The sequence below is a fragment of the Spermophilus citellus genome, assembly GCF_964194105.1.
Source record: "Spermophilus citellus genome assembly, chromosome: 14".
In the NCBI taxonomy this organism is placed as follows: Eukaryota; Metazoa; Chordata; class Mammalia; order Rodentia; family Sciuridae; genus Spermophilus; species Spermophilus citellus.
In genome coordinates this window covers 16,528,524-16,600,612 of record NC_138194.1, presented here as the reverse complement: position 1 = coordinate 16,600,612, position 72,089 = coordinate 16,528,524, and positions in this window count along the sequence as shown.

Sequence of the window (72,089 nt, the reverse complement as noted above, 5' to 3'; positions counted from 1 at the left end):
CGTGTTTGATTTAGAGTTCCAACTACATGTATCCATATAGGAGAAAACAGAGTGAAACCTAAAAATGAAAACTGTTACTGCCAACGAACGGTTTAATCTAGAAGAACGAAATTTGGTGAGCCAAGTGACATTGGGGTACTGATCATTACCTGTAAGTGCCATCAAAATTGGATGAAAAAATGTGTGCTGAGATTTCAGGAAACTCGTAGTTTTTTGGAAGCTTGCAAACCCTTTCCATGAAAGTGATTTGCGCCACTCTCTGCTTAGGGCTACATCAATAGGAAACAAAACATAGAGATAGAACTTGGAACTACTTTATTGTGTGAAGTTTCAAAGAGCTAGCACAAACCGTGTTCTATTTAGAGTTCCAAAAACATGTTTCCATATAGGAGAAAACAGAGTGAAACCTAAAAATTAAAACTGTTACTGCCAACGAACGGTTTAACCTAGAAGAAAGAAATTTGGTGAGCCAAGTGGCATTGGGGTACTGATCATTACCTGTAAGTGTCATCAAGATTGGGTGAAAAAATGTGTGCTGAGATTTCAGGAAACTCGTAGTTTTTTGGAAGCTTGGCAAACCCTTTCCATTAAAGTGATTTGCGCCAGTATCTGCTTAGGGCTACATGAATAGGAAACAAACCATAGAGATAGGACTTGGAAGTACTTTATTGTGTCAAGTTTCAAAAAGCTAGCCAACACCGTGTTTGATTTAGAGTTCCAACTACATGTATCCATATAGGAGAAAACAGAGTGAAACCTAAAAATTAAAACTGTTACTGCCAACTAACGGTTTAACCTAGAAGAACGAAATTTGGTGAGTCAAGTGGCATTGGGGTACTGATCATTACCTGTAAGTGCCACCAAGATTGGGTAAAAAATGTGTGCTGAGATTTCAGGAAACTCGTAGTTTTTTGGAATCTGGGCAACCCCTTTCTATTAAAGTGATTTGCGCCAGTCTCTGCTAAGGGCTACATCAATAGGAAACAAACCATGGAAATAGAACTTGGAACTACTTTATTGTGTCAAGTTTCAAACTGCTAGCACAAACCGTGTTTGATTTAGAGTTCCAACTACATGTATCCATATAGAAGAAAACCGAGTGAAACCTAAAAATTAAAACTGTTTCTGCCAACGAATGGTTTAACCTAGAAGAACGAAATTTGGTGAGCCAAGTGGCATTGTGGTACTGATCATTACCTGTAAGTGTCATCAAGATTTGGTGAAAAAATGTGTGCTGAGATTTCAGGAAACTCGAAGTTTTTTGAAAGCTTGGCAAACCCTTTCCATGAAAGTGATTTGCGCCAGTCTCTGCTTAGGGCTACATCAATAGGAAACAAACCATAGAGATAGAATTTGGAACTACTTTATCGTGTCAAGTTTCAAAGAGCGAGCACAAACCGTGTTCGATTTAGAGTTCCAACTACATGTATCCATATAGGAGAAAACAGAGTGAAACCTAAAAATTAAAACTGTTACTGCCAACGAACGGTTAAACCTAGAAGAACGAAATTTGGTGAGCCAAGTGGGATTGGGGTACTGATCATTACCGGAAAGTGTCATCAAGATTGGGTGAAAAAATGTGTGCTGAGATTTCAGGAAACTCGTAGTTTTTTGGAAGCTTGGCAACCCCTTTCCAACAAAGTGATTGGGGCCAATATCTGATCAAGGCTACATCAATAGGAAACAAAACATAGAGATAGAACTTGGAACTACTTTATTGTTTCAAGTTTCAAAGAGCTAGCACAAACCGTGTTTGATTTAGAGTTCCATCTACATGTATCCATATAGGAGAAAACAGAGTGAAACCTAAAAATTTAAACTGTTACTGCCAACGAATGGTTTAACCTAGAAGAACGAAATTTGGTGAGCCAAGTGGGATTGGGGTACTGATCATTACCTGAAAGTGTCATCAAGATAGGGTGAAAAAATGTGTGCTGAGATTTCAGGAAACTCGTAGTTTTTTGGAAGCTTGGCAAACCTTTTCCATGAAAGTGATTTGCGCCAGTCTCATCTTAGGTCTACATCAATAGGAAACAAAACATAGAGATAGAACTTGGAACTACTTTATTGTGTCAGGTTTCAAAGAGCTAGCACAAACCGTGTTTGATTTAGAGTTCCAACTACATGTATCCATATAGGAGAAAACAGAGTGAAACCTAAAAATTAAAACTGTTACTGCCAACGAACAGTATAACCTAGAAGAACGAAATTTGGTGAGCCAAGTGGGATTGGGGTACTGATCATTACCTAAAAGTGTAATCAAGATTGGGTTAAAAACATTTGTGCTGAGATTTAAGGAAACTCGTACTTTTTGGAAGCTTGGCAACCCCTTTCCATGAAAGTGATTTTTGCTGGTCTGTGCTTACGGCTACATTAATAGGAAACAAATCATAGAGATAGAACTTGGAAGTACTTTATTGTGTCAAGATTCAAAGAGATAGCACAAACCGTGTTTGATTTAGAGTTCCAAATACATGTATCCATATAGGAGAAAACAGAGTGAAACCTAAAAATTAAAACTGTTACTGCCAACGATCGGTTTAACCTAGAAGAACGAAATTTGGTGATCCAAGTGGTATTGGGGTACTGATCATTACCTGAAAGTGTCATCAAGATTGGGTGAAAAAATGTGTGCTGAGATTTCAGGAAACTCGTAGTTTTTTGGAAGCTTGGCAACCCCTTTCTATGAAAGTGATTTGCGCCAGTCTCTGCTTAGGGCTACATCAATAGGAAACAAACCATAGAGATAGAACTTGGAACTACTTTATTGTGTCAAGTTTCAAAGAGCTAGCACAATCCGTGTTTGATTTAGAGTTCCAACTACATGTATCCATATAGGAGAAAACAGAGTGAAACCTAAAAATTTAAACTGTTACAGCCAACGAACGGTTTAACCTAGAAGAACGAAATTTGGTGACCCAAGTGTGATTGGGGTACTGATCAATACCTGTAAGTGTCATCAAGGTTTTGGGAAAAAATGTGAGCTGAGATTTCAGAAAACTCGAAGTTTTTTGGAAGCTCGGCAACACCTTTACATTAAAGTGATTTGCGCCAGTCTCTGCTTAGGTCTACATCAATAGGAAACAAACCATAGAGATAGAACTTGGAACTACTTTATTGTGTCAAGTTTCAAACTGCTAGCACAAACCGTGTTTGATTTAGAGTTCCAACTACATGTATCCATATAGAAGAAAACAGAGTGAAACCTAAAAATTAAAACTGTTTCTGCCAACGAATGGTTTAACCTAGAAGAACGAAATTTGGTGAGCCAAGTGGCATTGTGGTACTGATCATTACCTGTAAGTGTCATCAAGATTTGGTGAAAAAATGTGTGCTGAGATTTCAGGAAACTCGAAGTTTTTTGAAAGCTTGGCAAACCCTTTCCATGAAAGTGATTTGCGCCAGTCTCTGCTTAGGGCTACATCAATAGGAAACAAACCATAGAGATAGAATTTGGAACTACTTTATCGTGTCAAGTTTCAAAGAGCGAGCACAAACCGTGTTCGATTTAGAGTTCCAACTACATGTATCCATATAGGAGAAAACAGAGTGAAACCTAAAAATTAAAACTGTTACTGCCAACGAACGGTTAAACCTAGAAGAACGAAATTTGGTGAGCCAAGTGGGATTGGGGTACTGATCATTACCGGAAAGTGTCATCAAGATTGGGTGAAAAAATGTGTGCTGAGATTTCAGGAAACTCGTAGTTTTTTGGAAGCTTGGCAACCCCTTTCCAACAAAGTGATTGGGGCCAATATCTGATCAAGGCTACATCAATAGGAAACAAAACATAGAGATAGAACTTGGAACTACTTTATTGTTTCAAGTTTCAAAGAGCTAGCACAAACCGTGTTTGACTTAGAGTTCCATCTACATGTATCCATATAGGAGAAAACAGAGTGAAACCTAAAAATTTAAACTGTTACTGCCAACGAATGGTTTAACCTAGAAGAACGAAATTTGGTGAGCCAAGTGGGATTGGGGTACTGATCATTACCTGAAAGTGTCATCAAGATAGGGTGAAAAAATGTGTGCTGAGATTTCAGGAAACTCGTAGTTTTTTGGAAGCTTGGCAAACCTTTTCCATGAAAGTGATTTGCGCCAGTCTCATCTTAGGTCTACATCAATAGGAAACAAAACATAGAGATAGAACTTGGAACTACTTTATTGTGTCAGGTTTCAAAGAGCTAGCACAAACCGTGTTTGATTTAGAGTTCCAACTACATGTATCCATATAGGAGAAAACAGAGTGAAACCTAAAAATTAAAACTGTTACTGCCAACGAACAGTATAACCTAGAAGAACGAAATTTGGTGAGCCAAGTGGGATTGGGGTACTGATCATTACCTAAAAGTGTAATCAAGATTGGGTTAAAAACATTTGTGCTGAGATTTAAGGAAACTCGTACTTTTTGGAAGCTTGGCAACCCCTTTCCATGAAAGTGATTTTTGCTGGTCTGTGCTTACGGCTACATTTATAGGAAACAAATCATAGAGATAGAACTTGGAAGTACTTTATTGTGTCAAGATTCAAAGAGATAGCACAAACCGTGTTTGATTTAGAGTTCCAAATACATGTATCCATATAGGAGAAAACAGAGTGAAACCTAAAAATTAAAACTGTTACTGCCAACGATCGGTTTAACCTAGAAGAACGAAATTTGGTGATCCAAGTGGTATTGGGGTACTGATCATTACCTGAAAGTGTCATCAAGATTGGGTGAAAAAATGTGTGCTGAGATTTCAGGAAACTCGTAGTTTTTTGGAAGCTTGGCAACCCCTTTCTATGAAAGTGATTTGCGCCAGTCTCTGCTTAGGGCTACATCAATAGGAAACAAACCATAGAGATAGAACTTGGAACTACTTTATTGTGTCAAGTTTCAAAGAGCTAGCACAAACCGTGTTTGATTTAGAGTTCCAACTACATGTATCCTTATAGGAGAAAACAGAGTGAAGCCTAAAAATTAAAAGTGTTACTGCCAATGAACGGTTTAACCTAGAAGAACGAAATTAGGTGAGCCAAGTTGGATTGGGGTACTGATCATTACCTGAAAATGTCATCAAGATTGGGGGAAAAAATGTGTGATGAGATTTCAGGAAACTCGTAGTTTTTTCGAAGCTTGGCAACCCCTTTCCATGTAAGTGATTTGCACCAGTCTCTGCTTAGGGCTACATCAATAGGAAACAAACCATAGAGATAGAACTTGCAACTACTTTATTGTGTCAAGTTTCAAAGAGCTAGCACAAACCATGTTTGATTTAGAGTTCCACCTACAAGTATCCATATAGGAGAAAAAGACTGAAGCCTAAAAATTAAAACTGTTACTGCCAACGAACGGTTTAACCTAGAAGAACGAAATTTGGTGAGCCAAGTGGGATTGGGGTACTGATCATTACCTGAAAGTGTCATCAAGATAGGGTGAAAAAATGTGTGCTGAGATTTCAGGAAACTCGAAATTTTTTGGAAGCTTGGCAACCCCTTTCCATTCAAGTGATTTGTGCCAGTCCCTGCTTAGGGCTACATCAATAGGAAACAAACCATAGAGATAGAACTTGGAACTACTTTATCGTGTCAAGTTTCAAAGAGCTAGCACAAACCGTGATTGATTTAGAGTTCCAACTACATGTCTCCATATAGGAGAAAACAGAGTGAAACCTAAAAATTTAAACTGTTACTGCCAACGAACGGTTTAACCTAGAAGAACGAAATTTAGTGAGCCAAGTGGGATTGGGGTACTGATCATTACCTGAAAGTGTCATCAAGATAGGGTGAAAAAATGTGTGCTGAGATTTCAGGAAACTCATAGTTTTTTGGAAGCTTGGCAAACCCTTTCCATGAAAGTGATTTGCGCCAGTCTCTGCTTAGGTCTACATCAATAGGAAGCAAAATATAGAGATAGTACTTGGAAGTACTTTATTGTGTCCAGTTTCAAAGAGCTAGCACAAACCGTGTTTGATTTAGAGTTCCAACTACATGTATCCATACAGGAGAAAACAGAGTGAAACCTAAAAATTAAAACTGTTACTGCCAACGATGGGTTTAACCTAGAAGAACGAAATTTGGTGAGCCAAGTGGGATTGGGGTACTGATCATTTCCTGAAAGCGTCATAAAGATTGGGTGAAAATAGTTTGCTGAGATTTCAGGAAACTCGAAGTTTTTTGGAAGCTTGGCAACCCCTTTCCATGAAAGTGATTTGCTCCAGTCTCTGCTTAGGGCTACATCAATAGGAAACAAACCATAGAGATAGATCATGGAACTATTTTATTGTGTCAAGTTTCAAAGAGCTAGCACAAACCGTGTTTTATTTAGACTTCCAAGTATATGTATCCTCATAGGAGAAAACAGAGTGAAACCTAAAAATTAAAACTGTTACTGCCAACGAACGGTTTAACCTCAAAGAACGAAATTTGGTGAGCCAAGTGACATTGGGGTACTGATCATTACCTGTAAGTGCCATCTAAATTGGGTGAAAAAATGTGTGCTGAGATTTCAGGAAACTCGTAGTTTTTTGGAAGCTTGGCAACCCCTTTCTATGAAAGTGATTTGCGCCAGTCTCTGCTTAGGGCTACATTAATAGGAAACAAACCATAGAGATAGAACTTGGAACTACATTATTGTGTCAAGTTTCAAAGAGCTAGCACAAACCGTGTTTGATTTAGAGTTCCAACTACATGTATCCATAGAGGAGAACACATAGTGAAGCCTAAATATTAAAACTGTTACTGCCAACGAACGGTTTAACCTAGAAGAACGAAATTTGGTGAGCCAAGTGGGATTGGGGTACTGATCATTAAGTATATTTATCCTCATTGGAGAAAACAGAGTGAAACCTAAAAATTTAAACTGTTACTGCCAACGTACGGTTTAACCTAGAAGAACGAAATTTGGTGAGCCAAGTAGCATTGCGGTACTGATCATTACCTGAAAGTGTCATCAAGATTGGGTGAAAAAATGTGTGCTGAGATTTCAGGAAACTCGTAGTTTTTTGGAAGCTTGCAAACCCTTTCCATGAAAGTGATTTGCGCCAGTCTCTGCTTAGGTCTTCATCAATAAGAAACAAACCATAGAGATAGAACTTGGAACTACTTTATTGTGTCAAGTTTCAAAGAGCTAGCACAAACCGTGTTTGATTTAGAGTTCCAAGTACATGTATCCATATAGGAGAAAACAGAGTGAAACCTAAAAATTAAAACTGTTACTGCCAACGAACGGTTTAACCTAGAAGAACGAAATTTGGTGAGCCAAGTGGCATTGGGGTAATGATCATTACCTGTAAGTGTCATCAAGATTGGGTGAAAAAATGTGTGCTGAGATTTCAGGAAACTGGTACTTTTTGGAAGCTTGGCAACCCCTTTCCATGAAAGTGATTTGCGCCGGACTGTGCTTAGGGCTACATTAATAGGAAACAAACCGTAGAGATAGAACTTGGAACTACTTTATTGTGTCAAGTTTCAAAGAGCTAGCACAAACCGTGTTTGATTTAGTGTTCCAACTACATGTATCCATATAGGAGAAAACAGAGTGAAACCTAACATTTAAAACTGTTACTGCCATCTAACGGTTTAACCTAGAAGAACGAAATTTGGTGAGCCAAGTGGCATTGTGGTACTGATCATTACATGTAAGTGCCATCAAGATTGGGTGGAAAAATGTGTGCTGAGATTTCAGGAAACCTGTAGTTTTTTGGAAGCTTGGCAACCCCTTTCTATGAAAGTGATTTGCTCCAGTCTCTGCTTAGGGCTACATCAATAGGAAACAAACCATAGAGATAGAACTTGGAACTACTTTATTGTGTCAAGTTTCAAAGAGCTAGCACAATCCGTGTTTGATTTAGAGTTCCAACTACATGTATCCATATAGGAGAAAACAGAGTGAAACCTAAAATTTTAAACTGTTACTGCCAACGAACGGTTTAACCTAGAAGAACGAAATTTGGTGACCCAAGTGTGATTGGGGTACTGATCATTACCTGAAAGTGTCATCAAGATTGGGTGAAAAAATGTGTGCTGAGATTTCAGGAAACTAGAAATTTTTTGGAAGCTTGGCAACCCCTTTCCATTAAAGTGATTTGTGCCAGTCTCTGCTTAGGGCTACATCAATAGGAAACAAACCATAGAGATAGAACTTGGAACTACTTTATCGTGTCAAGTTTCAAAGAGCTAGCACAAACCGTGATTGATTTAGAGTTCCATCTACATGTATCCATATAGGAGAAAACAGAGTGAAAACTAAAAATTTAAACTGTTACTGCCAATGAATGGTTTAACCTAGAAGAACGAAATTTGGTGAGCCAAGTGACAATGGGGTACTGATCATTACCTGTAAGTGCCATCAAAATTGGGTGAAAAAATGTGTGCTGAGATTTCAGGAAACCGGTTGTTTTTTGGAAGCTTGGCAACCCCTTTCCATGGAAGTGATTTCCCCGGTTTCTGCTTAGGGCTACATCAATAGGAAACAAACCATAGAGATAGAACTTTGAACTACCTTATTGTTTCAAGTTTCAAAGAGATAGCACAAACCGTCTTTGATTTAGAGTTCCAACTACATGTATCCATATAGGAGAAAACAGAGTGAAACCTAAAAATTAAAACTGTTACTGCCAACGAACGGTTTAACCTAGAAGAACGAAATTTGGTAAGCCAACTGGGATTGGGGTACTGATCATTACCTGAAAGTGTAATCAAGATTTGGTGAAAAAATGTGTGCTGAGATTTCAGGAAACTCGTAGTTTTTTGAAAGCTTGGCAACCCCTTTCCATGAAAGTGATTTGCGCCAGTCTCTGCTTAGAGCTACATCAATAGGAAACAAACCATAGAGATAGAACATGGAACTACTTTATTTTTTCAAGTTTCAAGGAGCTAGCACAAATCGTCTTTGATTTAGAGTTCCAAATACATGTATCCATATAGGAGAAAACTGAGTGAAACCTAAAAATTAAAACTGTTAGTGCCAACGAGCGGTTAAACCTAGAGGAATGAAACTTGGTGAGCCAAGTGGGATTGGGGTACTGATCATTACCTCAAAGTGTCATCAAGATTGGGTGAAAAAATGTGTGCTGAGATTGCAGGAAACTCATAGTGTTTTGGAAGCTGGGCAACTCCTTTCCATGAAAGTGATTTGCGCCAGTCCCTGCTTAGGGCTACATCAATAGGAAACAAACCATAGAGATAGAACTTGGAACTACTTTATTTTGTCAAGTTTCAAAGAGCTAGGAAAACCCGTGTTTGATTTCGAGTTCCAAATACATGTATCCATATAGGAGAAAACAGAGTGAAAACTAAAAATTTAAACTGTTACTGCCAACAAATGCTTTAACCTAGAAGAACGAAATTTGGTGTGCCAAGTGTGATTGGGGTACTGATCATTACCTGAAAGTGTCATCAATGTTGGATGAAAAAATGTGTGCTGAGATTTCAGGAAACTCGTAGTTTTTTGGAAGCTTGGCAACCCCTTTCCATGAAAGTGATTTGCACCAGTCTCTGCTTAGGGCTACATCAATAGGAAACAAACCATAGAGATAGAACTTGGAACTAATTTATTGTGTCAAGTTTGAAAGAGCTAGCACAACCCGTGTTTGATTTAGAGTTCCAAGTACATGTATCCATATAGGAGAAAACTGAGTGAAACCTAAAAATTTAAACTGTTACTGCCAAGAAACGCTTTAACCTAAAAGAACGAAATTTGGTTTGCCAAGTGGAATTGGGGTACTGATCATTACATGAAAGTGTCATCAAGGCTGGGTGAAAAAATGTGTGCTGAGATTTCAGGAAACTCGTAGTTTTCTGGAAGCTTGGCAACCCCTTTCCATGAAAGTGATTCGCGCCAGTCTCTGCTTAGGGCTACATCAATAGGAAACAATCATAGAGATAGAACTTGGAACTACTTTATTGTGTCATGTTTCAAAGAGCTAGCACAAACCGTCTTTGATTTAGAGTTCCAACTACATGCACCCATATAGGAGAAAACAGAGTGAAACCTAAAAATTAAAACTGTTACTGCCAATGAACGCTTTAACCTAGAAGAACGAAATTTGGTGTGCCAAGTGGGATTGGGGTACTGATCATTACCTGAAAGTGTCATCAAGGGTGTGTGAAAAAATGTGTGCTGAGATTTCAGGAAACTCGTAGATTTTGGAAGCTTGGCAACCCCTTTCCATGGAAGTGATTTCCCCAGTTTCTGCTTAGGGCTACATCAATAGGAAACAAACCATAGAAATAGAACTTGGAACTACTTTATTGTTTTAAGTTTCAAAGAGCTAGCACAAACCATCTTTGTTTTAAAGTTCCAAATGCATATATCCATATAGGAGAAAACAGAGTGAAACCTAAAAATTAAAACTGTTACTGCCAACGAACTGTTTAACCTAGAAGAATGAAATTTGGTGAGCCAAGTGGGATTGGGGTACTGATCATTACCTGAAAGTGTCATCAAGATTGGGTGAAAAAATGCGTGCTGAGATTTCAGGAAACTCGTAGTTTTTTGGAAGCCTGGCAACCCCTTTACATGAAAGTGATTTGCGCCAGTCTCTGCTTAGGGCTACATCAATAGGAAACAACCATAGAGATAGAACATGGAACTACTTTATTTTGTCAAGTTTCAAAGAGCTAGCACTAACGGTCTTTGATTTAGTGTTCCAAGTACATGTATACATATAGGAGAAAACAGAGTGAAACCTAAAAATTAAAACTGTTACTGCCAACGAACGCTTTAACCTAGAAGAACGAAATTTGGTGTGCCAAGTGGGATTGGGGTACTGATCATTACCTGAAAGTGTCATCAAGGCTGTGTGAAAAAATGTGTGCTGAGATTTCAGGAAACTCGTAGTTTTTTGGAAGCTTGGCAACCCCTTTCCATGAAAGTGATTTGCGCCAGTCTCTGCTTAGGGCTACATCAATAGGAAACAAACCATAGAGATAGAACATGGAACTACTTTATTTTTTCAAGTTTCAAGGAGCTAGCACAAATCGTCTTTGATTTAGAGTTCCAAATACATGTATCCATATAGGAGAAAACTGAGTGAAACCTAAAAATTAAAACTGTTAGTGCCAACGAACGGTTTAACCTAGAGGAATGAAACTTGGTGAGCCAAGTGGGATTGGGGTACTGATCATTACCTCAAAGTGTCATCAAGATTGGGTGAAAAAATGTGTGCTGAGATTGCAGGAAACTCATAGTGTTTTGGAAGCTGGGCAACTCCTTTCCATGAAAGTGATTTGCGCCAGTCCCTGCTTAGGGCTACATCAATAGGAAACAAACCATAGAGATAGAACTTGGAACTACTTTATTTTGTCAAGTTTCAAAGAGCTAGGAAAACCCGTGTTTGATTTCGAGTTCCAAATACATGTATCCATATAGGAGAAAACAGAGTGAAAACTAAAAATTTAAACTGTTACTGCCAACAAATGCTTTAACCTAGAAGAACGAAATTTGGTGTGCCAAGTGGGATTTGGGTACTGATCATTACCTGAAAGTGTCATCAATGTTGGATGAAAAAATGTGTGCTGAGATTTCAGGAAACTCGTAGTTTTTTGGAAGCTTGGCAACCCCTTTCCATGAAAGTGATTTGCACCAGTCTCTGCTTAGGGCTACGTCAATAGGAAACAAACCATAGAGATAGAACTTGGAACTAATTTATTGTGTCAACTTTGAAAGAGCTAGCACAACCCGTGTTTGATTTAGAGTTCCAAGTACATGTATCCATATAGGAGAAAACTGAGTGAAACCTAAAAATTTAAACTGTTACTGCCAAGAAACGCTTTAACCTAAAAGAACGAAATTTGGTTTGCCAAGTGGAATTGGGGTACTGATCATTACATGAAAGTGTCATCAAGTGTGGGTGAAAAAATGTGTGCTGAGATTTCAGGAAACTCGTAGTTTTCTGGAAGCTTGGCAACCCCTTTCCATGAAAGTGATTTGCGCCAGTCTCTGCTTAGGGCTACATCAATAGGAAACAATCATAGAGATAGAACTTGGAACTACTTTATTGTGTCAAGTTTCAAAGAGCTAGCACAAACCTTGTTTGATTTAGAGTTCCAAGTACATGTATCCATATAGGAGAAAACAGAGGGAAACCTAAAAATTAAAACTGTTACTGCCAACGAACGGTTTAACCTAGAAGAATAAAACTTGGTGAGCCAAGTGGTATTGGGGTACTGATCATTACTTGAAAGTGTCATCAAGATTGGGTGAAAAAATGTGTGCTGAGATTTCAGGAAACTCGTAGTTTTTTGGAAGCTTGGCAACCCCTATCAATGAAAGTGATTTTCGCCAGTCTCTGCTTAGGGCTACATTAATAGGAAACAACCATAGAGATAGAACTTGGAACTACTTTATTGTGTCATGTTTCAAAGATCTAGCACAAACCGTCTTTGATTTAGAGTTCCAACTACATGCACCCATATAGGAGAAAACAGAGTGAAACCTAAAAATTAAAACTGTTACTGCCAATGAACGCTTTAACCTAGAAGAACGAAATTTGGTGTGCCAAGTGGGATTGGGGTACTGATCATTACCTGAAAGTGTCATCAAGGCAGTGTGAAAAAATGTGTGCTGAGATTTCAGGAAACTTGTAGATTTTTGGAAGCTTGGCAACCCCTTTCCATGGAAGTGATTTCCCCAGTTTCTGCTTAGGGCTACATCAATAGGAAACAAACCATAGAAATAGAACTTGGAACTACTTTATTGTTTCAAGTTTCAAAGAGCTACCACAAACCATCTTTGATATAAAGTTCCAAATGCATATATCCATATAGGAGAAAACAGAGTGAAACCTAAAAATTAAAACTGTTACTGCCAACGAACTGTTTAACCTAGAAGAATGAAATTTGGTGAGCCAAGTGGGATTGGGGTACTGATCATTACCTGAAAGTGTCATCAAGATTGGGTGAAAAAATGCGTGCTGAGATTTCAGGAAACTCGTAGTTTTTTGGAAGCCTGGCAACCCCTTTACATGAAAGTGATTTGCGCCAGTCTCTGCTTAGGGCTACATCAATAGGAAACAACCATAGAGATAGAACATGGAACTACTTTATTTTGTCAAGTTTCAAAGAGCTAGCATAAACCCTGTTTGATTTAGAGTTCCAACTACATGTATCCATATAGGAGAAAACAGAGTGAAACCTAAAAATTAAAACTGTAACTGCCAACGAACGGTTTAACCTAGAAGAATGAAATTTGGTGAGCCAAGTGGGATTGGGGTACTGATCATTACCTGAAAGGGTCATCAAGTTTGGGTGAAAAAATGTGTGCTGAGATTTCAGGAAACTCGTAGTTTTTTAGAAGTTTGGCAACCCCTTTCCATGAAAGTGATTTGCGCCAGTCTCTGCTTAGGGCTACATCAATAGGAATCAAACCATAGAGATAGAACTTGGAACTACTTTATTGTGTCAAGTTTCAAAGAGCTAGCACAAACCGTGTTTGATTTAGAGTTCCAACTACATGTATCCATATAGGCGAAAACAGAGTGAAACCTAAAAATTTAAACTGTTACTGCCAACGAACGGTTTAACCAAGAAGAACGAAATTTGGTGAGCCAAGTGGGACTGGGGTACTGATCATTACCTGAACGTGTCATCAAGATTAGGTGAAAAAAATGTGTGCTGAGATTTCAGGAAACTCGTAGGTTTTTGGAAGCTTGGCAACCCCTTTCCATTAAAGTGATTTGCGCCCGTCTCTGCTTAGGGCTACATCAATAGGAAACAAACCATAGTGATAGAACTTGGAACTACTTCATTGTGTCAAGTTTCAAAGAGCTAGCATAAACGTTCTTTGATTTAGAGTTCCAATTACATGTATCCATATAGGAAAAAACAGAGTGAAACCTAAAAATTAAAACAGTTACTGCCAACGAACGGTTTAACATAGAAGAACGAAATTTGGTGAGCCAAGTGGGACTGGGGTACTGATCATTACCTGAAAGTGTCATCAAGTTTGGGTAAAAAATGTGTGCTGAGATTTCAGGTAACTCGTAGTTTTCTAGAGCTTGGCAACCCTTTTCCATGAGAGTGATTTTCAACAGTCTCTGCTTAGGGCTACATCAATAGGAAACAAACCATAAAGATAGAACTTGGAACTACTTTATTTTGTCAAGTTTCAAAGAGCTAGCATAAACCGTCTTTGATTTAGAGTTCCAACTACATGTATCCATATAGGAGAAAACAGAGTGAAACCTAAAAATTAAAACTGTTACTGGCAATGAACAGTTTAACCTAAGAGAAGGAAATATGGTGAGCCAAGTGGGATTGGGGTACTGATCATTACCTAAATGTGTCATCAAGATTGGGTGAAAAAATGTGTGCTGAGATTTCAGGAAACTCGTAGTTTTTTGGAAGATTTGCAAACCCTTTCCATAAAAGTGATTTTCGCCGGTCTCTTCTTAGGGCTACATTAATAGGTAACAAACCATAGAGACAGAACTTGGAACTACTTTATTGTGTCAAGTTCCAAAGAGCTAGCATAAACAGTCTTTGATTTAGAGTTCCAACTACATGTATCCATATAGGCGAAAACAGAGTGAAACCTAAAAATTAAAACTGTTACTGCCAACGAACGGTTTAACCTAGAAGAACGAAATTTGGTGAGCCTAGTGGGATTTGCGTACTGATCATTACCTGAAAGTGTCATCAAGACTGGGTGAAAAAACGTGTGCTGAGATTTCAGAAAACTCGTAGTATTTTAAAAGCTGGGCAACCTCTTTCAATGAAAGTGATTTGCGCCAGTCTCTGCTTAGGGCTACATCAATAGGAAACAAACAGTAGAGATAGACCTTGGAACTACTTAATTGTGTCAAGTTTCAAAGAGCTAGCACAAACCGTGTTTGATTTAGAGTTCCAACTACATTTATCCATATTTGCGAAAACAGAGTGAAACCTAAAAATTTAAACTATTACTGCCAACGAACGGTTTAACCTAGAAGAACGAAATTTGGTGAGGCAACTGGGATTGGGGTACTGATCATTACCTGAAAGTGTCATCAAGATTGGGTGAAAAAATGTGTGCTGAGATTTCAGGAAACTCGTTGTTTTTTAGAAGCTTGGCAACCACATTTCATTAACGTAATTTGCGCCAGTCTCTCCTTAGGGCTACATCAATAAGAAACAAACAATAGAGATATAACTTGGAACTACTTTATTGTGTCAAGTTTCAAAGAGCTGGCACAAACCGTGTTTGATTTAGAGTTTCAAATACATGTATCCATATAGGAGAAAACAGAGTGAAACCTAATATTAAAACTGTTATTGCCAACGAACGGTTTAACCTAGAATATCGAAATTTGGTGAGCCAAGTGGGATTGGGGTACTGATCATTACCTGAAAGTGTCATCAAGATTGGGTGAAGAAATGTGTGCTAAGATTTCAGGAAACTCGCTGTGTTTTGGAAGCTTGGCAACCACTTTCCATGAAAGGGATTTGTGCCAGTCTCTGCTTAGGGCTACATCAATAGGAAACACACCGTAGAGATAGACCTTGGAACTACTTAATTGTGTCAAGTTTCAAAGAGCTAGCACAAAACGTGTTTGATTTAGAGTTCCAACTACATGTTTCCATATAGGAGAAAACAGAGTGAAACCTAAAAATTAAAACTGTTACTGCCAACGAAGGTTTAATCTAGAAGAACGAAAGTTGGTGAGCCAAGTGGGATTGGGGTACTGATTATACCTGAACGTGTCATCAAGATTGGGTGAAAAAAATGTGTGCTGAGATTTCAGGAAACTCGTAGTTTTTTGGAAGCTTGGCAACCCCTTTCCATGAAAGTGATTTGCGCCAGTCTCTGCCTAGGGCTACATCAATAGGAAACAAACCATAGAGATAGAATTTGGAACTTATTTATTGTGTCAAGTTTCAAAGAGGTAGCACAAACCGTGTTTGATTTAGGGTTCCAACTACATGTACCCATATAGGAGAAAACAGAGTGAAATCTAAAAATTAAAACGGTTACTGCCAGTGAACGGTTTATCCTAGAAAAACCCAATTTGGTGAGCCAACTGTGATTGGGGAACTTATCATTACCTGAAAGTGTCATCAACGTGGGGTGAAAAAATGTGTGCTGAGATTTCAGGAAACACATAGTTTTTTGTGAGCTTGGCAACCACTTTCCATGAAAGTGATTTGCGCCAGTGACTGCTTAGGGCTACATAAATAGCAAACAAACCAAAGAGATAGAACTTGGAACTACTTTATTGTGTCAAGTTTCAAAGAGCTAGCACAAACCGTGTTTGATTTAGAGTTCCAACTACATGTACACATATAGGAGAAAACAGAGTGAAACGTAAAAATTTAAACGGTTACTGCCAACGAACTGTTTAACCTAGAAAAACGAAATTTGGTGAGCCAAGTGGGATTGGCGTACTGATCATTACCTGAAAGTGTCATCAAGATTCGGTGAAAAAATATGTGCTGAGATTTCAGGAAACTCGTACTTTTTGGAAGCTTGGCAACCCCTTTCCCTGAAAGTGATTTTCGCCAGGCTCTGCTTAGGGCTACATCAATAGGAAAGAAACCAACAGATAGAACTTGGAACTACTTTATTGTGTCAAGTTTCAAAGAGCTAGCACAAACCGTGTTTGATTTAGACTTCGAAGTATATGTATCCTTATATGAGAAAACAGAGTGAAACCTAAAAATTTAAACTGTTACTGCCAACGAACGGTTTAACCTAGAAGAACGAAATTTGGTGAGCCAAGTGGGATTCGGTACTGATCATTACCTGAAAGTGTCATCAAGATTGGGTGAAAAAATGTGTGCTGACATTTCAGGAAACTCGTAGTTTTTTGGAAGCTTTGCAACCCCTTTCCATGAAAGTGATTTGCGCCAGTCTCTGCTTAGGGCTACGTCAATAGGAAACAAACCATAGAGATAGAACTTGGAACTACTTTATTGTGTCAAGTTTCAAAGAGCTAGCACAAACCGTGTTTGATTTAGAGTTCCAACTACATGTATCCATATAGGAGAAAACAGAGTGAAACCTAAAAATTAAAAGTGTTACTGCCAACGAACAGTTTAACCTAGAAGAACGAAATTCGGGGAGCCAAGTGGGATTGGGGTACTGATCATTACCTGAAAGTGTCATGAAGATTGGGTGAAAAAATGTGTGCTGAGATTTCAGGAAACTCATAGTTTTTTGGAAGCTTGGCAACCCCTATCCACGAAAGTGATTTGCGCCAGTCTCTTCTTAGGGCTACATTAATAGGAGACAAACCATAGAGATAGAACTTGGAACTCCTTTATTGTTTCAAGTTTCCAAGAGCTAGCACAAACCGTGTTTGATTTAGAGTTCCAACGACATGTATCCACATAGGAGAAAACGGAGTGAAACCTAAAAATTAAAACTGTTACTGCCAACGAATGGTTTAACCTAGAAGAATGAAATTCGGGGAGCCAAGTGGGATTGGGGTACTGATCATTACCTGAAAGTGTCATGAAGATTGGGTGAAAAAATTTGTGCTGAGATTTCCGGAAATTCGTAGTTTTTTGAAAGCTTGGCTACCCCTTTCCATGAAAGTGATTGGCGCCAGTCTCTGCTTAGGGCTATATCAATAGGAAACAAACCATAGAGATAGAACTGGGAAATACTTTATTGTGTCAAGTTTCAAAGGGCTAGCACAAACCGTGTTTGATTTAGAGTTCCGACTACATGTATCCATATAGGAGAAAACACAGTGAAACCTAAAAATTAAAACTGTTACTACCAACGAACGGTTTAACCTAGAAGAACGAAATTCGGGGAGCCAAGTGGGATTGGGGTACTGATCATTACCTGAAAGTGTCATCAAGATGGGGTGAAAAAATGTGTGCTGAGATTTAAGGAAACTCGTAGTTTTTTGGAAGTTTGGCAACCCCTTTCCATGAAAGTGATTTGCGCTGGTCTCTGCTTAGGGCTACATCAATAGGAAAAAAGCCATAGAGATACAACTTGGAACTACTTTATTGTGTCAAGTTTTAAAGAGTTAGCACAAACCCTGTTTGAATTAGAGTTCCAACTACATGTATCCATATAGGAGAAAAGATAGTGAAACCTAAAAATTAAAACTGTTACTGCCAATGAATGGTATAAACTAGAATAACGAAATTTGGTGTGCCAAGTGGGATTGGGGTACTGATCATTACCTGAAAGTGTCATCAAGATTGTGGGAAAAAATGTTTGCTGAGATTTCAGGAAACTCGTAGTTTTTTGGAAGCTTGACATCCCTTTCCATGAAAGTGATTTGCACCAGTCTCTGCTTAGGGCTACATCAATAGGAAACAAACCATAGAGATAGAACTTGGAACTACTTTATTGTGTCAAGTTTCAAAGAGCTAGCACAAACCGAGTTTGTTTTAGAGTTACAACTACATGTATCCATATAAGAGAAAACAAAGTGAAACCTAAAAATTAATTCTGTTACTGCCAACGAACGGTTTAACCTAGAAGAATGAAATTTGTTGAGCCAAGTGGGATTGGGGTTCTGATCATTACCTGAAAGTGTCATCAAGATTGGGTGAAAAATGTGTGCTGAGATTTCAGGAAACTCGTAGTTTTTTGGAAGCTTGGCAACCTCTTTCCATGAAAGGGATTTGCGCAAGTCTCTGCTTAGTGCTACAACAATAGGAAACAAACCATAGAGAGAGAAGTTGGACGTACTTTATTGTGTCATGTTTCAAAGAGCTAGCACAAACCGTGTTTGATTTAGAGTTCCAACTACATGTATCCATAAGGAGAAAACAGAGTGAAACCTAAAAATTAAAACTGTGACTGCCAACGAACGGTTTAACCTAGAAGAAGGAAATTTAGTGAGCCAAGTGTGATTGGGGTACTGATCATTACCTGAAAGTGTCATCAAGATTGGGTGAAAAAATGTGTGCTGAGATTTCAGGAAACTCGTAGTTTTTTGGAAGCTTGGCAACCCCTTTCCATGAAAGTGATTTGCACCTGTCTCTTCTTAGGGCTACATCAATAGGAAACAAACCGTAGAGATAGAATTTCGAACTACTTTATTGGGTCAAGTTTCAAAGAGCTAGCACAAACCGTGTTTGATTTAGAGTTCCAACTACATGTATCCATATAGGAGAAAACAGAGTGAAACCTAAAAATTAAATCTGTTACTACCAACGGATGGTTTAACCTAGAAGAACGAAATTCGGGGAGCCATGTTGGATTGGGTACTGATCATTACCTGAAAGTGTCATCAAGATTGGGTGAAAAAATGTGTGCTGAGATTTCAGGAAACTCGTAGTTTTTTGGAAGCTTGGCAACCCCTTTCAATGAAAGTGATTTACGCTGGTTTCTGCTTAGGGCTACATCAATAGGAAACAAGCCATAGAGATACAAAAGAACTATTTTATTGTGTCAAGTTTCACAGAGCTAGCACAATCCGTGTTTGATTTAGAGTTCCAACTACATGTATCCATATAGGAGAAAACAGAGTGAAACCTAAAAATTTAAACTGTTACTGCCAATGAACGGTTTAACCTTGAAGAACGAAATGTGGTGAGCCAAGTGGGATTGGGGTACTGATCATTACCTGAAAGTGTCATCAAGATTGGTTGAAAAAATGTGTGCTGAGATTTCAGGAAACTCGTAGCTGTTTGGAAGCTTGGAAACCCCTTTCCATGAAAGTGAATTGCGCCAGTCTCTGCTTAGGGCTACATCAATAGAAAACAAACCATAGAGAGAGAACTTGGAACTACTTTATTGTGTCAAGTTTCAAAGAGCTAGCAAAAACCGTGTTTGATTTAGAGTTCCAACTACATGTATCCATATAGGAGAAAACACAGTGAAACCTAAAAATTAAAACTGTTACTGCCAACGAATGGTTTAACCGAGAAGAATGAAATTCGGGGAGCCAAGTGGGATTGGGGTACTGATCATTACCTGAAAGTGTCATGAAGATTGGGTGAAAAAATGTGTGCTGAGATTTCAGGAAATTCGTAGTTTTTTGAAAGCTTGGCAACCCCTTTCCATGAAAGTGATTTGTGCCAGTCTCTTCTTAGGGCTACATCAATAGGAAACAAACCATAGAGATAGTACTTGGAAATACTTTATTGTGTCAAGTTTCAAAGAGCTAGCACAAACCGTGTTTGATTTAGAGTTCCAACTACTTGTATCCATATAGGAGAAAACACAGTGAAACCTAAAAATTAAAACTGTTAATACCAACGAACGGTTTAACCTAGAAGAACGAAATTCGGGGAGCCAAGTGGGATTGGGGTACAGATCATTACCTGAAAGTGTCATCAAGATGGGGTGAAAAAATGTGTGCTGAGATTTCAGGAAACTCGTAGTTTTTTGGAAGCTTGGCAACCCCTTTCCATGAAAGTGATTTGAGCCGTTCTCTGCTTAGGGCTACACCAATATTAAACAAACCATAGAGATAGAACTTTGATCTACTTTATTGTGTCAAGTTTCAAAGAGCTACCACAAACCGTGTTTGATTTAGAGTTCCAACTACATGTATCCATATAGGAGAAAACAGAGTGAAACCTAAAAATTAAAAGTGTTACTGCCAACGAACGGTTTAACCTAGAAGAACGAAATTTGGTGAGCCAAGTTGAATTGGGTACTGATCATTACCTGAAAGTGTTATCAAGATTGGGTGAAAAAATGTGTGCTGAGATTTCAGGAAACTCGTAGTTTTTTGGAAGCTTGGCAACCCCTTTCAATGAAAGTGATTTACGCTGGTCTCTGCTTAGGGCTACATCAATAGGAAACAAGCCATAGAGATACAAAAGAACTATTTTATTGTGTCAAGTTTCACAGAGCTAGCACAAACCGTGTTTCATTTAGAGTTCCAACTACATGTATCCATATAGGAGAAAACAGAGTGAAACCTAAAAATTTAAACTGTTACTGCCAACGAACGGTTTAACTTGAAGAACGAAATTTGGTGAGCCAAGTGGGATTGGGGTACTGATCATTACCTGAAAGTGTCATCAAGATTGGGTGAAAAAATGTGTGCTGAGATTTCAGGAAACTCGTAGCTTTTTGGAAGCTTGGAAACCCCTTTCCATGAAAGTGAATTGCGCCAGTCTCTGCTTAGGGCTACATCAATAGGAAAAACACATAGAGACAGAACTTGGAACTACTTTATTGTGTCAAGTTTCAAAGAGCTAGCACAAACCGTGTTTGATTTAGGGTTCCAATTACATGTATCCATATAGGAGACAACAGAGTGAAACCTAAAAATTAAAACTGTTACTGCCAACGAACAGTTTAACCTAGAAGAACGAAACTTGGTTAGGCAAGTGGGATTGGGGTACTGATCATTACCTTAAAGAGTCATCAAGATTGGGTGAAAAAATGTGTGCTGAGATTTCAGGAACCTCTTAGTTTTTTGGAAAATTTGCAACCCCTTTCCATTAAAGTGATTTGCGCCGGTGTCTCCTTAGGGCTACATCAATAGGAAACAAACCATACAGATAGAACTTGGAACTTCTTTATTGTGTCAAGTTTCAAAGAGCTAGCACAAACCATGTTTGATTTAGAGTTCCAACTACATGTATCCATATGGGAGACAACAGAGTGAAACCTAAAAATTAAAACTGTTACTGCCAACGAACGGTTTAACCTAGAAGAACAAATTTGGTGAGCGAAGTGCATTGGGGTACTTATCTTTACCTGTAAGTGCCATCAAGATTGGGTGAAAAAATGTGTGCTGATATTTCAGGAAACTCGTAGTTTTTTGGAAGCTTGGCAACCCCTTTCCATGAAAGTGATTTGCGCAAGTCTCTGCTTAGGGCTATATCAATAGGAAACAAACCATAGAGAGAGAACTTGGAACTACTTTATTGTGTCAAGTTTCAAAGAGCTAGCACAAACCGTGTTTGATTTAGAGATCCAACTACATGTATCCATATAGGAGAAAACAGAGTGAAACCTAAAAATTAAAACTGTTACTGCCTACGAACGGTTTAACCTAGAAGAACGAAATTTGGTTAGCCAAGTGGGATTGTGATACTGATCGTTACCTGAAAGTGTTATCAAGATTGGGTGAAAAAATGTGTGCTGAGATTTCAGGAAACTCGTAGTTTTTTGGAAGCTTGGCCAACCCTTTCCATGAAAGTGATTTGTGCCAGTCTCTGCTTAGGGCTATATCAATAGGAAACAAAACATAGAGATTGAACTTGGAACTACTTTATTGTGTCAAGTTTCAAAGAGCTAGCACAAACCGTGTTTTATTTAGAGTTCCAACTACATGTATCCATATAGGAGAAAACAGAGTGAAACCTAAAAATTAAAACTGTTACTGCCAACAAGCGGTTGAACCTAGAAGAACGAAATCTGGTGAGCCAAGTGGGATTGGGTACTGATCATTACCTGAAAGTGTCATCAAGATTGGGTGAAAAATGTGTGCTGAGAGTTCAGGAATCTCGTAGTTTTTTGGAAGCTTGGCAACCCCTTTCCATGAAAGAGATTTGCTCCGTTCTCAGCTTAGGGCTACATCAATAAGAAACAAATCATAGAGATAGAACTTGGAACTACTTTTTTGTGTAAAATTTCAAAGAGCTAGCGCAAACCGTGTTTGATTTAGGGTTCCAACTACATGTATCCATATAGGAGAATTCAGAGTGAAACGTAAAAATTAAAACTGTTACTGCCAACGAACGGTTTAACCTAGAAGAACGAAATCTGGTGAGCCAAGTGGGATTGGGTACTGATCATTACCTGAAAGTGTCATCAAGTTTGGGTGAAAAAATTTGTGCTGAGATTTCACGAAACTCTTTGTTTTTGGAAGCTTGGCAACCCCTTTCCATGAAAGTGATTTGTGCAAGTCTCTGCTTAGGGCTACATCAATAGAAAACAAACCATAGAGAGAGAACTTGGAACTACTTTATTGTGTCAAGTTTCAAAGAGCTAGCACAAACCGTGTTTGATTTAGAGTTCCAACTACATGTATCCATATAGGAGAAAACAGAGTGAAACCTAAAAATTAAAACCGTTACTGCCAACGAACGGGTTAACCTAGAAGAACGAAATCTGGTGAGCCAAGTGACATTGGTGTACTGATCATGACATGTAAGTGTCATCAAGATTGGGTGAAAAAATGTGTGCTGAGATTTCAGGAAACTCGTAGATTTTTGGAAGCTTGGAAACCCCTTTCCATGAAAGTGATTTGCGCCAGTCTCTCCTTAGGGCTACATCAATAGGAAATAAACCATAGAGATAGAACTTGGAACTACTTTATTGTGTCAAGTTTCAAAGAGCTAGCACAAACCGTGTTTGATTTAGAGTTCCAACTACATGTATCCATATAGGAGAAAACAGAGTGAAACCTAAAAATTAAAACTGTTACTGCCAACGAACGGTTTAACCTAGAAGAACGAAATTTGGTTAGCGAAGTGGGATTGGGGTACTGATCATTACCTGAAAGTGTCATCAAGATTGGGTGAAAAAATGTGTGCTGCGACTTCAGGAAACTCGTAGTTTTTTGGAAGCTTGGCAACCCCTTTCCATGAAAGTGATTTCCGCCGGTCTCTGATTAGGGCTACATCAATAGGAAACAAACCATAGAGATAGAACTTGGAACTACTTTATTGTGTCAAGTTTCAAAGAGCTAGCACAAACCGTGTTTGATTTAGAGTTCCAACTACATTTATCCATATAGGAGAAAACAGAGTGAAACCTAAAAATTAAAACTGTTACTGCCAACGAACGGTTTAACATAGAAGAACGAAATTTGGTGAGCCAAGTGGGATCGGGGTACTGATCATTACCTGAAGGTGTCATCAAGATTGGGTGATAAAACGTGTGCTGAGATTTCTGGAAACTCGTAGTTGTTTGGAAGCTTGTCAACCCCTTTCCATGAAAGTGATTTGCGACAGTCTCTGCTTAGGGATACATTGATAGAAAAAAAAATCATAGAGATAGAACGTGGAACTACATTATTGTGTCAAGTTTCAAAGAGCTAGCACAAACCGTGTTTGATTTAGAGTTCCAACTACATGTATCCACATAGGATAAAACAGAGTGAAACCTAAAAATTTAAACTGTTACTGCCAACGAACGGTTTAACATAGAAGAACGAAATTTGGTGAGCCAAGTGGGATTGGGGTACTGATCATTACCTGAAAGTGTCATCAAGATTGGGTTAAAAAATGTGTGCTGAGATTTCAGGAAACTCGTAGTTTTTTGGAAGCTTGGCAACCCCTTTCCATGAAAGAGATTTGCGCCAGTCTCTGCTTAGGGCTACATCAATAGGAAACAAGCCATAGAGATACAACTTGGAACTACTTTATTCTGTCAAGTTTCAAAGAGCTAGCACAAACCGTGTTTGATTTAGACTTCCAACTACATGTAACCATATAGGAGAAAACAGAGTGAAACCTAAAAATTAAAACTGTTACTGCCAACGAACGGTTTAACATAGAAGAATGAAATTTGGGGAGCCAAGTGGGATTGGGGTACTGATCATTACCTGAAAGTGCCATCAAGATTGGGTGAAAAAATGTGTGATGAGATTGCAGGAAACTCCTACTTTTTTGGAAGCTTGGCAACCCCTTTCCATGAAAGTGATTTGCGCCAGTCTCTGCTTAGGGCTACATCAATAGGAAACAAAATATAGAGATAGAACTTGGAACTGCTTTATTGTGTCAAGTTTCAAAGAGCTAGCACAAACCGTGTTTGATTTAGAGTTCCTACTACATGTATCCATATAGGAGAAAACAGAGTGAAACCTAAAACCTTAAACCATTACTGCCAACGAACGGTTTAACCTAGAAGTACGAAATTTGGTGAGCCAAGTGGGATTGGGGTACTGATCATTACCTGAAAGTGTCATCAAGATTGGTTGAAAAAATGTGTGCTGAGATATCAGGAAACTCTTAGTTTTTTGGAAGTTTGGCAACCCCTTTCCATGAAAGTGATTTGCGCCAGTCTCTGCTTAGGGCTACATCAATAGGAAAGAAAACATATAGATAGAACTTTGAACTATTTTATTGTGTCAAGTTTCAAGGAGCTAGCACAAACCGTATTTGATTTAGAGTTCCAACTACATGTATCCATATTGGAGAAAACAGAGTGAAACCTAAATATTAAAACCGTTACTGCCAACGAACGGTTTAACCTAGAAGAACAAAATTTGGTGTGCCAAGTGGGATTGGGGTACTGATCATTACCTGAAAGTGTCATCCAGATTGGTTGAAAAAATGTATGCTGAGATTTCAGGAAACTCTTAGTTTTTTGGAAGATTGGCAACCCCTTTACATGAAGGTGATTTGCGCCAGTCTCTGCATGGGCTACATCAATAGGAAACACACCATAGAGACAGAACTTGGAACTACTTTATTCTGTCAAGTTTCAAAGAGCTAGCACAATCCGTGTTTGATTTAGAGTTCCAACTACATGTATCCGTATAGGAGAAAACAGAGTGAAACCTAAAAATTAAAACTGTTACTGCCAACGAACGGTTTAACCTAGAAGAATGAAATTTTTTGAGCCAAGTGGGATTGGGGTACTGATCATTACTTGTAAGTGCCATCAAGATTGGGTGAAAAAATGTGTGCTGAGATTTCAGGAAACTCGAAGATTTTTTGAAGCTTGGCAACCCCTTTCCATGAAAGTGATTTGCGCCAGTCTCTGCTTAGGGCTACATCAATAGGAAACAAACCATAGACATAGATCTTGGATCTACTTCATCGTGTCAAGTTTCAAAGAGCTAGCAAAAACCGTGTTTGATTTAGAGTTCCAACTACATTTATCCATATAGGAGAAAACAGAGTGAAACCTAAAAATTAAAACTGTTACTGCCAACGAACGGTTAAAACTAGAAGAACGAAATTTGGTGAGCCAAGTGGGATTGGAGTACTGATCAATACCTGAAATTCTCATCAAGATTGGGTTGAAAAATGTGTGCTGAGATCTCAGGAAACTCGTAGTATTTTGGAAGCTTGGCAACCCCTTTCCATGAAAGTGATTTGTGCTGGTCTCTGCTTAGGGCTACATCAATAGGAAACAAAACATAGAGATAGAACTTGGAACTATTTTATTGTTTCAAGTTTCAAGGAGCTAGCACAAACCATGTTTGATTTAGAGTTCCAAATACATGTATCCATATAGGAGAAAACAGAGTGAAAAATAAATATTAAAACCGTTACTGCCAACGAACGGTTTAACTTGGAAGAATGAAATTTGGTGAGTCAAGTGGGATTGGGGTACTGATTATTACCTGAAAGTGTCATCAAGATTGGGTGAAAAAATGTGTGCTGAGATTTAAGGAAACTCGTAGTTTTTTGGAAACTTGGCAACCCCTTTCCATGAAAGAGATTTGCGCTAGTCTCTGCTAAGGGCTACATCAATAGGCAACAAACCATAGAGACAGAACTTGGAACGAATTTATTGTGTCAAGGTTCAAAGAGCTAGCACAAACCGTGTTTGATTTAGAGTTCCAACTACATGTATCCATTTAGGAGAAAACAGAGTGAAACCTAAAAATTAAAACTGTTACTGCCAACGAACGGTGTAACCTAGAAGAACGAAATTTGTTGAACCAAGTGGGATTGGGGTACTGATCATTACCTGAAAGTGTCATCAAGATTGGTTTGAAAAAGTGTGTGCTGTGATTTCAGGAAACTCGTAGTTTTTTGGAAGCTTGCCAACCCCTTTCCATGAAAGTGTTTTGTGCCAGTCTCTGCTTAGGGCTACATCAATAGGAAACAAACCATAGAGACAGAACTTGGAACTACTTTTGTGTCAAGTTTCAAAGAGCTAGCACAAACCGTGTTTGATTTAGAGATCCAACTACATGTACCCATATAGGAGAAAACAGAGTGAAACTTAAAAATTAAAACTGTTACTGCCAACGAACGGTGTAACCTAGAAGAACGAAATTTGTTGAGCCAAGTGGGATTGGGGTACTGATCATTACCTGAAAGTGTCATCAAGATTGGGTGAAAAAATGAGTGATGAGATTTCAGGAAATTCGTAGTTTTTTGGAAGCTTGGCAACCACTTTCCATGAAAGTGATGTTTGCCAGTCTCTGCTTAGGGCTATATCAATAGGAAACAAACCATAGAGATAGAACTTGGAACTACTTTATTGTGTCAAGTTTCAAAGAGCTAGCACAAACCGTGTTTGATTTAGAGTTCCAACTACATGTATCCATATAGGAGAAAACAGAGTGAAATCTAAAAATTAAAACTGTTACTGCCAACGAACGGTGTAACCTAGAAGAACGAAATTTGTTGAACCAAGTGGGATTGGGGTACTGATCATTACCTGAAAGTGTCATCAAGATTGGTTTGAAAAAGTGTGTGCTGTGATTTCAGGAAACTCGTAGTTTTTTGGAAGCTTGCCAACCCCTTTCCATGAAAGTGTTTTGTGCCAGTCTCTGCTTAGGGCTACATCAATAGGAAACAAACCATAGAGACAGAACTTGGAACTACTTTTGTGTCAAGTTTCAAAGAGCTAGCACAAACCGTGTTTGATTTAGAGATCCAACTACATGTACCCATATAGGACAAAACAGAGTGAAACCTAAAAATTAAAACTGTTACTGCCAACGAACGGTGTAACCTAGAAGAACGAAATTTGTTGAGCCAAGTGGGATTGGGGTACTGATCATTACCTGAAAGTGTCATCAAGATTGGGTGAAAAAGTGTGTGCTGAGATTTCAGGAAACTCGTAGTTTTTTGGAAGCTTTCCAACCCCTTTCCATGAAAGTGTTTTGCGCCAGTCTCTGCTTAGGGCTACATCAATAGGAAACAAACCATAGAGATAGAACTTGGAACTACTTTATTGTGTCAAGTTTCAAAGAGCTAGCACAACCGTCTTTGATTTAGAGATCCAAATACATGTACCCATATAGGAGAAAACAGAGTGAAACCTAAAAATTAAAACTGTTACTGCCAACGAACGGTTTAACCTAGAAGAACGAAATTTGGTGAGCCAAGTGGGAATGGGGTTCTGATCATTACCTGAATGTGTCATCCAGATTGGGTGAAAAAATGTGTGCTGAGAATCCAGGAAACTCGTAGTTTTTTGGAAGCTTCGCAACCCCTTTCCATGAAAGTGATTTGCGCCAGTCTCTGCTTAGGGCTACATCAATAGGAAACAAACCATAGAGATAAAACTTGGAACTACTTTATTGTTTCAAGTTTCAAAGAGCTAGCACAAACCGTGTTTGATTTAGAGTTCCAACTACATGTATCCATATAGGAGAAATCAGAGTGAAACCTAAAAATTAAAACTGTTACTGCCAACGTACGTTTTAAACTAGAAGAACGAAATTTGGTGAGCCAAGTGGGATTGGGGTACTGATCATTACCTGAAAGTGTCATCCAGATTGGGTGAAAAAATGTGTGCTGAGATTTCAGGAAACTCGTAGTTTTTTGGAAGCTTGGCAACCCCTTTCCATGAAAGTGTTTTGCGCCAGTCTCTTCTTTGGTCTACATCAATAGGAAACAAACCATAGAGATAGAACTTGGAACTACTTTATTGTGTCAAGTTTCAAAGAGCTAGCACAACCGTCTTTGATTTAGAGTTCCAAATACATGTACCCATATAGGAGAAAACAGAGTGAAACCTAAAAATTAAAACTGTTACTGCCAACGAACGGTTTAACCTAGAAGAACGAAATTTGGTGAGCCAAGTGGGATTGGGGTACTGATCATTACCTGAAAGTGTCATCCAGATTGGGTGAAAAAATGTGTGCTGAGATTTCAGGAAACTCGTAGATTTTTGGAAGCTTGCCAACCCCTTTCCATGGAAGTGATTTGTGCCAGTCTCTGCTTAGGGCTACATCAATAGGAAACAAACCATAGAGATAGAACTTTGAACTACTTTATTGTGTCAAGTTTAAAAGAGCTAGCACAAACCGTGTTTGATTTAGAGTTCCAACTACATGTATCCATATAGGAGAAAACAGAGTGAAACCTAAAAATTTAAAATGTTACTGCCAACGAACGGTGTAACCTAGAAGAACGAAATTTGTTGAGCCAAGTGGGATTGGGGTACTGATCATTACCTGAAAGTGTCATCAAGATTGGGTGAAAAAGTGTGTGCTGTGATTTCAGGAAACTCGTAGTTTTTTGGAAGCTTGCCAACCCCTTTCCATGAAAGTGTTTTGCGCCAGTCTCTGCTTAGGGCTACATCAATAGGAAACAAACCATAGAGATAGAACTTGGAACTACTTTATTGTGTCAAGTTTCAAAGAGCTAGCACAACCGTGTTTGATTTAGAGTTCCAAATACATGTACCCATATAGGAGAAAACAGAGTGAAACCTAAAAATTAAAACTGTTACTGCCAACGAACGGTTTAACCTAGAAGAACGAAATTTGGTGAGCCAAGTGGGATTGGGGTTCTGATCATTACCTGAAAGTGTCATCCAGATTGGGTGAAAAAATGTGTGCTGAGAATTCAGGAAACTCGTAGTTTTTTGGAAGCTTCGCAACCCCTTTCCATGAAAGGGATTTGCGCCAGTCTCTGCTTAGTGCTACATCAATAGGAAACAAACCATAGAGATTGAACTTGGAACTACTTTATTGTGTCAAGTTTCAAAGAGCTAGCACAAACCGTGTTTCATTTAGAGTTCCAACTACATGTATCCATGTAGGACAAAACAGAGTGAAACTTAAAAATTATAACTGATACTGCGAATGAATGGTTTAACCTAGAGGAACGAAATTTGGTGACACAAGTGGGATTGGGGTACTGATCATTACCTGAAAGTGTCATCCAGATTGGGTGAAAAAATGTGTGCTGAGATTTCAGGAAACTCCTAGTTTTTTGGAAGCTTGGCAACCCCTTTCCATGAAAGTGATTTGCGCCAGTCTCTGCTTAGGGATACATCAATAGGAAACAAACCATAGAGATAGAACTTGGAATTACTTCATTGTGTCAAGTTTCAAGGAGCTAGCACAAACCGTGTTTGATTTAGATTTCCAACTACATGTATCCATATAGGAGAAAAAAGAGTGAAACCTAAAAATTAAAACTGTTACTGGCAACGAACGGTTTAACCTAGAAGAACGAAATTTGGTGAGCCAAGAGGGATTTTGGTTCTGATCATTACCTAAAAGTGTCATCAAGATTGGGTGAAAAAACGTGTGCTGAGATTTCAGGAAACTCGTAGATTTTTGGAAGCTTGCCAACCCCTTTCCATGGAAGTGATTTGCGCCAGTCTCTGCTTAGGGCTACATCAATAGGAAACAAACAATAGAGATAGAACTTGGAACTACTTTATTGTGTCAAGTTTCAAAGAGCTAGCACAAACCGTCTTTGACTTAGAGTTGAAACTACATGTATCCATATAGGAAAAAACAGAGTGAAACCTAAAAATTAAAACTGTTACTGGCAACGAACGGTTTAACCTAGAAGAACGAAATTTGGTGAGCCAAGTGGGATTGGGGTATTGATCATTACCTGAAAGTGTCATCCAGATAGGGTGAAAAAATGTGTGCTGGTATTTCAGGAAACTCGTAGTTTTTTGGAAGCTTGGCAACCCCTTTCCATGAAAGTGATTTGCGCCAGTCTCTGCTTAGGGCTACATCAATAGGAAACAAACCATAGAGATAGAACTTGGAACTACTTTATTGTGTCAAGTTTCAAAGAGCTAGCACAAACCGTGTTTGATTTAGAGTTCCAACTACATGTATCCATATAGGAGAAAACAGAGTGAAACCTAAAAATTAAAACTGTTACTGCGAACGAAGGGTGTAACCTAGAAGAACGAAATTTGTTGAGCCAAGTGGGATTGGGGTACTGATCATTACCTGAAAGTGTCATCAAGATTGGGTGAAAAAGTGTGTGCTGTGATTTCAGGAAACTCGTAGTTTTTTGGAAGCTTGCCAACCCCTTTCCATGAAAGTGTTTTGCGCCAGTCTCTGCTTAGGGCTACATCAATAGGAAACAAACCATAGAGATAGAACTTGGAACTACTTTATTGTGTCAAGTTTCAAAGAGCTAGCACAACCGTCTTTGATTTAGAGTTCCAAATACATGTTCCCATATAGGAGAAAACAGAGTGAAACCTAAAAATTAAAACTGTTACTGCCAACGAACGGTTTAACCTAGAAGAACGAAATTTGGTGAGCCAAGTGGGATTGGGGTTCTGATCATTACCTGAAAGTGTCATCCAGATTGGGTGAAAAAATGTGTGCTGAGAATTCAGGAAACTCGTAGTTTTTTGGAAGCTTAGCAACCCCTTTCCATGAAAGGGATTTGCGCCAGTCTCTGCTTAGGGCTACATCAATAGGAAACAAACCATAGAGATTGAACTTGGAACTACTTTATTGTGTCAAGTTTCAAAGAGCTAGCACAAACCGTGTTTGATTTAGAGTTCCAACTATATGTATCCATATAGGAGAAAACAGAGTGAAACCTAAAAATTAAATCTCTTACTGCCAACGAACGGTTTAACCAAGAATAACGAAAAATGGTGAGCAAAGTGAGATTGGGGTACTGATCATTACCTGAAAGTGTCATCCAGATTGGGTGAAAAAATGTGTGCTGAGATTTCAGGAAACTCGTAGTTTTTTGGAAGCTTGGCAACTTCTCTCCATGAAAGTGATTTGCGCCAGTCTCTGCTTAGGGCTACATCAATAGGAAACAAACCATAGAGATAGAACTTGGAACTACTTTATTGTGTCAAGTTTCAAAGAGCTAGCACAAACCGTGTTTCATTTAGAGTTCCAACTACATGTATCCATATAGGAGAAAACAGAGTGAAACCTAAAAATTAAAACTGTTACTGCCAACGAACGGTTTAACCTAGAAGAACGAAATTTGGTGAGCCAATTGGGATTGGGGTACTGATCATTACCTGAAAGTGTCATCCAGATTGGGTGAAAAAATGTGTGCTGAGATTTCAGGAAACTCGTAGTTTTTTGGAAACTTGGCAACCCCTTTCAATGAAAGTGATTTGCGCCAGTCTCTGCTTAGGTATATATCAATAGGATTCAAAACATAGAGATAGAACTTGGAATTACTTTATTGTGTCAAGTTTCAAAGAGCTAGCACAACCGTCTTTGATTTAGAGTTCCAACTACATATATCCATATAGGAGAAAACAGAGTGAAACCTAAAAATTAAAACTGTTACTTCCAACGAACGGTTTAACCTAGAAGAACGAAATTTGGTGTGCCACGTGGGATTGGGGTTCTGATCATTACCTGAGAGTGTCATCCAGATTGGGTGAAAAAATGTGTGCTGAGATTTCAGGAAACTCGTAGATTTTTGGAAGCTTGGCAACCCCTTTCAATGAAAGTGATTTGCGCCAGTCTCTGCTTAGGTATATATCAATAGGAAACAAACCATAGAGATAGAACTTGGAATTACATTATTGTGTCAAGTTTTAAAGAGCTAGCACAAACCGTGTTTGATTTAGATTTCCAACTACATGTATACATATGGGAGAAAAAAGAGTGAAACCTAAAAATTAAAACTGTTACTGCCAACGAACGGTTTAACCTAGAAGAAAGAAATTTGGTGAACCAATTGGGATTGGGGTACTGATCATTACCTGAAAGTGTCATCCAGATTGGGTGAAAAAATGTGTGCTGAGATTTTTGGAAACTCGTAGTTTTTTGGAAGCTTGGCAACTTCTCTCCATGAAAGTGATTTGCGCCAGTCTCTGCTTAGGGCTACATCAATAGGAAACAAACCATAGAGATAGAACTTGGAACTACTTTATTGTGTCAAGTTTCAAAGAGCTAGCACAAACCGTGTTTCATTTAGAGTTCCAACTACATGTATCCATATAGGAGAAAACAGAGTGAAACCTAAAAATTAAAACTGTTACTGCCAACGAACGGTTTAACCTAGAAGAACGAAATTTGGTGAGCCAATTGGGATTGGGGTACTGATCATTACCTGAAAGTGTCATCCAGATTGGGTGAAAAAATGTGTGCTGAGATTTCAGGAAACTCGTAGTTTTTTTGAAGCTTGGCAACCTTTTTCCATGAAAGTGATTTGCGCCAGTCTCATCTTAGGGCTACATCAATAGGAAACAAACCATAGAGATAGAACTTGGAACTACTTTATTGTGTCAAGTTTCAAAGAGCTAGCACAAACCGTGTTTGATTTAGAGTTCCAACTACATGTATCCATATAGGAGAAAACAGAGTGAAACCTAAAAATTTAAACTGTTACTGCCAACAAACGGTTTAACCTAGAAGAACGAAATTTGGTGAGCCAAGTGGGATTGGGGTACTGATCATTACCTGAAAGTGTCATCAAGTTTGGGTGAAAAAATGTGTGCTGATATTTCAGGAAACTCGTAGTTTTTTGGAAGCTTGGCAACCCCTTTCCATGAAAGTGATTTGCACCAGTCTCTGCTTAGGGCTACATCAATAGAAATAAAACCATAGAGATAGAACTTGGAACTACTTTATTGTGTCAAGTTTCAAAGAGCTAGCACAAACCGTCTTTAATTTAGAGTTCCAACTACATGTATCCATATAGGAGAAATCAGAGTGAAACCTAAAAATTAAAACTGTTACTGCCAACGAACGGTTTAACGTAGAAGAACGAAATTTGGTGAGCCAAGTGGGATTGGGGTACTGATCATTACCTGAAAGTGTCATCCAGATTGGGTGAAAAAATGTGTGCTGAGATTTCAGGAAACTCGTAGTTTTTTGGAAGCTTTCCAACCCCTTTCCATGAAAGTGTTTTGCGTCAGTCTCTGCTTAGGGCTACATCAATAGGAAACAAACCATAGAGATAGAACTTGGAACTACTTTATTGTGTCAAGTTTCAAAGAGCTAGTACAAACCCTGTTTGATTTAGAGTTCCAACTACATGTATCCATATAGGAGAAAACAGAGTGAAACCTAAAAATTAAAACTGTTACTGCCAACGAACGGTTTAAAGTAGAAGAACGAAATTTGGTGAGCCAAGTGGGATTGGGGTACTGATCATTACCTGAAAGTGTCATCCAGATTGGGTGAAAAAATGTGTGCTGAGATTTCAGGAAACTTGTAGTTTTTTGGAAGCTTGGCAACCCCTCTCCATGAAAGTGATTTGCGCCAGTCTCTGCTTAGGGCTACATCAATAGGAAACAAACCATAGAGATAGAACTTGGAACTACTTTATTGTGTCAAGTTTCAAAGAGCTAGCACAAACCGTGTTTCATTTAGAGTTCCAACTACATGTATCCATATAGGAGAAAACAGAGTGAAACCTAAAAATTAAAACTGTTACTGCCAACGAACGGTTTAACCTAGAAGAACGAAATTTGGTGAGCCAAGTGGGATTGGGGTTCTGATCATTACCTGAAAGTGTCATCCAGATTGGGTGAAAAAATGTGTGCTGAGAATTCAGGAAACTCGTAGTTTTTTGGAAGCTTCGCAACCCCTTTCCATGAAAGGGATTTGCGCCAGTCTCTGCTTAGTGCTACATCAATAGGAAACAAACCATAGAGATTAAACTTGGAACTACTTTATTGTGTCAAGTTTCAAAGAGCTAGCACAAACCATGTTTGATTTAGAGTTCCAACTACATGTATCCATGTAGGACAAAACAGAGTGAAACTTAAAAATTATAACTGATACTGCGAATGAATGGTTTAACCTAGAGGAACGAAATTTGGTGACACAAGTGGGATTGGGGTACTGATCATTACCTGAAAGTGTCATCCAGATTGGGTGAAAAAATGTGTGCTGAGATTTCAGGAAACTCGTCGTTTTTTGGAAGCTTGGCAACCCCTTTCCATGAAAGTGTTTTGCGCCAGTCTCTGCTTAGGGATACATCAATAGGAAACAAACCATAGAGATAGAACTTGGAATTACTTCATTGTGTCAAGTTTCAAAGAGCTAGCACAAACCGTGTTTGATTTAGATTTCCAACTACATGTATCCATATAGGAGAAAAAAGAGTGAAACCTAAAAATTAAAACTGTTACTGGCAACGAACGGTTTAACCTAGAAGAACGAAATTTGGTGAGCCAAGAGGGATTTTGGTTCTGATCATTACCTAAAAGTGTCATCAAGATTGGGTGAAAAAACGTGTGCTGTGATTTCAGGAAACTCGTAGATTTTTGGAAGCTTGCCAACCCCTTTCCATGGAAGTGATTTGCGCCAGTCTCTGCTAAGGGCTACATCAATAGGAAACAAACAATAGAGATAGAACTTGGAACTACTTTATTGTGTCAAGTTTCAAAGAGCTAGCACAAACCGTCTTTGACTTAGAGTTGAAACTACATGTATCCATATAGGAAAAAACAGAGTGAAACCTAAAAATTAAAACTGTTACTGGCAACGAACGGTTTAACCTAGAAGAACGAAATTTGGTGAGCCAAGTGGGATTGGGGTATTGATCATTACCTGAAAGTGTCATCCAGATAGGGTGAAAAAATGTGTGCTGGTATTTCAGGAAACTCGTAGTTTTTTGGAAGCTTGGCAACCCCTTTCCATGAAAGTGATTTGCGCCAGTCTCTGCTTAGGGCTACATCAATAGGAAACAAACCATAGAGATAGATCTTGGAACTACTTTATTGTGTCAAGTTTCAAAGAGCTAGCACAAACCGTGTTTGATTTAGAGTTCCAACTACATGTATCCATATAGGAGAAAACAGAGTGAAACCTAAAAATTAAAACTGTTACTGCCAACGAAGGGTGTAACCTAGAAGAACGAAATTTGTTGAGCCAAGTGGGATTGGGGTACTGATCATTACCTGAAAGTGTCATCAAGATTGGGTGAAAAAGTGTGTGCTGTGATTTCAGGAAACTCGTAGTTTTTTGGAAGCTTGCCAACCCCTTTCCATGAAAGTGTTTTGCGCCAGTCTCTGCTTAGGGCTACATCAATAGGAAACAAACCATAGAGATAGAACTTGGAACTACTTTATTGTGTCAAGTTTCAAAGAGCTAGCACAACCGTCTTTGATTTAGAGTTCCAAATACATGTACCCATATAGGAGAAAACAGAGTGAAACCTAAAAATTAAAACTGTTACTGCCAACGAACGGTTTAACCTAGAAGAACGAAATTTGGTGAGCCAAGTGGGATTGGGGTTCTGATCATTACCTGAAAGTGTCATCCAGATTGGGTGAAAAAATGTGTGCTGAGAATTCAGGAAACTCGTAGTTTTTTGGAAGCTTGGCAACCCCTTTCCATGAAAGGGATTTGCGCCAGTCTCTGCTTAGGGCTACATCAATAGGAAACAAACCATAGAGATTGAACTTGGAACTACTTTATTGTGTCAAGTTTCAAAGAGCTAGCACAAACCGTGTTTCATTTAGAGTTCCAACTACATGTATCCATATAGGAGAAAACAGATTGAAACCTAAAAATTTAAACTGTTACTGTCAACGAACGGTTTAACCTAGAAGAACGAAATTTGGTGAGCCAAGTGGGATTCGGGTACTGATAATTACCTGAAAGTGTCATCCAGATTGGGTGAAAAAATGTGTGCTGAGATTTCAGGAAACTCGTAGTTTTTTGGAAACTTGGCAACCCCTTTCAATGAAAGTGATTTGCGCCAGTCTCTGCTTAGGTATATATCAATAGGATTCAAAACATAGAGATAGAACTTGGAATTACTTTATTGTGTCAAGTTTCAAAGAGCTAGCACAACCGTCTTTGATTTAGAGTTCCAACTACATGTATCCATATAGGAGAAAACAGAGTGAAACCTAAAAATTAAAACTGTTACTTCCAACGAACGGTTTAACCTAGAAGAACGAAATTTGGTGTGCCACGTGGGATTGGGGTTCTGATCATTACCTGAGAGTGTCATCCAGATTGGGTGAAAAAATGTGTGCTGAGATTTCAGGAAACTCGTAGATTTTTGGAAGCTTGCCAACCCCTTTCCATGGAAGTGATTTGCGCCAGTTTCTGCTTAGGGCTACATCAATAGGAAACAAACCATAGAGATAGAACTTGGAACTACTTTATTGTTTCAAGTTTCAAAGAGCTAGCACAACCCGTGTTTGATTTAGAGTTCCAACTACATGTATCCATATAGGAGAAAACAGAGTGAAACCTAAAAATTAAATATCTTACTGCCAACGAACGGTTTAACCAAGAATAACGAAATTTGGTGAGCAAAGTGGGATTGGGGTACTGATCATTACCTGAAAGTGTCATCCAGATTGGGTGAAAAAATGTGTGCTGAGATTTCAGGAAACTCGTAGTTTTTTGGAAGTTTGGCAACCCCTCTCCATGAAAGTGATTTGCGCAAGTCTCTGCTTAGGGCTACATCAATAGGAAACAAACCATAGAGATAGAACTTGGAACTACTTTATTGTGTCAAGTTTCAAAGAGCTAGCACAAACCGTGTTTCATTTAGAGTTCCAACTACATGTATCCATATAGGAGAAAACAGAGTGAAACCTAAAAATTAAAACTGTTACTGCCAACGAACGGTTTAACCTAGAAGAACGAAATTTGGTGAGCCAATTGGGATTGGGGTACTGATCATTACCTGAAAGTGTCATCCAGATTGGGTGAAAAAATGTGTGCTGAGATTTCAGGAAACTCGTAGTTTTTTTGAAACTTGGCAACCTTTTTCCATGAAAGTGATTTGCGCCAGTCTCATCTTAGGGCTACATCAATAGGAAACAAACCATAGAGATAGAACTTGGAACTACTTTATTGTGTCAAGTTTCAAAGAGCTAGCACAAACCGTGTTTGATTTAGAGTTCCAACTACATGTATCCATATAGGAGAAAACAGAGTGAAACCTAAAAATTTAAACTGTTACTGCCAACGAACGGTTTAACCTAGAAGAACGAAATTTGGTGAGCCAAGTGGGATTGGGGTACTGATCATTACCTGAAAGTGTCATCAAGTTTGGGTGAAAAAATGTGTGCTGATATTTCAGGAAACTCGTAGTTTTTTGGAAGCTTGGCAACCCCTTTCCATGAAAGTGATTTGCACCAGTCTCTGCTTAGGGCTACATCAATAGAAAGAAAACCATAGAGATACAACTTGGAACTACTTTATTGTGTCAAGTTTCAAAGAGCTAGCACAAACCGTCTTTAATTTAGAGTTCCAACTACATGTATCCATATAGGAGAAATCAGAGTGAAACCTAAAAATTAAAACTGTTACTGCCAACGAACGGTTTAACGTAGAAGAACGAAATTTGGTGAGCCAAGTGGGATTTGGGTACTGATCATTACCTGAAAGTGTCATCCAGATTGGGTGAAAAAATGTGTGCTGAGATTTCAGGAAACTCGTAGTTTTTTGGAAGCTTGGCAACCCCTTTCCATGAAAGTGATTTGCACCAGTCTCTGCTTAGGGCTACATCAATAGGAAACAAACCATAGAGATAGAACTTGGAACTACTTTATTGTGTCAAGTTTCAAAGAGCTAGCACAAACCCTGTTTGATTTAGAGTTCCAACTACATGTATCCATATAGGAGAAAACAGAGTGAAACCTAAAAATTAAAACTGTTACTGCCAACGAACGGTTTAACCTAGAAGAACGAAATTTGGTGACAAAGTGGGATTGGGGTAGATCATTACCTGAAAGTGTCATCAAGTTTGGGTGAAAAAATGTGTGCTGATATTTCAGGAAACTCGTAGTTTTTTGGAAGCTTGGCAACCCCTTTCAATGAAAGTGATTTGCACCAGTCTCTGCTTAGGTCTACATCAATAGAAAGCAAACCATAGAGATAGAACTTGGAACTACTTTATTGTGTCAAGTTTCAAAGAGCTAGCACAAACCGTCTTTGATTTAGAGTTCCAACTACATGTATCCATATAGGAGAAAACAGAGTGAAACCTAAAAATTAAAACTGTTACTGCCAACGAACGGTTTAACCTAGAAGAACGAAATTTGTTGAGCCAAGTGGGATTGGGGTACTGATCATTACCTGAAAGTGTCATCAAGATTGGGTGAAAAAGTGTGTGCTGAGATTTCAGGAAACTCGTAGTTTTTTGGAAGCTTTCCAACCCCTTTCCATGAAAGTGTTTTGCACCAGTGTCTGTTTAGGGCTACATCAATAGGAAACAAACCATAGAGATAGAACTTGGAACTACTTTATTGTGTCAAGTTTCAAAGAGCTAGTACAAACCCTGTTTGATTTAGAGTTCCAACTACATGTATCCATATAGGAGAAAACAGAGTGAAACCTAAAAATTAAAACTGTTACTGCCAACGAACGGTTTAACCTAGAAGAACGAAATTTGGTGAGCCAATTGGGATTGGGGTACTGATCATTACCTGAAAGTGTCATCCAGATTGGGTGAAAAAATGTGTGCTGAGATTTCAGGAAACTCGTAGTTTTTTGGAAGCTTGGCAACCACTTTCCATGAAAGTGATTTGCACCAGTCTCTGCTTAGGGCTACATCAATAGGAAACAAACCATAGAGATAGAACTTGGAACTACTTTATTGTGTCAAGTTTCAAAGAGCTAGCACAAACCGTGTTTGATTTAGAGTTCCAACTACATGTATCCATATAGGAGAAAACAGAGTGAAACCTAAAAATTAAAACTGTTACTGCCAACGAACGGTGTAACCTAGAAGAACGAAATTTGTTGATCCCAGTGGGATTGGGGTACTGATCATTACCTGAAAGTGTCATCAAGATTGGGTGAAAAAGTGTGTGCTGTGATTTCAGGAAACTCGTAGTTTTTTGGAAGCTTGCCAACCCCTTTCCATGAAAGTGTTTTGCGCCAGTCTCTGCTTAGGGCTACATCAATAGGAAACAAACCATAGAGATAGAACTTGGAACTACTTTATTGTGTCAAGTTTCAAAGAGCTAGAACAAACCGTGTTTGATTTAGAGTTCCAACTACATGTATCCATATAGGAGAAAACAGATGAAACCTAAAAATTAAAACTGTTACTGCCAACGAACGGTTTAACCTAGAAGAACGAAATTTGGTGAGCCAAGTGGGATTGGGGTACTGATCATTACCTGAAAGTGTCATCAAGTTTGGGTGAAAAAATGTGTGCTGATATTTCAGGAAACTCGTAGTTTTTTGGAAGCTTGGCAACCCCTTTCCATGAAAGTTATTTGCACCAGTCTCTGCTTAGGTCTACATCAATAGAAAGCAAACCATAGAGATAGAACTTGGAACTACTTTATTGTGTCAAGTTTCAAAGAGCTAGCACAAACCGTGTATGATTTAGAGTTCCAAATACATGTATCCATATAGGAGAAAACAGAGTGAAACCTAAAAATTAAAACTGTTACTGCCAACGAACGGTTTAACCTAGAAGAACGAAATTTGGTGAGCCAAGTGGGATTCGGGTACTGATCATTACTTGAAAGTGTCATCCAGATTGGGTGAAAAAATGTGTGCTGAGATTTCAAAAAATCGTAGTTTTTTGGAAGCTTGGCAACTTCTTTTTATGAAAGTGATTTGCGCCAGTCTCTGCTTAGGGCTACATCAATAGGAAAAAAACCATAGTGATAGAACTTGGAACTACTTTATTGTGTCAAGTTTCAAAGAGCTAGCACAAACCGTGTTTGATTTAGAGTTCCAACTACATGTACCCATATAGGAGAAAACAGAGTGAAACCTAAAAATTAAAACTGTTACTGCCAACGAACGGTGTAACCTAGAAGAACGAAATTTGTTGAGCCAAGTGGGATTGGGGTACTGATCATTACCTGAAAGTGTCATCAAGATTGGGTGAAAAAGTGTGTGCTGTGATTTCAGGAAACTCGTAGTTTTTTGGAAGCTAGTCAACCCCTTGCCATGAAAGTTTTTGTGCCAGTCTCTGCTTAGGGCTACATCAATAGGAAACAATCCATAGAGATAGAACTTGGAACTACTTTATTGTGTCAAGTTTCAGAGAGCTAGCACAAACCGTATTTGATTTAGAGTTCCAACTACATGTAACCATATAGGAGAAAACAGAGTGAAACCTAAAAATTAAAACTGTGACTGCCAACGAACGGTGTAACCTAGAAGAACGAAATTTGTTGAGCCAAGTGGGATTGGGGTACTGATCATTACCTGAAAGTGTCATCAAGATTGGGTGAAAAAGTGTGTGCTGAGATTTCAGGAAACTCGTAGTTTTTTGGAAGCTTGGCAACCCCTTTCCATGAAAGTGATTTGCACCAGTCTCTGCTTAGGTCTACAACAATAGAAAGCAAACCATAGAGATAGAACTTGGAACTACTTTATTGTGTCAAGTTTCAAAGAGCTAGTACAAACCCTGTTTGATTTAGAGTTCCAACTACATGTATCCATATAGGAGAAAACAGAGTGAAACCTAAAAATTAAAACTGTTACTGCCAACGAACGGTTTAAAGTAGAAGAACGAAATTTGGTGAGCCAAGTGGGATTGGGGTACTGATCATTACCTGAAAGTGTCATCCAGATTGGGTGAAAAAATGTGTGCTGAGATTTCAGGAAACTCGTAGTTTTTTGGAAGCTTGGCAACCCCTTTCCATGAAAGTGATTTGCACCATTCTCTGCTTAGGTCTACATCAATAGAAAGCAAACCATAGAGATAGAACTTGGAACTACTTTATTGTGTCAAGTTTCAAAGAGCTAGCACAAACCGTCTTTGATTTAGAGTTCCAACTACATGTATCCATATAGGAGAAAACAGAGTGAAACCTAAAAATTAAAACTGTTACTGCCAACGAACGGTTTAACCTAGAAGAACGAAATTTGGTGAGCCAAGTGGGATTCGGGTACTGATCATTACCTGAAAGTGTCATCCAGATTGGGTGAAAAAATGTGTGCTGAGATTTCAAAAAATCGTAGTTTTTTGGAAGCTTGGCAACTTCTTTTTATGAAAGTGATTTGCGCCAGTCTCTGCTTAGGGCTACATCAATAGGAAAAAAACCATAGTGATAGAACTTGGAACTACTTTATTGTGTCAAGTTTCAAAGAGCTAGCACAAACCGTGTTTGATTTAGAGTTCCAACTACATGTACCCATATAGGAGAAAACAGAGTGAAACCTAAAAATTAAAACTGTTACTGCCAACGAACGGTGTAACCTAGAAGAACGAAATTTGTTGAGCCAAGTGGGATTGGGGTACTGATCATTACCTGAAAGTGTCATCAAGATTGGGTGAAAAAGTGTGTGCTGAGATTTCAGGAAACTCGTAGTATTTGGAAGCTTTCCAACCCCTTTCCATGAAAGTGTTTTGCGCCAGTGTCTGTTTAGGGCTACATCAATAGGAAACAAACCATAGAGATAGAACTTGGAACTACTTTATTGTGTCAAGTTTCAAAGAGCTAGTACAAACCCTGTTTGATTTAGAGTTCCAACTACATGTATCCATATAGGAGAAAACAGAGTGAAACCTAAAAATTAAAACTGTTACTGCCAACGAACGGTGTAACCTAGAAGAACGAAATTTGTTGAGCCAAGTGGGATTGGGGTACTGATCATTACCTGAAAGTGTCATCAAGATTGGGTGAAAAAGTGTGTGCTGTGATTTCAGGAAACTCGTAGTTTTTTGGAAGCTAGTCAACCCCTTGCCATGAAAGTTTTTGTGCCAGTCTCTGCTTAGGGCTACATCAATAGGAAACAATCCATAGAGATAGAACTTGGAACTACTTTATTGTGTCAAGTTTCAGAGAGCTAGCACAAACCGTATTTGATTTAGAGTTCCAACTACATGTAACCATATAGGAGAAAACAGAGTGAAACCTAAAAATTAAAACTGTGACTGCCAACGAACGGTGTAACCTAGAAGAACGAAATTTGTTGAGCCAAGTGGGATTGGGGTACTGATCATTACCTGAAAGAGTCATCAAGATTGGGTGAAAAAGTGTGTGCTGAGATTTCAGGAAACTCGTAGTTTTTTGGAAGCTTTCCAACCCCATTCCATGAAAGTGTTTAGCGCCAGTGTCTGCTTAGGGCTACATCAATAGGAAACAAACCATAGAGATAGAACTTGGAACTACTTTATTGTGTCAAGTTTCAAAGAGCTAGTACAAACCCTGTTTGATTTAGAGTTCCAACTACATGTATCCATATAGGAGAAAACAGAGTGAAACCTAAAAATTAAAACTGTTACTGCCAACGAACGGTTTAAAATAGAAGAATGAAATTTGGTGTGCCAAGTGGGATTGGGGTACTGATCATTACCTGAAAGTGTCATCAAGATTGGGTGAAAAAATGTGTGCTGAGATTTCAGGAAACTCGTAATTTTTTGGAAGCTTTGCATCCCCTTTCTATGAAAGTGATTTGCGCCAGTCTTTGCTTAGGGCTAAATCAGTAGGAAACAAACCATAGAGATAGAACTCGGAACTTCTTTATTGTGTCAAGTTTAAAAGAGGTAGCACAAACCCTGTTTGATTTAGAGTTCCAACCACATGTACACATATAGGAGAAAACAGAGTGAAACCTAAAAATTAAAACGGTTACTGCAAACGAACGGTTTAACCTAGAAGAACGAAATTTGGTGAGCCAAGTGGGACTGGGGGACTGATCATTACCTGAACGTGTCATCAAGATTGGGTGAAAAAATGTGTGCTGAGATTTCAGGAAACTCGTAGTTTTTTGGAAGCTTGGCAACCACTTTCCATGAAAGTGATTTGCACCAGTCTCTGCTTAGGGCTACATCAATAGGAAACAAACCATAGAGATAGAACTTGGAACTACTTTATTGTGTCAAGTTTCAAAGAGCTAGCACAAACCGTGTTTGATTTAGAGTTCCAACAACATGTACCCATATAGGAGAAAACAGAGTGAAACCTTAGAATTAAAACTGTTACTGCGAAAGAACGGTTTATCCTACAAGAACGAAATTTGGTGTGCCAAGTGTGATTGAGGTTCTGATCATTACCTGAAAGTGTCATCCAGATTGGGTGAAAAAATGTGTGCTGAGATTTCAGGAAACTCGTAGTTTTTTGGAAGCTTGGCAACCCCTTTCCATGAAAGTGATTTGCGCCAGTCTCTGCTTAGGGCTACATCAATAGGAAACAAACCATAGAGATAGAACTTGGAACTACTTTATTGTGTCAAGTTTCAAAGAGCTAGCACAAACCGTGTTTGATTTAGAGTTCCAACTACATGTATCCATATAGGAGAAAACAGAGTGAAACCTAAAAATTAAAACTGTTACTGCCAACGAACGGTTTAACCTAGAAGAACGAAATTTGGTGAGCCAAGTGGGATTGGGGTACTGATCATTACCTGGAAGTGTCATCAAGATTGGGTGAAAAAATGTGTGCTGAGATTTCAGGAAACTCGTTGTTTTTTGGAAGCTTGGCAACATCTTTCCATTAAAGTGATTTGCGCCAGTCTCTGTTTAGGGCTACATCAATAGGAAACAAACCATAGAGATAGACCTTGGATCTACTTTATTGTGTCAAGTTTCAAAGAGCTAGCACAAACCGTGTTTGATTTAGAGTCCCAACTACATGTATCCATATAGGAGAAAACAGAGTGAAACCTAAAAATTAAAACTGTTCCTCCCAACGAACGGTGTAACCTAGAAGAACGAAATTTGTTGAGCCAAGTGGGATTGGGGTACTGATCATTACCTGAAAGTGTCATCAAGATTCGGTGAAAAAGTGTGTGCTGTGATTTCAGGAAACTCGTAGTTTTTTGGAAGCTTGCCAACCCCTTTCCATGAAAGTGTTTTGCGCCAGTCTCTGCTTAGGGCTACATCAATACGAAACAAACCATAGAGATAGAACTTGGAACTACTTTATTGTGTCAAGTTTCAAAGAGCTAGCACAACCGTCTTTCCTTTAGAGTTCCAAATACATGTACTTATATAGGAGAAAACAGAGTGAAACCTAAAAATTAAAACTGTTACTGTCAACGAACGGTTTAACCTAGAAGAACAAAATTTGGTGAGCCAAGTGGGATTCGGGTACTGATAATTAACTGAAAGTGTCATCCAGATTGGGTGAAAAAATGTGTGCTGAGATTTCAGGAAACTCGTAGTTTTTTAGAAACTTGGCAACCCCTTTCAATGAAAGTGATTTGCGCCAGTCTCTGCTTAGGTATATATCAATAGGATACAAACCATAGAGATAGAACTTGGAATTACTTTATTGTGTCGAGTTTCAAAGAGCTAGCATAAACCGTGTTTGATTTAGAGATCCAACTACATGTATCCATATAGGAGAAAAAAGAGTGAAACCTTAAAATTAAAACTGTTACTGCCAACGAACGGTTTAACCTAGAAGAACGAAATTAGGTGAGCCAAGTGGGATTTTGGTACTGATCATTCCCTGAAAGTGTCATCCAGATTGGGTGAAAAAGTGTGTGCTGAGATTTCAGGAAACTCGTAGTTTTTTGGAAGCTTGCCAACCCCTTTCCATGAAAGTGTTTTGCGCCTGTCTCTGCTTAGGGCTACATCAATAGGAAACAAACCATAGAGATAGAACTTGGAACTACTTTATTGTGTCAAGTTTCAAAGAGCTAGCACAACCGTCTTTGATTTAGAGTTCCAAATACATGTACCCATATAGGAGAAAACAGAGTGAAACCTAAAAATTAAAACTGTTACTGCCAACGAACGGTTTAACCTAGAAGAACGAAATTTGGTGAGCCAAGTGGGATTGGGGTTCTGATCATTACCTGATAGTGTCATCCAGATTGAGTGAAAAAATGTGTGCTGAGAATTCAGGAAACTCGTAGTTTTTTGGAAGCTTCGCAACCCCTTTCCATGAAAGTGATTTGTGCCAGTCTCTGCTTAGGGCTACATCAATAGGAAACAAACAATAGAGATTTAACTTGGAACTACTTTATTGTGTCAAGTTTCAAAGAGCTAGGAGAAACCGTGTTTGATTTAGAGTTCCAACTACATGTATCCATATAGGAGAAAACAGAGTGAAACCTAAAAATTAAATCTCTTACTGCCAACGAACGGTTTAACCAAGAATAACGAAATTTGGTGAGCAAAGTGGGATTGGGGTACTGATCATTACCTGAAAGTGTCATCCAGATTGGGTGAAAAAATGTGTGCTGAGATTTTAGGAAACTCATAGTTTTTTGGAAACTTGGCAACCCCTTTCAATGAAAATGATTTGCGCCAGTCTCTGTTAGGGATACATCAATAGGAAACAAACGATAGAGATAGAACTTGGAATTACTTTATTGTGACAAGTTTCAAAGAGCTAGCACAAACCGTGTTTGATTTAGATTTCCAACTACATGTATCCATATAGGAGAAAAAAGAGTGAAACCTAAAAATTAAAACTGTTACTGCCAACGAACGGTTTAACCTAGAAGAACGAAATTTGGTGAGTCAATTGGGATTGGGGTACTGATCATTACCTCCAAGTGTCATCCAGATTGGGTGAAAAAATTTGTGCTGAGATTTCAGGAAACTGGTAGTTTTTTGGAAGCTTGGCAACCCCTCTCCATGAAAGTGATTTGCGCCAGTCTCTGCTTAGGGCTACATCAATAGGAAACAAACCATAGAGATAGAACTTGGAACTACTTTATTGTTTGAAGTTTCAAAGAGCTAGCACAACCCGTGTTTGATTTAGAGTTCCGACTACATGTATCCATATAGGAGAAAACAGAGTGAGACTTAAAAATTAAAACTGTTACTTGCCAACGAACAGTTTAAACTAGAAGAACGAAATTTGGTGAGCCAAGTGGGATTGGGGTACTGATCATTACCTGAAAGTGTCATCCAGATTGGGTGAAAAAATGTGTGCTGATATTTCAGGATACTCGTAGTTTTTTGGAAGCTTGGCAACCCCTTTCCATGAAAGTGATTTGCGCCAGTCTCTGCTTAGGGCTACATCAATAGGAAACAAACCATAGAGATAGAACTTGGAACTACTTTATTGTGTCAAGTTTCAAAGAGCTATCACAAACCGTGTTTGATTTAGAGTTCCAACTACATGTACCCATATAGGAGAAAACAGAGTGAAACCTAAAAATTAAAACGGTTACTGCCAACGAACGGTTTAACCTAGAAGAACGAAATTTGGTAAGCCAAGTGGGATTGGGGTACTGATCATTACCTGAACGTGTCATCAAGATTGGGTGAAAAAATGTGTGCTGAGATTTCAGGAAACTCGTAGTTTTTTGGAAGCTTGGCAACCCCTTTCCATGAAAGTTATTTGCGACAGTCTCTGCTTAGGGCTACATCAATAGGAAACAAACCATAGAGTTAGAACATGGAACTACTTTATTGTGTCAAGTTTCAAAGAGCTAGCACAAACCGTGTTTGATTTAGTGTTCCAACAACATGTACCCATATAGGAGAAAACAGAGTGAAACCTAAAATTTAAAACTGTTACTGCCAAAGAATGGTTTAACCTAGAAGAACGAAATTTGGTGTGCCAAGTGGGATTGGGGTACTGATCATTACCTGAAAGTGTCTTCCAGATTGGGTGAAAAAAATGTGTGATGAGAATTCAGGAAACTCGTAGTTTTTTTTAAGCTTCGCAACCCCTTTCCATGAAAGTGATTTGCACCAGTCTCTGCTTAGGGCTACATCAATAGGAAACAAACCATAGAGATAGAACTTGGAACTACTTTATTGTGTCAAGTTTCAAAGAGCTAACACTAACCGTCTTTGATTTAGAGTTCCAACTACATGTTCTCATATAGGAGAAAACAGTAATACCTAAAAATTAAAACTGTTAATGCCAACGAACGGTTTAACCTAAAAGAACAAAATTTGGTGTGCCAAGTGGGATTGGGGTATTGATCATTACCTGAAAGTGTCATCAAGATTGGGTGAAAAAGTGTGTGCTGAGATTTCAGGAAACTCGTAGTTTTTTGGAAGCTTGGCAACCCCTTTCCATGAAAGTGATTTGCGCCAGTCTCTGCTTAGGGCTACATCAATAGGAAACAAACCATAGAGATAGAACTTGGAACTACTTTATTGTGTCAAGTTTCAAAGAGCTAGTACAAACCCTGTTTGATTTAGAGTTCCAACTACATGTATCCATATAGGAGAAAACAGAGTGAAACCTAAAAATTAAAACTGTTACTGCCAACGAACGGTTTAACCTAGAAGAACGAAATTTGGTGAGCCAATTGGGATTGGGGTACTGATCATTACCTGAAAGTGTCATCCAGATTGGGTGAAAAAATGTGTGCTGAGATTTCAGGAAACTCGTAGTTTTTTGGAAGCTTGGCAACCACTTTCCATGAAAGTGATTTGCACCAGTCTCTGCTTAGGGCTACATCAATAGGAAACAAACCATAGAGATAGAACTTGGAACTACTTTATTGTGTCAAGTTTCAAAGAGCTAGCACAAACCGTGTTTGATTTAGAGTTCCAACTACATGTATCCATATAGGAGAAAACAGAGTGAAACCTAAAAATTAAAACTGTTACTGCCAACGAACGGTTTAACCTAGAAGAACGAAATTTGGTGACCAAGTGGGATTGGGGTAGATCATTACCTGAAAGTGTCATCAAGTTTGGGTGAAAAAATGTGTGCTGATATTTCAGGAAACTCGTAGTTTTTTGGAACCTTGGCAACCCCTTTCCATGAAAGTTATTTGCACCAGTCTCTGCTTAGGTCTACATCAATAGAAAGCAAACCATAGAGATAGAACTTGGAACTACTTTATTGTGTCAAGTTTCAAAGAGCTAGCACAAACCGTCTTTGATTTAGAGTTCCAACTACATGTATCCATATAGGAGAAAACAGAGTGAAACCTAAAAATTAAAACTGTTACTGCCAACGAACGGTTTAACCTAGAAGAACGAAATTTGGTGAGCCAAGTGGGATTCGGGTACTGATCATTACCTGAAAGTGTCATCCAGATTGGGTGAAAAAATGTGTGCTGAGATTTCAAAAAATCGTAGTTTTTTGGAAGCTTGGCAACTTCTTTTTATGAAAGTGATTTGCGCCAGTCTCTGCTTAGGGCTACATCAATAGGAAAAAAACCATAGTGATAGAACTTGGAACTACTTTATTGTGTCAAGTTTCAAAGAGCGAGCACAAACCGTGTTTGATTTAGAGTTCCAACTACATGTACCCATATAGGAGAAAACAGAGTGAAACCTAAAAATTAAAACTGTTACTGCCAACGAACGGTGTAACCTAGAAGAACGAAATTTGTTGAGCCAAGTGGGATTGGGGTACTGATCATTACCTGAAAGTGTCATCAAGATTGGGTGAAATAGTGTGTGCTGTGATTTCAGGAAACTCGTAGTTTTTTGGAAGCTAGTCAACCCCTTGCCATGAAAGTTTTTGTGCCAGTCTCTGCTTAGGGCTACATCAATAGGAAACAATCCATAGAGATAGAACTTGGAACTACTTTATTGTGTCAAGTTTCAGAGAGCTAGCACAAACCGTATTTGATTTAGAGTTCCAACTACATGTAACCATATAGGAGAAAACAGAGTGAAACCTAAAAATTAAAACTGTGACTGCCAACGAACGGTGTAACCTAGAAGAACGAAATTTGTTGAGCCAAGTGGGATTGGGGTACTGATCATTACCTGAAAGAGTCATCAAGATTGGGTGAAAAAGTGTGTGCTGAGATTTCAGGAAACTCGTAGTTTTTTGGAAGCTTTCCAACCCCATTCCATGAAAGTGTTTAGCGCCAGTGTCTGCTTAGGGCTACATCAATAGGAAACAAACCATAGAGATAGAACTTGGAACTACTTTATTGTGTCAAGTTTCAAAGAGCTAGTACAAACCCTGTTTGATTTAGAGTTCCAACTACATGTATCCATATAGGAGAAAACAGACTGAAACCTAAAAATTAAAACTGTTACTGCCAACGAACGGTTTAACCTAGAAGAACGAAATTTGGTGAGCCAAGTGGGATTGGGGTACTGATCATTACCTGAAAGTGTCATCCAGCTTGGGTGAAAAAATGTGTGCTGAGATTTCAGGAAACTCGTAGTTTTTTGGAAGTTTGGCAACCACTTTCCATGAAAGTGATTTGCGCCAGTCTCTGCTTAGGGCTACATCAATAGGAAACAAACCATAGAGATAGAACTTGGAACTACTTTATTGTGTCAAGTTTCAAAGAGCTAGCACAAACCGTGTTAGATTTAGAGTTCCAACTACATGTATCCATATAGGAGAAAACAGAGTGAAACCTAAAAATTAAAACTGTTACTGCCAACAAACGGTGTAACGTAGAAGAACGAAATTTGTTCAGCCAAGTGGGATTGGGGTACTGATCATTACCTGAAAGTGTCATCAAGATTCGGTGAAAAAGTGTGTGCTGTGATTTCAGGAAACTCGTAGTTTTTTGGAAGCTTGCCAACCCCTTTCCATGAAAGTGTTTTGCGCCAGTCTCTGCTTAGGGCTACATCAATAGGAAACAAACCATAGAGATAGAACTTGGAACTACTTTATTGTGTCAAGTTTCAAAGAGCTAGCACAACCATCTTTCATTTAGAGTTCCAAATACATGTACCCATATAGGAGAAAACAGAGTGAAACCTAAAAATTAAAACTGTTACTGTCAACGAACGTTTAACCTAGAAGAACAAAATTTGGTGAGCCAAGTGGGATTCGGGTACTGATAATTACCTGAAAGTGTCATCCAGATTGGGTGAAAAAATGTGTGCTGAGATTTCAGGAAACTCGTAGTTTTTTAGAAACTTGGCAACCCCTTTCCATGAAAGTGATTTGCGCCAGTCTCTGCTTAGGTATATATCAATAGGATACAAACCATAGAGATAGAACTTGGAATTACTTTATTGTGTCAAGTTTCAAAGAGCTAGCATAAACCGTGTTTGATTTAGAGTTCCAACTACATGTATCCATATAGGAGAAAAAAGAGTGAAACCTAAAAATTAAAACTGTTACTGCCAACGAACGGTTTAACCTAGAAGAACGAAATTTAGTGAGACAAGTGGGATTGGGGTACTGATCATTACCTGAAAGTGTCATCCAGATTGGGTGAAAAAATGTGTGCTGAGATTTCAGGAAACTCATAGTTTTTTGGAAGCTTGGCAACCCCTTTCCATGAAATTGATTTGCGCCAGTCTCTGCATAGGGCTACATCAATAGGAAAAAAACCATAGAGATAGAACTTGAAACTAATTTATTGTGTCATGTTTCAAAGAGCTAGCACAAACCTTGTTTGATTTAGTGTTCCAACTACATGTACCCATATAGGAGAAAACAGAGTGAAACCTAAAAATTAAAACTGTTACTGCCAACGAACGGTTTAAAATAGAAGAATGAAATTTGGTGTGCCAAGTGGGATTGGGGTACTGATCATTACCTGAAAGTGTCATCAAGATTGGGTGAAAAAATGTGTGCTGAGATTTCAGGAAACTCGTAGTTTTTTGGAAGCTTTGCATCCCCTTTCTATGAAAGTGATTTGCGCCAGTCTTTGCTTAGGGCTAAATCAGTAGGAAACAAACCATAGAGATAGAACTCGGAACTTCTTTATTGTGTCAAGTTTAAAAGAGGTAGCACAAACCCTGTTTGATTTAGAGTTCCAACCACATGTACACATATAGGAGAAAACAGAGTGAAACCTAAAAATTAAAACGGTTACTGCAAACGAACGGTTTAACCTAGAAGAACGAAATTTGGTGAGCCAAGTGGGACTGGGGGACTGATCATTACCTGAACGTGTCATCAAGATTGGGTGAAAAAATGTGTGCTGAGATTTCAGGAAACTCATAGTTTTTTGGAAGCTTGGCAACCCCTTTCCATGAAAGTGATTTGCGCCAGTCTCTGCTTAGGGCTACATCAATAGGGAACAAACCATAGAGATAGAACATGGAACTACTTTATTGTGTCAAGTTTCAAAGAGCTAGCACAAACCGTGTTTGATTTAGAGTTCCAACAACATGTACCCATATAGGAGAAAACAGAGTGAAACCTTAGAATTAAAACTGTTACTGCGAAAGAACGGTTTATCCTACAAGAACGAAATTTGGTGTGCCAAGTGTGATTGAGGTTCTGATCATTACCTGAAAGTGTCATCCAGATTGGGTGAAAAAATGTGTGCTGAGATTTCAGGAAACTCGTAGTTTTTTGGAAGCTTGGCAACCCCTTTCCATGAAAGTGATTTGCGCCAGTCTCTGCTTAGGGCTACATCAATAGGAAACAAACCATAGAGATAGAACTTGGAACTACTTTATTGTGTCAAGTTTCAAAGAGCTAGCACAAACCGTGTTTGATTTAGAGTTCCAACTACATGTATCCATATAGGAGAAAACAGAGTGAAACCTAAAAATTAAAACTGTTACTGCCAACGAACGGTTTAACCTAGAAGAACGAAATTTGGTGAGCCAAGTGGGATTGGGGTACTGATCATTACCTGGAAGTGTCATCAAGATTGGGTGAAAAAATGTGTGCTGAGATTTCAGGAAACTCGTTGTTTTTTGGAAGCTTGGCAACATCTTTCCATTAAAGTGATTTGCGCCAGTCTCTGTTTAGGGCTACATCAATAGGAAACAAACCATAGAGATAGACCTTGGATCTACTTTATTGTGTCAAGTTTCAAAGAGCTAGCACAAACCGTGTTTGATTTAGAGTCCCAACTACATGTATCCATATAGGAGAAAACAGAGTGAAACCTAAAAATTAAAACTGTTCCTCCCAACGAACGGTGTAACCTAGAAGAACGAAATTTGTTGAGCCAAGTGGGATTGGGGTACTGATCATTACCTGAAAGTGTCATCAAGATTCGGTGAAAAAGTGTGTGCTGTGATTTCAGGAAACTCGTAGTTTTTTGGAAGCTTGCCAACCCCTTTCCATGAAAGTGTTTTGTGCCAGTCTCTGCTTAGGGCTACATCAATACGAAACAAACCATAGAGATAGAACTTGGAACTACTTTATTGTGTCAAGTTTCAAAGAGCTAGCACAACCGTCTTTCCTTTAGAGTTCCAAATACATGTACTTATATAGGAGAAAACAGAGTGAAACCTAAAAATTAAAACTGTTACTGTCAACGAACGGTTTAACCTAGAAGAACAAAATTTGGTGAGCCAAGTGGGATTCGGGTACTGATAATTAACTGAAAGTGTCATCCAGATTGGGTGAAAAAATGTGTGCTGAGATTTCAGGAAACTCGTAGTTTTTTAGAAACTTGGCAACCCCTTTCAATGAAAGTGATTTGCGCCAGTCTCTGCTTAGGTATATATCAATAGGATACAAACCATAGAGATAGAACTTGGAATTACTTTATTGTGTCGAGTTTCAAAGAGCTAGCATAAACCGTGTTTGATTTAGAGATCCAACTACATGTATCCATATAGGAGAAAAAAGAGTGAAACCTAAAAATTAAAACTGTTACTGCCAACGAACGGTTTAACCTAGAAGAACGAAATTAGGTGAGCCAAGTGGGATTTTGGTACTGATCATTACCTGAAAGTGTCATCCAGATTGGGTGAAAAAGTGTGTGCTGAGATTTCAGGAAACTCGTAGTTTTTTGGAAGCTTGCCAACCCCTTTCCATGAAAGTGTTTTGCGCCTGTCTCTGCTTAGGGCTACATCAATAGGAAACAAACCATAGAGATAGAACTTGGAACTACTTTATTGTGTCAAGTTTCAAAGAGCTAGCACAACCGTCTTTGATTTAGAGTTCCAAATACATGTACCCATATAGGAGAAAACAGAGTGAAACCTAAAAATTAAAACTGTTACTGCCAACGAACGGTTTAACCTAGAAGAACGAAATTTGGTGAGCCAAGTGGGATTGGGGTTCTGATCATTACCTGATAGTGTCATCCAGATTGAGTGAAAAAATGTGTGCTGAGAATTCAGGAAACTCGTAGATTTTTGGAAGCTTCGCAACCCCTTTCCATGAAAGTGATTTGCGCCAGTCTCTGCTTAGGGCTACATCAATAGGAAACAAACAATAGAGATTTAACTTGGAACTACTTTATTGTGTCAAGTTTCAAAGAGCTAGGAGAAACCGTGTTTGATTTAGAGTTCCAACTACATGTATCCATATAGGAGAAAACAGAGTGAAACCTAAAAATTAAATCTCTTACTGCCAACGAACGGTTTAACCAAGAATAACGAAATTTGGTGAGCAAAGTGGGATTGGGGTACTGATCATTACCTGAAAGTGTCATCCAGATTGGGTGAAAAAATGTGTGCTGAGATTTTAGGAAACTCGTAGTTTTTTGGAAACTTGGCAACCCCTTTCAATGAAAATGATTTGCGCCAGTCTCTGTTAGGGATACATCAATAGGAAACAAACGATAGAGATAGAACTTGGAATTACTTTATTGTGACAAGTTTCAAAGAGCTAGCACAAACCGTGTTTGATTTAGATTTCCAACTACATGTATCCATATAGGAGAAAAAAGAGTGAAACCTAAAAATTAAAACTGTTACTGCCAACGAACGGTTTAACCTAGAAGAACGAAATTTGGTGAGTCAATTGGGATTGGGGTACTGATCATTACCTCCAAGTGTCATCCAGATTGGGTGAAAAAATTTGTGCTGAGATTTCAGGAAACTGGTAGTTTTTTGGAAGCTTGGCAACCCCTCTCCATGAAAGTGATTTGCGCCAGTCTCTGCTTAGGGCTACATCAATAGGAAACAAACCATAGAGATAGAACTTGGAACTACTTTATTGTTTGAAGTTTCAAAGAGCTAGCACAACCCGTGTTTGATTTAGAGTTCCGACTACATGTATCCATATAGGAGAAAACAGAGTGAGACATAAAAATTAAAACTGTTACTTGCCAACGAACAGTTTAAACTAGAAGAACGAAATTTGGTGAGCCAAGTGGGATTGGGGTACTGATCATTACCTGAAAGTGTCATCCAGATTGGGTGAAAAAATGTGTGCTGATATTTCAGGATACTCGTAGTTTTTTGGAAGCTTGGCAACCCCTTTCCATGAAAGTGATTTGCGCCAGTCTCTGCTTAGGGCTACATCAATAGGAAACAAACCATAGAGATAGAACTTGGAACTACTTTATTGTGTCAAGTTTCAAAGAGCTATCACAAACCGTGTTTGATTTAGAGTTCCAACTACATGTACCCATATAGGAGAAAACAGAGTGAAACCTAAAAATTAAAACGGTTACTGCCAACGAACGGTTTAACCTAGAAGAACGAAATTTGGTAAGCCAAGTGGGATTGGGGTACAGATCATTACCTGAACGTGTCATCAAGATTGGGTGAAAAAATGTGTGCTGAGATTTCAGGAAACTCGTAGTTTTTTGGAAGCTTGGCAACCCCTTTCCATGAAAGTTATTTGCGACAGTCTCTGCTTAGGCCTACATCAATAGGAAACAAACCATAGAGTTAGAACATGGAACTACTTTATTGTGTCAAGTTTCAAAGAGCTAGCACAAACCGTGTTTGATTTAGTGTTCCAACAACATGTACCCATATAGGAGAAAACAGAGTGAAACCTAAAATTTAAAACTGTTACTGCCAACGAACGGTTTAACCTAGAAGAACGAAATTTGGTGAGCCAAGTGGGATTGGGGTACTGATCATTACCTGAAAGTGTCATCAAGATTGGGTGAAAAATGTGTGCTGAGATTTCAGAAAACTCGTAGTTTTTTGAAAGTTTGGCAACCCCTTTCCACGAAAGTGATTTGTGCCAGTCTCTGCCCTGGGCTACATCAATAGGAAGCAAACCATAGAGATAGAACTTGGAACTACTTTATTGTTTCAAGTTTCAAAGAGCTAGCACAAACCGTGTTTGATTTAGAGTTCCAACTACATGTATCCATATAGGAAAAAACAGAGTGAAACCTAAAAATTCAAACTGTTACTAGCAACGAACGGTTTAACCTAGAGGAATGAAATTTGGTGAGCCAAGTGGGGTTGGGGTACTGATCATTAACTGAAAGAGTCATCAAGATTGGGTGAAAAAATGTGTGCTGAGATTTCAGGAAACTCGTATTTTTTTGGAAGCTTGGCAACCCCTTTCCATGAAAGTTATTTGTGCCAGTCTCTGCATAGGGCTACATCAATAGGAAACAACCCATAGAGATAGAACGTGGAACTTTTTATTGTGCCAAGTTTCAAAAAGCTAGCACAAACCGTGTTTGATTTAGAGTTCCAACTACATGTATCCATATAGGAGAAAACAGAGTGAAACCTAAAAATTTAAACTGTTACTGCCAACAAACGGTTTAACCTAGAAGACCGAAATTTGGTGAGCCAAGTGGCATTGGGGTACTGATCACTACCTGAAAGTGTCATCAAGATTGGGTCAAAAAATGTGTGCTGAGATTTCAGGAAACTCGTAATTTTTTGGAAGCTTGGCAACCCCTTTCCACAAAAGAGATTTGCGCCAGGCTCTGCTTAGGGCTACATCAATAGGAAACAAACCATAGAGATAGAACTTGGAACTTCTTTATTGTGTCAAGTTTCAAAGAGCTAGCACAAACCGTGTTTGATTTAGAGTTCCAACTACATGTATCCATATAGGAGAAAACAGAGTGAAACCTAAAAATTAAAACTGTTACTGCCAACGAACGGTTTAACCTAGAAGAACAAAATTTGGTGAGCCAAGTGAGATTGCTGTACTGATCAATACCTGAAAGTGTCATCAAGATTGGGTGAAAGAATTTGTGCTGAGATTTCAGGAAACTCGTAGATTTTTTGGAAGCTTGGCAACCCCTTTCCATGAAAGTGATTTGCGCCAGTCTCTGCTTAGGGCTACATCAATAGGAAACAAACCATAGAGATAGAACTTGGAAATACTTTATTGTGTCAAGTTTCAAAGAGCTAGCACAAACCATGTTTGATTTAGAGTTCCAAATACATGTATCCATATAGGAGAAAACAGAGTGAAACTTAAAAATTTAAACTGTTACTGCCAACGAACGGTTTAACCTAGAAGAACGAAATTTAGTGTGCCAAGAGGGATTGGTGTACAGATCATTACCTGAAAGTGTCATCAAGATTGGGTGAAAAATGTGTGCTGAGATTTCAGGAAACTCGTAGTTTTTTAGAATCTTGGCAACCCCTTTCCATGAAATTGATTTGTGCCAGTCTCTGCTTAGGGCTACATCAATAGGAAACAAACCATAGAGATAGAACTTGGAACTACCTTATTGTGTCAAGTTTCAAAGAGCTAGCACAAACCGTGTTTGATTTAGAGTTCCAACTACATGTATCCATTTAGGAGAAAACAGAGTGAAACCTAAAAATTAAAACTGTTACTGCCAACGAACGGTTTGACCTAGAAGAATGAAATTGGTGAGCCAAGTGGGATTGGGGTACTGATCATTACCTGAAAGTGTCATCCAGATTGGGTCAAAAAATGTGTGCTGAGAATTCAGGAAAATCGTATTTTTTTGGAATCTTGGAAACCCCTTTCAATGAAAGTGATTTGCACAAGTCTCTGCTTAGGGCTACATTAATAGGAAACAAAACATAGAGATTGAACTTGGAACTACTTTATTGTGTCAAGTTTCAAAGAGCTAGCACAAACCGTGTTTGATTTAGAGTTCCAACTACATGTATCCAGATAGGAGAAAACAGAGTGAAACCTAAAAATTAAAACTGTTACTGCCAACGAACGGTTTAACCTAGAAGAACGAAATTTGGTGAGCCAAGTGGGATTGGGGTACTGATCATTACCTGAAAGTGTCATCAAGATTGGGTGAAAAATGTGTGCTGAGATTTCAGAAAACTCGTAGTTTTTTGGAAGTTTGGCAACCCCTTTCCACGAAAGTGATTTATGCCAGTCTCTGCTTAGGGCTACATCAATAGGAAGCAAACCATAGAGATAGAACTTGGAACTACTTTATTGTGTCAAGTTTCAAAGAGCTAGCACAAACCGTGTTTGATTTAGAGTTCCAACTACATGTATCCATATAGGAAAAAACAGAGTGAAACCTAAAAACTCAAACTGTTACTAGCAACGAAGGGTTTAACCTAGAGGAATGAAATTTGGTGAGCCAAGTGGGGTTGGGGTACTCATCATTACCTGAAAGTGTCATCAAGATTGGGTGAAAAAATGTGTGCTGAGATTTCAGGAAACTCGTAGTTTTTTGGAAGCTTGGCAACCCCTTTCCATGAAAGTGATTTGCGCCAGTCTCTGCTTAGGGCTACATCAATAGGAAAGAAACCACAGAGATAGAACTTGGAACTACCTTATTGTGTCAAGTTTCAAAGAGCTAGCACAAACCGTGTTTGATTTAGAGTTCCAACTACATGTATCCATATAGGAGAAAACAGAGTGAAACCTAAAAATTAAAACTGTTACTGCCAACGAACGGTTTAACATAGAAGAACGAAATTTGGTGAGCCAAGTGGGACTGGTGTACTGATCAGTACCTGAAAGTGTCATCAAGTTTGGGTGAAAGAATGTGTGATGAGATTTCAGGAAACTCGTAGTTTTTTGGAAGCTTGGCAACCCCTTTCCATGAAAGGGATTTGCGCCAGTCTCTGCTTAGGGCTACATCAATAGGAAACACACCATAGAGATAGAACTTGGAACTACTTTATTGTGTCAAGGTTCAAAGAGCTAGCACAAACCGTCTTTGATTTATAGCTCCATCTACATGCATCCATATAGGAGAAAACAGAGTGAAACCTAAAAATTCAAACTGTTACTACCAAAGAACGGTTTAACCTAGAAGAACGTAATTTGGTGAGCCAAGTGGGATTCGGGTACTGATCATTACCTGAAAGTGTCATCAAGATTGGGTGAAAAAATGTGTGCTGAGATTTCAGGAAACTCGTAGTTTTTTGGAAGGTTGGCAACCCCTTTCCATGAAAGTGATTTGCGCCAGTCTCTGCTTAGGGCTACATCAATAGGAAAGAAACCATAGAGATAGAACTTGGAACTACCTTATTGTGTCAAGTTTCAAAGAGCTAGCACAAACCGTGTTTGATTTAGAGTTCCAACTACATTTATCCATTTAGGAGAAAACAGAGTGAAACCTAAAAATTAAAACGGTTACTGCCAACGAACGGTTTGACCTAGAAGAATGAAATTTGTGAGCCAAGTGGGATTGGGGTACTGATCATTACCTGAAAGTGTCATCCAGATTGGGTCAAAAAATGTGTGCTGAGAATTCAGGAAAATCGTAGTTTTTTGGAATCTTGGAAACCCCTTTCCATGAAAGTGATTTGCACAAGTCTCTGCTTAGGGCTACATGAATAGGAAACAAAACATAGAGATTGAACTTGGAACTACTTTATTGTGTCAAGTTTCAAAGAGCTAGCACAAACCGTGCTTGATTTAGAGTTCCAACTACATGTATCCAGATAGGAGAAAAAAGAGTGAAACGTAAAATTTAAAACTGTTACTGCCAACGAACGGTTTAACCTAGAAGAACGAAATTTGGTGAGCCAAGTGGGATTGGGGTACTGATCATTACCTGAAAGTGTCATCAAGATTGGGTGAAAAATGTGTGCTGAGATTTCAGAAAACTCGTAGTTTTTTGGAAGTTTGGCAACCCCTTTCCACGAAAGTGATTTGTGCCAGTCTCTGCTTAGGGCTACATCAATAGGAAGCAAACCATAGAGATAGAACTTGGAACTACTTTATTGTGTCAAGTTTCAAAGAGCTAGCACAAACCGTGTTTGATTTAGAGTTCCAACTACATGTATCCATATAGGAAAAAACAGAGTGATACCTAAAAATTCAAACTGTTACTAGCAACGAACGGTTTAACCTAGAGGAATGAAATTTGGTGAGCCAAGTGGTGTTGGTGTACTCATCATTACCTGAAAGTGTCATCAAGATTGGGTGAAAAAATGTGTGCTGAGATTTCAGGAAACTCGTAGTTTTTTTGGAAGATTGGCAACCCCTTTCCATGAAAGTGATTTGCGCCAGTCTCTGCTTAGGGCTACATCAATAGAAAAGAAACCATAGAGAAAGAACTTGGAACTACCTTATTGTTTCAAGTTTCAAAGAGCTAGCACAAACCGTGTTTGATTTAGAGTTCCAACTACATGTATCCATATAGGAGAAAACAGAGTGAAACCTAAAAATTAAAACTGTTACTGCCAACGAACGGTTTAACCTAGAAGAACGAAATTTGGTGAGCCAAGTGGGATTGGTATACTGATCAGTACCTGAAAGTGTCATCAAGATTGGGTGAAAGAATGTGTGATGAGATTTCAGGAAACTCGTAGTTTTTTGGAAGCTTGGCAACCCCTTTCCATGAAAGGGATTTGCGCCAGTCTCTGCTTAGGGCTACATCAATAGGAAACACACCATAGAGATAGAACTTGGAACTACTTTATTGTGTCAAGGTTCAAAGAGCTAGCACAAACCGTCTTTGATTTATAGCTCCAACTACATGCATCCATATAGGAGAAAACAGAGTGAAACCTAAAAATTCAAACTGTTACTACCAAAGAACGGTTTAACCTAGAAGAACGTAATTTGGTGATCCAAGTGGGATTGGGGTACTGATCATTACCTGAAAGTCTCATCAAGATTGGGTGAAAAAATGTGTGCTGAGATTTCAGGAAACTCGTAGTTTTTTGGAAGCTTGGCAACCCCTTTCCATGAAAGTGATTTGCGCCAGTCTCTGCATAGGGCTACATCAATAGGAAAGAAACCATAGAGATAGAACTTGGAACTACCTTATTGTTTCAAGTTTCAAAGAGCTAGCACAAACCGTGTTTGATTTAGAGTTCCAAGTACATTTACCCATATAGGAGAAAACAGAGTGAAACCTAAAAATTAAAACTGTTACTGCCTTCGAACGGTTTAACCTAGAAGAACGAATTTTGGTGAGCCAAGTGGGATTGGGGTACTTATCATTACCTGAAAGTGTCATCAAGATTGGGTGAAAAAAATATGTGCTGAGATTCCAGGAAACTCGTTGTTTTTTGGAAGCTTGGCAACCCCTTTCTATTAACGTGATTTGCGCCAGTCTCTGCTTAGGGCTACATCAATAGGAAACAAACCATTGTGACAGAACTTGGAACTACTTTATTGTGTCAAGTTTCAAAAAGCTACCACAATCCGTGTTTTATTTAGAGTTCCAACTACGTGTACCCATATAGGAGAAAACAGAGTGAAACCTAAAAATTAAAACGGTTACTGCCAACGAACGGTTTAACCTAGAAGAACCAAATTTGGTGAGCCACGTGGGTTGGGGTACTGATCTTTACCGGAACGTGTTATCAAGATTGGGTGAAAAAATATGTGCTGAGATTTCAGGAAACTCCTAGTTTTTTGGAAGCTTGGCAACCCCTTTCCATGAAAGTGATTTGCACCGTCTCTGCTTAGGGCTACATCAATAGGAAACAAACCATAGAGATAGAACTTGGAACTTTTTTATTGTGTCAAGTTTCAAAGAGCTAGCACAAACCGTGTTTGATTTAGAGTTCCAACTACATGTACCCATATAGTAGAAAACAGAGTGAAACAAAAAAATTTAAACTGTTACTGCCAACGAACGGTTTAACCTAGAAGAACAAAATTTGGTGTACCAAGTGGGATTGGGGTGCTGATCATTACCTGAAAGTGTCATCCAGATTGGTTGAAAAAATGTGTGCTGAGATTTCAGAAAACTCGTAGTTTTTTGAAAGTTTGGCAACCCCTTTCCACGAAAGTGATTTGTGCCAGTCTCTGCTTAGGGCTACATCAATAGGAAGCAAACCATAGAGATAGAACTTGGAACTACTTTATTGTGTCAAGTTTCAAAGAGCTAGCACAAACCGTGTTTGATTTAGAGTTCCAACTACATGTATCCATATAGGAGAAAACAGAGTGAAACTTAAAAATTTAAACTGTTACTGCCAACGAACGGTTTAACCTAGAAGAACGAAATTTAGTGTGCCAAGAGGGATTGGTGTACGGATCATTACCTGAAAGTGTCATCAAGATTGGGTGAAAAATGTTGTCTGAGATTTCAGGAAACTCGTAGTTTTTTAGAATCTTGGCAACCCCTTTCCATGAAATTGATTTGTGCCAGTCTCTGCTTAGGGCTACATCAATAGGAAACAAACCATAGAGATAGAACTTGGAACTACCTTATTGTGTCAAGTTTCAAAGAGCTAGCACAAACCGTGTTTGATTTAGAGTTCCAACTACATGTATCCATATAGGAGAAAACAGAGTGAAACCTAAAAATTAAAACTGTTACTGCCAACGAACGGTTTGACCTAGAAGAATGAAATTGGTGAGCCAAGTGGGATTGGGGTACTGATCATTACCTGAAAGTGTCATCCAGATTGGGTCAAAAAATTTGTGCTGAGAATTCAGGAAAATCGTAGTTTTTTGGAATCTTGGAAACCCCTTTCCATGATAGTGATTTGCACAAGTCTCTGCTTAGGGCTACATGAATAGGAAACAAAACATAGTGATTGAACTTGGAACTACTTTATTGTGTCAAGTTTCAAAGAGCTAGCACAAACCGTGTTTGATTTAGAGTTCCAACTACATGTATCCAGATAGGAGAAAACAGAGTGAAACCTAAAATTTAAAACTGTTACTGCCAACGAACGGTTTAACCTAGAAGAACGAAATTTGGTGAGCCAAGTGGGATTGGGGTACTGATCATTACCTGAAAGTGTCATCAAGATTGGGTGAAAAATGTGTGCTGAGATTTCAGAAAACTCGTAGTTTTTTGAAAGTTTGGCAACCCCTTTCCACGAAAGTGATTTGTGCCAGTCTCTGCTTAGGGCTACATCAATAGGAAGCAAACCATAGAGATAGAACTTGGAACTACTTTATTGTGTCAAGTTTCAAAGAGCTAGCACAAACCGTGTTTGATTTAGAGTTCCAACTACATGTATCCATATAGGAAAAAACAGAGTGAAACCTAAAAATTCAAACTGTTACTAGCAACGAACGGTTTAACCTAGAGGAATGAAATTTGGTGAGCCAAGTGGGGTTGGGGTACTGATCATTAACTGAAAGTGTCATCAAGATAGGGTGAAAAAATGTGTGCTGAGATTTCAGGAAACTCGTATTTTTTTGGAAGCTTGGCAACCCCTTTCCATGAAAGTTATTTGTGCCAGTCTCTGCATAGGGCTACATCAATAGGAAACACACCATAGAGATAGAACGTGGAACTTTTTATTGTGCCAAGTTTCAAAAAGCTAGCACAAACCGTGTTTGATTTAGAGTTCCAACTACATGTATCCATATAGGAGAAAACAGAGTGAAACCTAAAAATTTAAACTGTTACTGCCAACAAACGGTTTAACCTAGAAGACCGAAATTTGGTGAGCCAAGTGGCATTGGGGTACTGATCACTACCTGAAAGTGTCATCAAGATTGGGTCAAAAAATGTGTGCTGAGATTTCAGGAAACACGTAGTTTTTTGGAAGCTTGGCAACCCCTTTCCACAAAAGAGATTTGCGCCAGGCTCTGCTTAGGGCTACATCAATAGGAAACAAACCATAGAGATAGAACTTGGAACTTCTTTATTGTGTCAAGTTTCAAAGAGCTAGCACAAACCGTGTTTGATTTAGAGTTCCAACTACATGTATCCATATAGGAAAAAAACAGAGTGAAACCTAAAAATTCAAACTGTTTCTACCATCGAACGGTTTAACCTAGAAGAACGAAATTTGGTGAGCCAAGTGGGGTTGGGGTACTGATCATTACCTGAAAGTGTCATCAAGATTGGGTGAAAAAATGTGTGCTGAGATTTCAGGAAACTCGTAGTTTTTTGGAAGCTTGGCAACCCCTTTCCATGAAAGTGATTTGTGCCAGTCTCTGCTTAGGGCTACATCAATAGGAAGGAAACCATAGAGATAGAACTTGGAACTACCTTATTGTGTCAAGTTTCAAAGAGCTAGCACAAGCCGTGTTTGATTTAGAGTTCCAACTACATGTATCCATATAGGAGAAAACAGAGTGAAACCTAAAAATTAAAACTGTTACTGCCAACGAACGGTTTAACCTAGAAGAACAAAATTTGGTGAGCCAAGTGAGATTGCTGTACTGATCAATACCTGAAAGTGTCATCAAGATTGGGTGAAAGAATTTGTGCTGAGATTTCAGGAAACTCGTAGATTTTTTGGAAGCTTGGCAACCCCTTTCCATGAAAGTGATTTGCGCCAGTCTCTGTTTAGGGCTACATCAATAGGAAACAAACCATAGAGATAGAACTTGGAAATACTTTATTGTGTCAAGTTTCAAAGAGCTAGCACAAACCATGTTTGATTTAGAGTTCCAAATACATGTATCCATATAGGAGAAAACAGAGTGAAACTTAAAAATTTAAACTGTTACTGCCAACGAACGGTTTAACCTAGAAGAACGAAATTTAGTGTGCCAAGAGGGATTGGTGTACGGATCATTACCTGAAAGTGTCATCAAGATTGGGTGAAAAATGTGTGCTGAGATTTCAGGAAACTCGTAGTTTTTTAGAATCTTGGCAACCCCTTTCCATGAAATTGATTTGTGCCAGTCTCTGCTTAGGGCTACATCAATAGGAAACAAACCATAGAGATAGAACTTGGAACTACCTTATTGTGTCAAGTTTCAAAGAGCTAGCACAAACCGTGTTTGATTTAGAGTTCCAACTACATGTATCCATTTAGGAGAAAACAGAGTGAAACCTAAAAATTAAAACGGTTACTGCCAACGAACGGTTTGACCTAGAAGAATGAAATTTGTGAGCCAAGTGGGATTGGGGTACTGATCATTACCTGAAAGTGTCATCCAGATTGGGTCAAAAAATGTGTGCTGAGAATTCAGGAAAATCGTAGTTTTTTGGAATCTTGGAAACCCCTTTCCATGAAAGTGATTTGCACAAGTCTCTGCTTAGGGCTACATGAATAGGAAACAAAACATAGAGATTGAACTTGGAACTACTTTATTGTGTCAAGTTTCAAAGAGCTAGCACAAACCGTGCTTGATTTAGAGTTCCAACTACATGTATCCAGATAGGAGAAAAAAGAGTGAAACGTAAAATTTAAAACTGTTACTGCCAACGAACGGTTTAACCTAGAAGAACGAAATTTGGTGAGCCAAGTGGGATTGGGGTACTGATCATTACCTGAAAGTGTCATCAAGATTGGGTGAAAAATGTGTGCTGAGATTTCAGAAAACTCGTAGTTTTTTGGAAGTTTGGCAACCCCTTTCCACGAAAGTGATTTGTGCCAGTCTCTGCTTAGGGCTACATCAATAGGAAGCAAACCATAGAGATAGAACTTGGAACTACTTTATTGTGTCAAGTTTCAAAGAGCTAGCACAAACCGTGTTTGATTTAGAGTTCCAACTACATGTATCCATATAGGAAAAAACAGAGTGATACCTAAAAATTCAAACTGTTACTAGCAACGAACGGTTTAACCTAGAGGAATGAAATTTGGTGAGCCAAGTGGTGTTGGTGTACTCATCATTACCTGAAAGTGTCATCAAGATTGGGTGAAAAAATGTGTGCTGAGATTTCAGGAAACTCGTAGTTTTTTTGGAAGATTGGCAACCCCTTTCCATGAAAGTGATTTGCGCCAGTCTCTGCTTAGGGCTACATCAATAGAAAAGAAACCATAGAGAAAGAACTTGGAACTACCTTATTGTTTCAAGTTTCAAAGAGCTAGCACAAACCGTGTTTGATTTAGAGTTCCAACTACATGTATCCATATAGGAGAAAACAGAGTGAAACCTAAAAATTAAAACTGTTACTGCCAACGAACGGTTTAACCTAGAAGAACGAAATTTGGTGAGCCAAGTGGGATTGGTATACTGATCAGTACCTGAAAGTGTCATCAAGATTGGGTGAAAGAATGTGTGATGAGATTTCAGGAAACTCGTAGTTTTTTGGAAGCTTGGCAACCCCTTTCCATGAAAGGGATTTGCGCCAGTCTCTGCTTAGGGCTACATCAATAGGAAACACACCATAGAGATAGAACTTGGAACTACTTTATTGTGTCAAGGTTCAAAGAGCTAGCACAAACCGTCTTTGATTTATAGCTCCAACTACATGCATCCATATAGGGAAAACAGAGTGAAACCTAAAAATTCAAACTGTTACTACCAAAGAACGGTTTAACCTAGAAGAACGTAATTTGGTGATCCAAGTGGGATTGGGGTACTGATCATTACCTGAAAGTCTCATCAAGATTGGGTGAAAAAATGTGTGCTGAGATTTCAGGAAACTCGTAGTTTTTTGGAAGCTTGGCAACCCCTTTCCATGAAAGTGATTTGCGCCAGTCTCTGCATAGGGCTACATCAATAGGAAAGAAACCATAGAGATAGAACTTGGAACTACCTTATTGTTTCAAGTTTCAAAGAGCTAGCACAAACCGTGTTTGATTTAGAGTTCCAAGTACATTTACCCATATAGGAGAAAACAGAGTGAAACCTAAAAATTAAAACTGTTACTGCCTTCGAACGGTTTAACCTAGAAGAACGAATTTTGGTGAGCCAAGTGGGATTGGGGTACTTATCATTACCTGAAAGTGTCATCAAGATTGGGTGAAAAAAATATGTGCTGAGATTCCAGGAAACTCGTTGTTTTTTGGAAGCTTGGCAACCCCTTTCTATTAACGTGATTTGCGCCAGTCTCTGCTTAGGGCTACATCAATAGGAAACAAACCATTGTGACAGAACTTGGAACTACTTTATTGTGTCAAGTTTCAAAAAGCTACCACAATCCGTGTTTTATTTAGAGTTCCAACTACGTGTACCCATATAGGAGAAAACAGAGTGAAACCTAAAAATTAAAACGGTTACTGCCAACGAACGGTTTAACCTAGAAGAACCAAATTTGGTGAGCCACGTGGGTTGGGGTACTGATCTTTACCGGAACGTGTTATCAAGATTGGGTGAAAAAATATGTGCTGAGATTTCAGGAAACTCCTAGTTTTTTGGAAGCTTGGCAACCCCTTTCCATGAAAGTGATTTGCACCGTCTCTGCTTAGGGCTACATCAATAGGAAACAAACCATAGAGATAGAACTTGGAACTTTTTTATTGTGTCAAGTTTCAAAGAGCTAGCACAAACCGTGTTTGATTTAGAGTTCCAACTACATGTACCCATATAGTAGAAAACAGAGTGAAACAAAAAAATTTAAACTGTTACTGCCAACGAACGGTTTAACCTAGAAGAACAAAATTTGGTGTACCAAGTGGGATTGGGGTGCTGATCATTACCTGAAAGTGTCATCCAGATTGGTTGAAAAAATGTGTGCTGAGATTTCAGAAAACTCGTAGTTTTTTGAAAGTTTGGCAACCCCTTTCCACGAAAGTGATTTGTGCCAGTCTCTGCTTAGGGCTACATCAATAGGAAGCAAACCATAGAGATAGAACTTGGAACTACTTTATTGTGTCAAGTTTCAAAGAGCTAGCACAAACCGTGTTTGATTTAGAGTTCCAACTACATGTATCCATATAGGAGAAAACAGAGTGAAACTTAAAAATTTAAACTGTTACTGCCAACGAACGGTTTAACCTAGAAGAACGAAATTTAGTGTGCCAAGAGGGATTGGTGTACGGATCATTACCTGAAAGTGTCATCAAGATTGGGTGAAAAATGTTGTCTGAGATTTCAGGAAACTCGTAGTTTTTTAGAATCTTGGCAACCCCTTTCCATGAAATTGATTTGTGCCAGTCTCTGCTTAGGGCTACATCAATAGGAAACAAACCATAGAGATAGAACTTGGAACTACCTTATTGTGTCAAGTTTCAAAGAGCTAGCACAAACCGTGTTTGATTTAGAGTTCCAACTACATGTATCCATATAGGAGAAAACAGAGTGAAACCTAAAAATTAAAACTGTTACTGCCAACGAACGGTTTGACCTAGAAGAATGAAATTGGTGAGCCAAGTGGGATTGGGGTACTGATCATTACCTGAAAGTGTCATCCAGATTGGGTCAAAAAATTTGTGCTGAGAATTCAGGAAAATCGTAGTTTTTTGGAATCTTGGAAACCCCTTTCCATGATAGTGATTTGCACAAGTCTCTGCTTAGGGCTACATGAATAGGAAACAAAACATAGTGATTGAACTTGGAACTACTTTATTGTGTCAAGTTTCAAAGAGCTAGCACAAACCGTGTTTGATTTAGAGTTCCAACTACATGTATCCAGATAGGAGAAAACAGAGTGAAACCTAAAATTTAAAACTGTTACTGCCAACGAACGGTTTAACCTAGAAGAACGAAATTTGGTGAGCCAAGTGGGATTGGGGTACTGATCATTACCTGAAAGTGTCATCAAGATTGGGTGAAAAATGTGTGCTGAGATTTCAGAAAACTCGTAGTTTTTTGAAAGTTTGGCAACCCCTTTCCACGAAAGTGATTTGTGCCAGTCTCTGCTTAGGGCTACATCAATAGGAAGCAAACCATAGAGATAGAACTTGGAACTACTTTATTGTGTCAAGTTTCAAAGAGCTAGCACAAACCGTGTTTGATTTAGAGTTCCAACTACATGTATCCATATAGGAAAAAACAGAGTGAAACCTAAAAATTCAAACTGTTACTAGCAACGAACGGTTTAACCTAGAGGAATGAAATTTGGTGAGCCAAGTGGGGTTGGGGTACTGATCATTAACTGAAAGTGTCATCAAGATAGGGTGAAAAAATGTGTGCTGAGATTTCAGGAAACTCGTATTTTTTTGGAAGCTTGGCAACCCCTTTCCATGAAAGTTATTTGTGCCAGTCTCTGCATAGGGCTACATCAATAGGAAACACACCATAGAGATAGAACGTGGAACTTTTTATTGTGCCAAGTTTCAAAAAGCTAGCACAAACCGTGTTTGATTTAGAGTTCCAACTACATGTATCCATATAGGAGAAAACAGAGTGAAACCTAAAAATTTAAACTGTTACTGCCAACAAACGGTTTAACCTAGAAGACCGAAATTTGGTGAGCCAAGTGGCATTGGGGTACTGATCACTACCTGAAAGTGTCATCAAGATTGGGTCAAAAAATGTGTGCTGAGATTTCAGGAAACACGTAGTTTTTTGGAAGCTTGGCAACCCCTTTCCACAAAAGAGATTTGCGCCAGGCTCTGCTTAGGGCTACATCAATAGGAAACAAACCATAGAGATAGAACTTGGAACTTCTTTATTGTGTCAAGTTTCAAAGAGCTAGCACAAACCGTGTTTGATTTAGAGTTCCAACTACATGTATCCATATAGGAAAAAAACAGAGTGAAACCTAAAAATTCAAACTGTTTCTACCATCGAACGGTTTAACCTAGAAGAACGAAATTTGGTGAGCCAAGTGGGGTTGGGGTACTGATCATTACCTGAAAGTGTCATCAAGATTGGGTGAAAAAATGTGTGCTGAGATTTCAGGAAACTCGTAGTTTTTTGGAAGCTTGGCAACCCCTTTCCATGAAAGTGATTTGTGCCAGTCTCTGCTTAGGGCTACATCAATAGGAAGGAAACCATAGAGATAGAACTTGGAACTACCTTATTGTGTCAAGTTTCAAAGAGCTAGCACAAGCCGTGTTTGATTTAGAGTTCCAACTACATGTATCCATATAGGAGAAAACAGAGTGAAACCTAAAAATTAAAACTGTTACTGCCAACGAACGGTTTAACCTAGAAGAACAAAATTTGGTGAGCCAAGTGAGATTGCTGTACTGATCAATACCTGAAAGTGTCATCAAGATTGGGTGAAAGAATTTGTGCTGAGATTTCAGGAAACTCGTAGATTTTTTGGAAGCTTGGCAACCCCTTTCCATGAAAGTGATTTGCGCCAGTCTCTGTTTAGGGCTACATCAATAGGAAACAAACCATAGAGATAGAACTTGGAAATACTTTATTGTGTCAAGTTTCAAAGAGCTAGCACAAACCATGTTTGATTTAGAGTTCCAAATACATGTATCCATATAGGAGAAAACAGAGTGAAACTTAAAAATTTAAACTGTTACTGCCAACGAACGGTTTAACCTAGAAGAACGAAATTTAGTGTGCCAAGAGGGATTGGTGTACGGATCATTACCTGAAAGTGTCATCAAGATTGGGTGAAAAATGTGTGCTGAGATTTCAGGAAACTCGTAGTTTTTTAGAATCTTGGCAACCCCTTTCCATGAAATTGATTTGTGCCAGTCTCTGCTTAGGGCTACATCAATAGGAAACAAACCATAGAGATAGAACTTGGAACTACCTTATTGTGTCAAGTTTCAAAGAGCTAGCACAAACCGTGTTTGATTTAGAGTTCCAACTACATGTATCCATTTAGGAGAAAACAGAGTGAAACCTAAAAATTAAAACTGTTACTGCCAACGAACGGTTTGACCTAGAAGAATGAAATTGGTGAGCCAAGTGGGATTGGGGTACTGATCATTACCTGAAAGTGTCATCCAGATTGGGTCAAAAAATGTGTGCTGAGAATTCAGAAAACTCGTAGTTTTTTGGAAGTTTGGCAACCCCTTTCCACGAAAGTGATTTATGCCAGTCTCTGTTTAGGGCTACATCAATAGGAAGCAAACCATAGAGATAGAACTTGGAACTACTTTATTGTGTCAAGTTTCAAAGAGCTAGCACAAACCGTGTTTGATTTAGAGTTCCAACTACATGTATCCATATAGGAAAAAACAGAGTGAAACCTAAAAACTCAAACTGTTACTAGCAACGAAGGGTTTAACCTAGAGGAATGAAATTTGGTGAGCCAAGTGGGGTTGGGGTACTCATCATTACCTGAAAGTGTCATCAAGATTGGGTGAAAAAATGTGTGCTGAGATTTCAGGAAACTCGTAGTTTTTTGGAAGCTTGGCAACCCCTTTCCATGAAAGTGATTTGCGCCAGTCTCTGCTTAGGGCTACATCAATAGGAAAGAAACCATAGAGATAGAACTTGGAACTACCTTATTGTGTCAAGTTTCAAAGAGCTAGCACAAACCGTGTTTGATTTAGAGTTCCAACTACATGTATCCATATAGGAGAAAACAGAGTGAAACCTAAAAATAAAAACTGTTACTGCCAACGAACGGTTTAACATAGAAGAACGAAATTTGGTGAGCCAAGTGGGACTGGTGTACTGATCAGTACCTGAAAGTGTCATCAAGTTTGGGTGAAAGAATGTGTGATGAGATTTCAGGAAACTCGTAGTTTTTTGGAAGCTTGGCAACCCCTTTCCATGAAAGGGATTTGCGCCAGTCTCTGCTTAGGGCTACATCAATAGGAAACACACCATAGAGATAGAACTTGGAACTACTTTATTGTGTCAAGGTTCAAAGAGCTAGCACAAACCGTCTTTGATTTATAGCTCCATCTACATGCATCCATATAGGAGAAAACAGAGTGAAACCTAAAAATTCAAACTGTTACTACCAAAGAACGGTTTAACCTAGAAGAACGTAATTTGGTGAGCCAAGTGGGATTGGGGTACTGATCATTACCTGAAAGTGTCATCAAGATTGGGTGAAAAAATGTGTGCTGAGATTTCAGGAAACTCGTAGTTTTTTGGAAGGTTGGCAACCCCTTTCCATGAAAGTGATTTGCGCCAGTCTCTGCTTAGGGCTACATCAATAGGAAAGAAACCATAGAGATAGAACTTGGAACTACCTTATTGTGTCAAGTTTCAAAGAGCTAGCACAAACCGTGTTTGATTTAGAGTTCCAACTACATTTATCCATTTAGGAGAAAACAGAGTGAAACCTAAAAATTAAAACGGTTACTGCCAACGAACGGTTTGACCTAGAAGAATGAAATTTGTGAGCCAAGTGGGATTGGGGTACTGATCATTACCTGAAAGTGTCATCCAGATTGGGTCAAAAAATGTGTGCTGAGAATTCAGGAAAATCGTAGTTTTTTGGAATCTTGGAAACCCCTTTCCATGAAAGTGATTTGCACAAGTCTCTGCTTAGGGCTACATGAATAGGAAACAAAACATAGAGATTGAACTTGGAACTACTTTATTGTGTCAAGTTTCAAAGAGCTAGCACAAACCGTGCTTGATTTAGAGTTCCAACTACATGTATCCAGATAGGAGAAAAAAGAGTGAAACGTAAAATTTAAAACTGTTACTGCCAACGAACGGTTTAACCTAGAAGAACGAAATTTGGTGAGCCAAGTGGGATTGGGGTACTGATCATTACCTGAAAGTGTCATCAAGATTGGGTGAAAAATGTGTGCTGAGATTTCAGAAAACTCGTAGTTTTTTGGAAGTTTGGCAACCCCTTTCCACGAAAGTGATTTGTGCCAGTCTCTGCTTAGGGCTACATCAATAGGAAGCAAACCATAGAGATAGAACTTGGAACTACTTTATTGTGTCAAGTTTCAAAGAGCTAGCACAAACCGTGTTTGATTTAGAGTTCCAACTACATGTATCCATATAGGAAAAAACAGAGTGATACCTAAAAATTCAAACTGTTACTAGCAACGAACGGTTTAACCTAGAGGAATGAAATTTGGTGAGCCAAGTGGTGTTGGTGTACTCATCATTACCTGAAAGTGTCATCAAGATTGGGTGAAAAAATGTGTGCTGAGATTTCAGGAAACTCGTAGTTTTTTTGGAAGATTGGCAACCCCTTTCCATGAAAGTGATTTGCGCCAGTCTCTGCTTAGGGCTACATCAATAGAAAAGAAACCATAGA